Source organism: Rhagoletis zephyria, unplaced genomic scaffold, assembly GCF_001687245.7.
Source record: "Rhagoletis zephyria isolate East Lansing unplaced genomic scaffold, Rhagoletis_zephyria_1.1 Rzeph_scaffold_00037, whole genome shotgun sequence".
NCBI classification, from domain to species: domain Eukaryota; kingdom Metazoa; phylum Arthropoda; class Insecta; order Diptera; family Tephritidae; genus Rhagoletis; species Rhagoletis zephyria.
The window spans coordinates 1-67,539 of record NW_016157121.1 but is presented as its reverse complement, the minus strand read 5'-3'; the positions used below and the strand labels follow the sequence as shown (position 1 = coordinate 67,539).

Sequence of the window (67,539 nt, the reverse complement as noted above, 5' to 3'; positions counted from 1 at the left end):
ATTCGAAAGTGTTTGAATAAAGAATAAAAATTTATTCATCATTCGAAAATGTTTGAATAAAGAATAAAAATTTATTCATTATTCTAAAGTGCTTGAATAAAGAATAAAAATTCATTCGTCATTCAAAATTATAAAAATTATGAATAAAATTTTACTTTTTATTTGAATAAAAATTCATTCAAAAACGCCCATCCCTGAGCCCAATAAAGCTTGTGCAGAGATTTTTAATAATTTTTTTTTTGTTTTCAATAACCTTATAAATTTTCAAATAAAATTTAGTATGCAGTTTTGTAGCGCATTTTTATATGAAGAAAATGCCTAGCATAACAAGATAAATCGCGCTTAATTAATAATATTTTGCAGCCACTAAAAACTCGTACCAGGTGTTGTATTCTACCAAAATTTAGTGGGCTAAAAAACCGAATGCTCGATATTTTCTAGAAAATATAATTAACTTCTAACAGCCTTTTTTTTTTATTTGTATATAGTTTAAAAATAAGTCTATACAAAATTAATGAATATTAAATAAACAAAAAGAAAACTGTCAATACTGAGAATTATAGGGGTCCCCTATTCAAATGGCGGGAAGTGTACATATACATACATACATATCCATATATGAAATAGTCATCTATAAAAACTCCTGCAGATTGAAACTAAGACAACTTAGCAGCCCCATTCATTTTTGGTACCAGCCTTAAATTGACATTTTAAACTTTCTAGATTGTCTAAAGCAATATGAATCAATTCAGAAAAAATCGAATGTCGATTCTTGTATGTTTGATCAAGTGATGAGTGATTTATAGAGTGTGGGTTTCGTACGTCGAGAGAGAACTTTACAACTTGAATTGAATTGCCTACTCAGTTCAAAGTAGCACTTGCTGGCAAGAGTGATTCTGTTTTGGATTTCGATGCTGGCATTATTATCGGTCTTAATGTTGGTTCCCAAGTAAACGAAATTCTCTACTTTCTCGAAATTATAACTGTCAACAGTGACGTGGGTGCTAAGGCGATATTCGATTTAATCGATTTAAAAACGACATCTCTACACCATACTACATACATACATACATTAATATAAAAAGTTTAGAGTATAATAAGTCATCATAGTATAAAGTATACTTACGAAATGTAAGTTTCTTTTTATACTGAAATAACCGATTTAACTGAAGTTACTTTTTTAAATAAAATTTATTATTTTCGGTGGTATAATTTCCTTCCTTTTTTGTTAAATTTGAAATCGTAACGTTAAACCGAACCTCACATGAGCAGAGCTGTGGTCGAAAGCTGGGAGATACATACATACATACAACATATTCATTAGGGTGGTACTTAAAAACTCAAATGAACGATTATCACGGTCACGGATATATCACATATAAATTTTGGTTCCGATTGTAGTCGATTAAGACGTCTTCGTAGGGTAGCCTACAATTTCCCCCTTCTGCGATACGCCTTAACCGACTTCAAACGGGACCAAAATTTATATGCGACATCTTCGACCTATGGGGTTGCGGCTTAGGAAGTTTGAAGTAAAATTTGCTTCCTACATCTAAGGACCACCCTAATATACATATGTACAGTTGCAGAATTTACACAGCCTTCTAGTATTAGTTTGTTTTTTTCTTTCTCCCGCTTTTTCCCAAATCCTTGCAGCAACGCTTTAACAAGCTTTTACCTCGTTATGTTGCTAGTTTATGGCCTTCATTCTTCTTTCGAAACGCATTTTTCTTGCTTTCAAAATATATTATATGCATTTTATAACCACTTAAATATTGCCATAAATATCTCTGAGCTGAAAATATAGCATGAATAACGTTTAAAAATCGCTGCATCGAAATGCAGGCGTACGCTAAAGGCAGGCACACAAGCTCAATAACGGCAGGCATACAGCTAACAATTGCCATCAATCTTGCATTGCTAGCGAATCACTCATACGCAATGGGGCAACGACGAAGACACCGACACCGGAACAGAACGATAACTTTAACAATCTATGCAGAGCTTGTTGTAATGGCAATAGATCAAAGCGTTATATGGCGCGTTACAGTTATGCATTTCAAGAGCATACACAAACGCTTATGCAGACACACGCATACATACATACGTGCTTGCATAAATATTCGCCGGCAAACGCCACAATCGCATGTAGACCGGATTCCTAAACCAAAGGATGTATTGCATATATGCGAGCGTGTTCACGCTGGTTTTGCTTTGCCCAAGCTGAGTTGCGTGGGCTGTGCAAGCAAGCAGGCGAATAGTCAGCTCTTACACTAACACTTGCAAAAAACTGCATCACAAAGTGAGCGGTAAAAAGTGTTTTGCAATCTAGCGTATTGGAACAAAAAAATTGAGTTAGCGTTAGGATGAAGAAATGGGCAACAAAACTGCAGATACAAAAACTAGCAGGAATGCCATAACACATCAGCAATCAAAAACTGGGATTTATGAATTCGCTAGTTTGCTTTGTTGTTTTACTTTTTTCTTTTTGAATTTTTTACCTTGGCTTCTTCGCTTCGAACCGAGTGGTTAGACGTGTGCACTACAACTGCACCTAGGTCCTAGGTTCGATGCCTGGTTCAAGCAACATCTAAAATTAGAAAAAGTTTTTTTGTAACAGTGGTCGCCCCTTGGCAAAAATTCGAGTGTATTTCTGTGTCATGAAAAAGGTTCTCATAAAAGCATTTGCTGTTCGGAGGCGGCGTAAAATTATAGATCCCTCCCTTTGTTTTAAGACCTCAGGACGCACACCAAAAATTTGTGAGCAGAAGCTCGGCCAAAGACTTAGAAAAAAAGTTTAAGCGCCAAATATTTTCGACATGGCCTTCTTGTGATAGCCAACTCGCTGAGCTGGCGGCCTGTGTCTGTGGTAACTGTGCGCTGTTGCACAATCGCAATGCGCATACGCCTCAATGTATGCAATGTAATGTAATGTATTTATCAATCAGCGACTACCTACTCGGTATGCATTCCATTTGGCTCAATCGGAAAGCCAGGAAACTGGCTGCCTGTGTCTTGCTAAAAATTTGCCACGCGTACTGCTGTAGTTTGTTTGAATGCTTTATTTTTGAGTGCTTGTTTTAACTTTTTTTCTGCTTCTCACTCGTTTATTCATATCTTTCTGCTGCTGTTATTTGCAGAATTTATCATTTTCTTCTTGCTGAAAGTGCTTGCATTCGTAGGGGTAGATGCACCTATACACATATGTACATGTGCACATATAAATGCTATGTATGTGTGCTATATTTGTGCGTGGAAAATGTCTGATAAATTGGATTTTTTATCAGTTTCGCTTTGCGCTGAAACTTGTTTGATTTCTTATGTTTTTTTTTTTTACTGAAGCGTTTTTTAAGCATATACGATTTAAAAGCAATTTGTGTACCACATATTAAATTCCTTGGAAAAACTTGCTTGTTTCGTAATTATTTTTCAAACGAGCCCGCAAACATACACTGGACGTTGAAAGTATACTCGTAAGAGTTACAATTATAATTGTATATAATTATAGTGCTTATCATAACTATACGACCCCACATATTGACTAGCTTTGACCATTTATTAGATTTTAGTTTTTTTTTTTAATTTAGTTATTTTGTAACAAAAACTACATAAGTACAGGTTTAAAAAACATCAAAACAAAAAGAATTTTTAAAAATTCTGAACAAAGTACTATGTATGTATGTATGTATGTGCAATTTTGATAAACAATATTTTAATTTTTTTTTTTAATTTTTGCACCAAGTTTAACTAGGGTTTATATGGGTTTTGCTATAAGAATTGGCCTTGTTTTTATAAAAACAGTAACTAAAATTAAATCTATATCTATACTAATTATATAAAGGGAAGTCCCTTTTTCGCTTTCAGAAACCACCATATCATAGGCCAAACAAATTTACTTTTTTCCGGTAGGTGGACAAAGGACATATCTATTCCAAAAAAATCTGATGTATTGTCCGATTTCATTGAAATTTGATACATAGATAGCTTTTTGCCTAGATTAACATATATGATCCCTTTTTTCGGTAAGTGGACCAGGGAACGATCTATGCGAAAACATCCTATTTATAGTACGATTNGAATTGAAAAAGTAATCGATTCCTTTGCTGTGAGCTAAAGGAATTGAATCCTAATTACAATTACTGAGGAATGTAATTGTAATTGTAATGTAATTGCATTTACCCAGCTCTGACGATTTGCTTGAAATTTTCTTTATAACAAGGACGAATAGATATTGAAAAAGCTATTATAGTTATATTTATTGTGTTATGCTAGTAAAGATAGAACAACGTGTATATATCAGTCTATAACATGTAGTTTTTCCGAAATAAATATTTCAAGGAAAATTTCACTTTTAATTGATACCCATATTCTTATTCTACATTAACCTAAATTTTTTAAAATAATTGATTGAATTAATCATTTCTTTGAAACTTCAAAGTTCTCTAAACAACCCTGACGTCAGAGAGAAACCTAAAAACTCAGGTTGCCTATTTTTCTTCAACGCCTCTGTCTTTGTAGGCATCCTGGGGCTGTTCGAGACGCCAATTTTCAAGTCTCGCTAAGATTTAAGTTCAAAAATCAAAACTTGCATCAAATAATGTATTCTAACTACACCCAAATTTCTATGGAAAAACAGTTTCCCGGCGCCATTGAAGCCATTAACAACAATTTAGATTTTTATTTTATTTTATTTTTCTATCGAGTGTTTAGAATTTGTACATTTAACTTTCAACGTTCGCTAAGCTTCTTCCACGAAACCATTACTAGCGATGCTGCTTGCTAACGCAATATCCCATGAAATGAAAACAAAAGCAAAGCAATTTCAATTTGAAGTTTTTGGTGAATTGTTGTGTTTTTTGTTTTTTTTTTTGCCTTCTGCTTTAGTTGCTGTTACAGATTGTCAGCGCTGTTGTGGCCGATCGTTACACGCATTTTGTTGTTGACGCCACTATTTGTTGACAATATTTTAACCATAAATATGTATGAATACGTACATACCTAGATAGTATTTGTTTGCGTCTTTGTACACTCGTGAACATTAGACTGGTAAAAAAAAAAAATTTCCCCGAGATAGGGTTTGCGGCACCTTCCAAAATTTTTCCTCTTGCCGAAAGAAGTGTTGATTCCATACTTTACGTTTCTAAGTATAAATTTAGAGGATGCTCATGTTGCTCATATTTTACTCTAGAAACATTTTGTACATATCGATGTCTGAGTGGAAGATCGACCTATCTCGGCAGCCAGTTCGAAAACGACCTATCTCAGAAAACTTTTTTTATCGAAAAAAATATCACAAGCTTCTGTTGTCATGGCAACAGTAGGATTTTATAAAAATCGCCAATATTTTTGCCAGTTTCACAGCGATCCTGTAGCGCAATTCAAGGTCATTGTGCACCCTGTATTGGTTACAGTAGAAAAATGGAAGCTGGTATGGATATTACAAATATCAAAAGAAAAACAAGTAAGAAAGTCTAAGTTCGGGCGGAGCCGAACATTAAATACCCGGCGCAAGTATTAAATATATGTTTTCCTCCTTTCCGAAAGCTACCGCTACTTGATAAGCCGGGGTGTATACATTTTAAGTAAATTAGCGTCCTTAAATTTCGAAATATTGAAATTTCAAGCATATCTGAAATTTACCGTTATATGAAAAGCGGCCTCAATTTTAGTCCGATTTCAACAATTTTCAACGGTTTGCTTTTATGTGGCAAGCACAATAACCATACCGAGCTTGGTACAAATTGCTAGAACGGTTAGCGAGATACATATATGTGATCACAAGTGGGCGGTGCTACGCCCATTTTCCAAAATTTTGTCATAAACGTATTTCTTGGTAAAGAATTGTTGCAATCATCAATTTTGAATAAATTAGCTTCAATATTTACTGATTTATCGAAGATTTTGTATTTCTCGAAATTACCGTTATATGGGATGTGGGCGTGGTTATTGTCCGATTTTAGAAATTTTCGGCCATTTGGTATGTTGTACCAGGGCCAACAATTGTGCCAAGTTTGGAAGAAATTGGTGCAGCGGTTACCAAGATATACACATGTAACCATAAGTGGGCGTGGCTACGCCCATTTTCCAAAAATTTATAATATTCATGTTTTCCGTCTGAAACTCATTGTAAGTATCAATTTTGAGTGAATTATCTTCAGTAGTTACTAAAATATCGCAGTTTTCGTATTTCTTAAAATTACCGTTATATGGGAGGTAGGCGTGGTTATTGTCCGATTTTGCCCATTTTCAATACCATCCGTCCTACGCCCGAAAGAAGTACACGTACCAAGTTTCGTTAAGATATCTTAATTTTTACTCGAGTTATCGTGTGCACAGACGGACGGACGGACGGACGGACAGACAGTCACCGCTTAATCGATTTCTCTTTTCATTCTGATCATTTATGTATACATTTGTCTATATCTATCTCGATTCGTTTTGCCTGTTACAAACAACCGTTATGTGAACAAAGTTATAATACCCTTGTGCACAAGTGCGCTCGGGTATAAAAAAACTGAGGGAGTGCACCGTTTTCTAGGCTGAATTTTTGTTTTTACCATACAAAAATTGGACCACTCTAATGCACATACATATACGTTGGTGTGTATGTATGAATGTGTAAGGCGCGCGAATTTCGACCTTATTTTAGTTGCTTGTATTAAAATGTTTACCGAAACTCTACCTTAAATGGCAGGAATGGCGCAAACGAGCAATTGCTGCTGCCTTGTTGTTTTCATTCTGCATTGCATATTCGCTGCGCTTTGTAGCTTTTGTTTTTATTTCAATGCGTTTGTATATTGTTTCTTGGTAAGAGCGCTGCTCTGATATTGTTGCAGCCTTACTGTTGGATGTCTTTTTGCTTTCTACGCATGCGGAGAACGTCGAAAACAGCGAATAAATAGTAAAAGTTGTTAAACAAAATGAAAAGTCAGAGGTGCAATCTAAGAAAAGCAGAAAATTGCTTGTTAAGCGATTACGAATAAAGGCGAACAGATCGCGGAGGATGTAGGAAAGAGCAGTTTACATAAGTCAATCAAAATGCGAACGTGCACATATGTATGGTTGTATATTTATATGCATGTGCATTAGGCCAAGCAAAAAAAATCCTGCAATGCTACCAGAAACTGACTCAAATTTTAGTATTTTATATGCTCCTCTGAGGGCAATATATTTTTATGGGCTCAATCAAAACATCCGAAACTGTAAGGATACATCGACTATACGCTAAATGCTTTTTGTAATCACTAGATTTTACCCAAACAGGGCAAGCTAAATAAAACCGATTAAAAAAGGATAATTTAGTAATTTAAAAGATCTCAGTCTGCATGGCGTATAATCATTGTATCAGTGATGGGCATGCGTAAATGCTTTTGTATTTAGAGTACTTGTTTGGTTACTATACACTCAAACACTTAGTATTTGGAGATGTCTAAGTATTCGAGTACAAACGACTTGGGTATTTACGAACTGCTAGATACTAAAGTAAAAAAAATTAATATATTTGGCAGGCGCTAAATACTCTGGTCCAAAGTACTCAGCTACTTAGGAGATGCAAAATACTTTCACTCAAGTCCCATGGTACAAATTTAGTCGATGTCCAAATACTTTTACTTTATTATTTAAGAGAAATTTAAGCAAATGAACACCTACCTTACAGTCCACTCAACTTACCTTGCCACAACTCACTTCACCTCAGCTCAAAACAACTCACCGCACATGATCCTAGCACACCCAAGAATGATAGAATGTATTGTATTCTATCATTCTTGTAGCACACCTATATTGACTAAAACGCAATTTCACCACAACTGAACTCATCACACCTGAACATTCTCACCAGACCTCCATTTGGGAACTATTTCGGTATTTTGCAGATTCACGGAACTGGATTAGGACTTTCAAGACTATTTCGGTGTTCCCTCGACTATTTCGGGATTTCGAGACTTCTTCGGGATTCCCGGGTCGATTTCGTAATTTTCCAGACTATTTAGGAATTTTCGTGCATTTGTCGATGTTGATATCAAAAAAATTATAGAGGGGATATTCTTGGAGGATCATTACCGTATCCAGCACTAAAATTTTCGCTAGTTTCCCGTCGCATTGCAGAGTTTTTATTTATTTTTGGCTTGGTCTAATGTACAAACTTATGTATCTAAAAATTCACTAGCGGACCTTTTCTTAAATACCTTTGAAGTGCATTAATAGGTACAAAATGCAACATGAGTGCAAACATCAACCATGCAATACAACAACAGCGACAGCAACAAGACAGTATTATGCTCTTTCACCAGCGTCATGATATGCCTTGACAACGAACAGGAAGTTGTAGAAATAGATGAAAATAATAAGAACCAAAAAAAAACAACAGGATAATACAATAAGCTGCAATGCACTGAGAGTGAAATGTGAATTGCCTTTGGGCTTTGGCAGGATATTACTTGCAAACACCCAAGTCTGCATGCTAACAACTCAAGCAAGCGGATCTGAGTAAAAGAGGAAAAATATATAAATAAACATTGCATAGCTTAGGGAGGCTGACTTTTATGTTCTCACATGCATATCTATTGTATGCTCGCATATATGCACATACATACATACTCGTATATCGATACATAAGTACACACATGCGTGTATGCTTCAAGTGCAATTTGTGCAAAGTAAAAATTGTATGCCGACTACAGCTGCGGCAATAACAACTTTTACTGCGAAACATCTACTAAGCTGCGCTTTCTTGCATCACGCTCTCCCTATCTCACTCACTCACACGGACGCACACACTTTTTTCATTCAGCACTGCACTCTCTACTTGCTCCGTAAACAATCGTTAAATGCAACCAACGCCTGTGCCATAACAAAAACATGTTGCTCCTAAAGTAAATTGGTTGGATGATTGAATGGCTGCCGGTTCAAGTTGACAAAGTTTTGATGATTTGTTGATTGTTTGCCCGGAGATGTGCGAGGACGTGCAAGTTCCGATTAAAGTGGATAAAGTTTTCAGTAGATTTAGATGGAAATTGGAAGATCATATGTGCAGAAGAGTTTCGGAGAACAATATGTAAAAGGCTAATTTGCTAATTGAAAAAAAAAAAGTTCGGCGGAAGGCGGAGAACAGTTAAATCAATTGTGTCGCAGCAAATGATGATGAGGAAAATAAAATAAAAAGAACTGGATGAGTGCTTAGCCAATCAGAATTTGCAAGTTATTTTTTTCATGATTTTATCTTCGAAATAAAAAAGCGGACATCGGCCATATTCACAACTATAAAATGCTGTAAGGGACAGCGAGCAAAAAAATAAAAATCATTGCTATTTAGGATTCTAAGCAAGTTTTAAAAATTACCCAAAACTGTGTTTCTCCTCACATAGTTTTCAGCTCTAACTGGCGGCTTCCCGAAAGCAATATAAGTGAAAAATTAATTATTTTTCTGCCAGTTTTCATATTAGATTCAAAAAAATAATAATAATTTATCACTTAAATTGCTTTCGTTAAACTGGCCATACCCTTTTTTTACAGTAATAACCTTGATAATAGACCAATAGAACACTGAATTCAATAAGATAAAGAAAAACCGTCTACAGGCTCAAAAAATGTAGTTTTAATGGAAACTTAGATATGACATTTTGAACCGTGTATGAATTTGTGAATGCCACTTATTGAATCGACCTTAAGTTTTATGTTTTAAGAAAGCCAGCCCGAGGCGTTCGCACAGGAAAAGAAATTCTGCTTCACCGCTGCCATCTGAGCACAAATATAAAAAAAATTTCAGCAAAGAACTTAAGAAGAATTAAAGTTAACGACTACTTTCGAGTCAAGTTTTAACTCAAAAAAAGACATTTCTTTCGTTAATACGCAAATATATTGACAAAAACTGCAGCATCCTGAAAAGTGTATATTTCAATAGCAGTCATTTAAAATCCGCTTTTCATTGGCTAGGATTTACGCGCGGAAAGGTACACTTTAATGCTTTTCAGGCGTAAAAGTAACTCAGATATACATACATACGTGCGCATGAACAAAAAGTTCATATGCACATGACTATATACATACATATTTATATGTGTAAATGTACTCATTCATATGCCTGGATAATACAAGACAAATGCTTGTGGGCCGTCGTGAATTTTCGATGCTTTAAATATTTATGCGCACACTCAACGGATATTGATAAATCGTTGAGTATCCTTTGGCGCCTACAATTGCCAACACATATACATATGTACATATGTACATATGTATATAAATATTATTTTTAAAAATCATTGTTGCAGCGCTTGCAGTCACATTTTTCTTCAACGGTTGGGATTTTGTTGTTGTTTACTGCTTGAATTGTTGTATTCGTATATTGTTGGCGGCATAGAATTTATGTACATATGGATGTGATTTAAATGTGTTGGGTACGCCATGTGCCGGATGAGGCTCTTATTGCGCGCGACTGGAGTTATTGGCGGTCATTTATGCATCATTTCCGTTGCATTTGTTTTTCTTATTGCTGTTTCATATTGTTTGTGTGCGTACTTTAAACAAATGATGTATACATATTCATTTCATAGCTACATTCATATGTGTTTGCGCTTATTTACACAAACATACATATATACATTAGGATGGCCTTTAGTTATACGGAGAAAAGTAAAAGTGTCTGGATTCTCGGTCTCACCCCTTAGAAATGTGTGAATAGCCCAAAAGACTAAACTATGCAAAGTTTTAGGTCAATCAAAAAAGATTTAGCTCAAAGTTTCCCATGTATTTTCCTAGGCGAAAAAACATTTTTTTCGTAGAAATTGTGTAGTATACTTGAAAAGGAATATTTTTCAATCGGCAAACTCTGTTTCTCTTCAGGAGACTTCAAAAAAATACTACCCAATTGGTTATTTCAAATTTGTTTAATATTAACGATTTTTTATGGATCCCCCACTGCATTTTTTAGAGATTTTAAGGGAACCATAAAAAGTTGTTAATATTATTAAACTTTTAAAAAAACAATTGGTTATTTTTTCTGGAAGTCTCCGGAGGGTAAAATGATTTAGCCGATTGAAAAATATTGCTTCTACACAGTTTCTACGAAAAATACTTAGGATTTAGCGAAACTTTGAGCGCTAAATCCTTTTTGATTGTCCTAAAACTTTGTATAGTTTAGGCTATTCACAAAAATATAGAAGGATGAAATGGAGAATGCGAGCTCTCTTCGAAATAAGGGCCACCCTAATATACACACATACGTACATATGAAAGGCATGGCAGCTGGCGCATAAGTGTTAATCCATTTGCTTTTGACTGCGCGGCTGCATCTGGTTTACGACCCTTACTTCAATGTAAATGCACCCAAAAAATATGTACATATGTACGTATACTCAAATGCATGCAATTTCCTATAATTCTCGCATTTTTGCATATATACGTATGTACGTATGTTAAGTGTTGCATAAATTATTTCCCATTCGCGGTTGTCGCACGCGCCAGCAGCGCAATTTGATATATGCATTTATATGTATGTACATAAGATGTGCGCGTAAAAGTGCTAAAGTTTGTTTTGTATATATAATAAGTCGTATATGTATTTATATATAAGCAAAAATGTGCACGTACGTATGTACCTGTATGCAAGCGGTCATAAGTAATTGCACTTCTACGTACTTACGCATGTGTTTTTTTGTATGCTCCTGCCACGGCCATTACCCGGCCACACGCATTGTCACCGGAAATTTATGTTAATGCAGCAAAGATTTTATGGCCAACACCAATGGCTGCGTTATCGTGAAAATTCCAACACTTTCATTACAGCCATCTTGCATTTGCGCACACACTTATGTACATACATGCATTTGCATATTGACTTCCAGCACATTTTTCGCCTCCACTCATACTTCCACTGTCCACTGCGCTGAAATGTAGTGGTAATTTGATCAACATTCTTGGATGTTGAGTTTGCATTTATATTGGTGAACGAAAAGTTCCTTTACATGCTAATTATAACCAAGGAGTTCATTTCGCAACCAATAAATTTTTAAGTGCACTCTAAGCTTTAAGGAAACCGTGGAATTCGAAGGGAGGCGTGCATTAAAAAATTATATTGCACTTCGTTGTGTTTATTCTCAATCCAAGACTTCCGATCAGGAGTGTATCGATGATCTCGGTATTTGTTTAAGCTGTTTAAGGTAGAGGCCACGCAATGAGTGGCAAAGCGGCGAGCGGCTAAGCGGCGCCATACAGAAATGCCGCTTATTGCGGGGCCACTTGTAGAGTATTTCATATGTTTTAATTTTAAGCCGCTTTAATTTTAAGTTCGCTGCTTTGCGGCTCATTGCGTGGCCTTTTAAATATTTTATTCTTTAACAAAGGCCGGTTAACAGGATTATACTGGCTGAAATAGCTTAAAGCCTTTTGCAAGGCAACTGAAAGGTTGTAGGCAACATAGTTTGAAATATTTTGGTTATTCAGGCAAAAAATCTTATGACAGGAAGCTCTATAATATAATTTTGCTTGCGCTGCTCTAACTGTTGCAATGGCCGAGTGAGCACTGCATCGGTGTTCCAATCGAGAGATATGAGGTAAAGCCCTCCGGCAGCGGATGTTTTGATATATTTTTTTAATTAATTTCTTTTTAATTCAATTTCTTGTAATTTTAAGATTTTATTGTTTGAAAAAAAGTTATTTTTTTGTTGATTTCCTTTAATTTTTAGGAACCTATTTAATTATTTTCTTTTGTATATTGTTTTTAAAATAACTTATTTTTTATTTCATTTAATTTTTACAAACGTTTTTTTAGTTCACTCTTCTTTAAACCTTTAGATTTTGTTCATTAAAAAATATATTTTTTAATTCAATTAATTTTTTGGAAACTTATTTTTTTATTTTTTGTTGGCTAAATTTACATTTAATTTTAAGAACATATTTTTTAATTAAATAAATTCTTGGAAATTTATTTTTTTTGTTGGCTTAGTTTACATTTAATTTTAAGATCTTATTGTTATAAAAAGAAAAATAGTTTTTTGTTTAACACAATTTTTCGAAAATAATTTTTTGTTCCATTCCATTGTGACTGGTGGGAAACTTTACTACAGAATGTGATCAATTGTGAATTATAACTATGTCGTGGGAACGTAAACAACATCGAAAGATATTTTCTAAAATAGAACGATAACTAATGTATAAAATTGCTTTAACAAGTTTAGTTTTATGTAACTATCATTTGAAGAAATGTGACTGGTGGGACACTGGTAAGAACTTTACCCTTGTGCACTCAAAGATGAATTTTAACCAAAACACTTAATCTTTACGACCGATGTTTTTGTGTTGTAAAATATGATACGCTCAATCAAAATTAGGTTTATATTATTTTCATAGAAATATTAAAAAATATTTAAAGTGGTGATGGTAATTTAATTTAATTTTTAATCCTTAAAATTAGCTTTCACTTAATTTGAATTTTTTTCTTCTTTTCATTTTTAAATTTTATTGTTTTAAAAAGAAATCTATTTTTCTATTTATTTTAATAGGAACTTAATTCATTTATTTTTTTGCTTTTTAAATGTTATTTACTTTTAATCTTAAAAAAAAAATATTTATTTCAATTCAATTTGATTTTTAGAAAACTTTTTGCTTAATTAAGACGTCCTAATCTTTCAACTAGTATTTCGAAAGGTAGAAACGAGCTTTCAAGGCAGTTGCCAGAATTAACAATTATCTTACGAAAGACTTTTGTCTTTCAAAAGGCTTTGGTTATTTGAAAGTTAGTCGCTAGAATTGCCCTCTAAATCCATGTTTCACACTTTGTGCGGTATTTCAAAAAAAAATCAACAAACCTTTGTAAAAATGTCGAGCTCTTTAATTAGACTACGTGAAAAGAAGTAAAGTGCAAGTTTGCAGTTTGCTGCGACTTACTGTTGATTTTTGGCAATTGAAAAGTAAAAATGTATTCTATGCTTGAGTGCTTGGATTGGCATTATAATTTTAATGGAGATAACGAACTAAAATATGAAATCCTTATAAATTGAAAATAAAATAATTTATGTATCTATTCGATAGAAATTCTATAAAATCTTTATCTTTGATATTTCTGAGCATAAATTCGCTGGCATCCTCAAAAGTTTTAAAACTTCATTTAATATTTATTTTCTTTATACTAAAAAGCAAGACGACATGAATTTATAAATAACTAAGTAGGTATGTATGTATGCAAATTCCCTTGACTTTTAACAATAGAATTTTGTTCGCCGAGAGATTTGGTGAAGTGAAATTTATGCATTTTTATAACAATAACAAATGCTTGCCTGACACTATGCAATATTCCTCGCTCTTCCTCATAAATACATACATGCATAGTGTGTGCCATGGCAGCAGTTAAATTTGTCCGAATTCGTTGAATTTTTGATTACAAATTTATGTACCAAATAAAAGACGTTTTCCATAAAATATAAAATTGAAAGTGAATTCGCTTAAAATCTCGCCTGCTCTAAAGAATTTAAATGCATCTGCACCGCTGAGCAGAAAACGCTATAATTTTTGTTTGCTTTAAACGAAGCTATACAAAAGCTTAATTTGCAAGCATCCGGCAATTCACGCTCTAGTTTTGCATTGCGTATAATTTTTGAAACTAGTTTTTTTATTTTCAGATAAAATCACGTTAAAATCATTAACGCGTCAAGCTCAATTGCACTGACGCATTTGCCAAAGATTCATCACTAGCCGCGCAGTGCAGTGGCACCGCTGCACCGTTACGCTGACATTTGAGCTTTTAATGGCACAGCCGCATTTTAAAGTCATTAGCATCATTTGGTCGTAAATTTTAAACGGATTCGGGAGCGCATTCAAGCGCCAGATTCTAGCTCAACGTACTTAGTTTGTGCAAATACGTGGCCGTGTGCAAATGTATAGATATACTATGTAAATAAGTATGTATATATACTACGTATAATATAAAGTACATAATTGTATATATATGTGTACTATTGCAGAGTGTGTTTGTGTATTTGATCGTTTGTAGGCGTGATTGCGGCATTGCTGCTTCAATAAATCGCATCCTCAACACCTTTACACCATCAAAGTGATTGCACTGTAGCAAAATTTTAGTGCCGCCTAAACGCCCACTAGATTCTCGTGAACACTCGTTATCTACTCGCCGCTATAGCAATTTCTCCGCGCTACCTGTCGCTCAATGAGCGGAAACGCGACAACTTTGCTAAAATGCAGTTAAAAAGTTTGTAAAATGTCTTTTTTTTGCGATGTCTGCCTTACTGGGGCTTCACAACACCCCTATGCACAATCTGCATATAAATCTATGTATGGAGTAGTATTACTCGCAGTTATATATATGTATGAACATGTATGTACATGATGTTCTCCATCCACTATGTTCTTGTCTGGTGCTGGCTTGACGTTGCCGTTTTTCAGGCAAAGTGCAGGCGTTGCTCGTAAATCTTGCAGCGCAAATACCTTAGCATAACTTTGGGCGCAACTTTACACATTGACTTTTTCACATGATTCCCCTAGCGGCTACACACGCACACCTCTTGCACTGCCCACTCCACTGCAATAGCGACTTCCTCGAAAGTATCTTCTCTAATGTGATATCTGACTATTATGTAATAAGTAGATACGATATTAAGTAGGTAGTTTGCCGAGTGCGGAATTGAAATTCTAATAGTTAGAGCTTTTAACCAACTTTACTTTGGTTAAGCAAATGGAGCTGAGGTCAAAGCTAAATTTCTTGGTAGGAAGGTTCAAATTGGCTGGATATTTAGTCCTAACTAATTAAATATTACTGGTAATGTAATAACGGGTGATTTTTTTGAGGTTAGGATTTTCATGCATTAGTATTTGACAGATCACGTGGGATTTCAGACATGGTGTCAAAGAGAAAGATGCTCAGTATGCTTTGACATTTCATCATGAATAGACTTACTAACGAGCAACGCTTGCAAATCATTGAATTTTATTACCAAAATCAGTGTTCGGTTCGAAATGTGTTTCGCAAACCCAATTGCTGCGAACGGCGACGAATCGACATTTCACGGTCTTCAGCAACACTCTCAGAAACAGACGCAATATTCTCTTCTGTACGCACTGTACGCATTCGTGTGGTTGGTTTAATGTCCAATAAAGTAAACTGAGTGCGAAACTTGGTCACAATCGCATTAATTGTTTGCTCACTTGGTCGATTATGTAGACCATAAATCGGACGTAAAGCGAACCGAACACTGATTTTGGTAATAAAATTCAATGATTTGCAAGCGTTGCTCGTTAGTAAGTCTATTCATGATGAAATGTCAAAGCATACTGTGCATCTTTCTCTTTGACACCATGTCTGAAATCCCACGTGATCTGTCAAATACTAATGCATGAAAATCCTAACCTCAAAAAAATCACCCGTTACAATAACCACCACAAGAACCATCATGAATACATTATAATTACCATTACCATTAACCTTCTAATTACCATTACAATTATCATTATAATTACCATAACCATTACACTTACCATTACAGTAACCATTACCATTACAATTACAACTATATGCCATTAATACTAACATTACAAATAATACTACTAGAACCAATACGAAAACCATTACCATTATCATAACCATTACCTTATAAGTAATATTACCATAACAATTACGATTTCCATTACATTTACGTCTCCAATTATAATTACAATTACCATTACCACAACCATTACCATTACCATTACCATAACAATTACCATTACCATTACCATAACCATTACGATTTCCATTACAGTTACCCCTTCAATTATCATTATAATTACATTTACCATTACCATAACATTAAATGCAAATTTCTTATATGCTAGACAGCCAAGGAACAGATAATGAGATGATTTCATCCAGATTTTATACTAAATATGGACTGCGCTTGAGGCAATACTATTATTGCAAATGACCAATTGAGATCCTAATTAGTATCCCGAAATGCGTCCTGTTTACCGTTAACAGATCCTTATAAGTTATCCCTTTGAACACTCAGTCAGACGTCAATCTCTCCAAACGCTGATCTCCTCAAGGAAGGCAACAACTGCATAGTTAGAGCCTCTACGATAGGGAGTGATCAATCATATTTATAACCGAGAAAGACGGCCACTCCACCGATTTACCCGTGCAGTAGGCATGTAGTTCTGTTTCCGATGTGCAGCTCAAACAACTTTTTAAAAGAAACGATGAGAGACTGATGCGTGTGAAATCTCTGCGGGTATACATGAAAGAAATTGTCTGCCTTGGGTATGGAAGTAACTCCTACTATCCGCTAAAGCTTTGTGGCAAAGCCCTCGTTCATGGAGCTCGCATAGAATGGGGAAATCCGGCCGCACAACACCGACGCATGATGCCATCGGTACTAAGCATCTTGAATGGATTCAATGAGCTGATAGTCCAAAGCTGGTAGTGCTCGCTCAGTAACTTTAAGAGTCATCGGGGCCTTCAGACTACTTCAAGGATTATTTCCTTTCTATGTATCGCCCATTTACAATCAATTTTATAATTAGGGGATTCCCTTAAACGCGAAGAGCAGAAAACTCGAAAACCTCGAAAGTTTTCGAGGCACGCGAAAATCGGCACTCATACAATTTTTGACAGTTGTTTTTCGAGGCTGGAAAAGTTTCGAGGTTTCGTGGTTTTCGAGCCACTTTCGAGCTTAAGGGAATCCCCTAAATATATTTTTCTCCTTCCTTGCTGACCCCAGTTTCCCTGCTAACCGTATATGTGTTCGTAATTTTCTTCGTGGTCTTGTGTGAAATTCTTGCATGCCGACAGCTATGTAGGTTTCCTTATTCGCACATATAAGCACACACTCACAGACACCAAAGTACGTGCAACAGCAATCCCATAATCTTACGGTGAAATTTTAATGAGTAAAGTTTCCACGAAAGCGAGTATGCATAATTTCAGGGATTTTTTTTTGTTACTTTTTATAAGTCCTGTTATTTTTCCTCACACTCAATTTCGTTTGGCTTTTGCTGCTTGATGCAGTTTAATGCAACTTCATGTTCGACTTAAGTCAACTATGTATGTATGTACAAATATATGTATGTTTGTTTTTGCTGTTGCGATTTGTTGGAAGTTATACATATGTACATATGTACTTAAGTTATTGTTGTAGTTAGTAAAACGAGTATGTGAGATGTTTTCGTTATTGTTGTTATTATTCGCTAAGCTCTCAAACTCTGACATTTGAAGCAGTTTTGCATTAGTTTTTGTGACTAAATTTGCATTTGCTTGAATTGTTTGCCCAAGGATTTTCGGCGTATTTAAACGCTTAAAACACGTTGTTTATATGTGAAACATCAAGCATAGGAATTCGCAAGTGTGTTAATACTTTGGAATAGTAATTTTGGCATTGTTCCGTTATTGAGAGTTATTCTTTTTGACGAAGTACCTGGTGACCTGAAAGGAGAGAGGTTTTCAGAAGAACTTTTCAGCCAAATAACTCTCGTCGAGGATGGCAAAATGGAGCGGGGAATTTTTCTTGACTGCTCAATGAATAGATAAACTCAAATAAATCCAATGCACAGCAAATGCAGTTTATTAGAATAGATCACCCAGCAAATATTACAATAAAATTCGGCGAGCCATTGATGCGAAAGGCTGCCGTTTCGGTTAGACGAATTTTATTCGCACTTCACAGTCAAAGCGTTATCGCGCGAATAATATTCCAAGAAGCCATTCAAAATCTATTGTGGTACTGCCAAACACAGCGGAAAGCAGACATTATGAGGACGAAAGGAATAACATTTTGCGTGGCAAAAAAAACAAAAAAAAAAAATTAATAAATAAAAAATGGGCCGGCACTCAGGCAATATTTCCAAAAGTACACAAGTCCTAGAGCAACGACCTAAAGGACAGAAAAGGGCAGCTATCCCATGGAAATTCATTACTAATCTGCAAGCTTACCAGGCTATTTTATAAATCTCAGTGGCAACACGTTTTAAGGAAGTGAACGTCTATTCCGACACCCAAACAGCTCCTTAGTGGTTCATTCGAGAACAGTGAAAGATTGTTTGATTTTCCTATCGACTGCTCCGGCTTATAACGCTATTGGGGCTCATTTGTTTTCCGGGTCACCGTCAATACTACCTCGCCGATGAGCTGGCATGACAAGGACGCTGAGGACGTGCTCCCGTATAAAGAAAATCTGGGTGCTCTCCTGACCTCGTGTGGTCTACTTCTGAATAGATGTGCGTTAAGTCAACTTAGCGAGCGTTGAGCGAAGATCTTGGAATAAAAGGTGTCAAAATATTCCGGCTAAGCAAGCTATACTTCTCGCTATTAGTGGGATTTATAGCTGGTCATTGCATGATAGGTAAACAAGCGGTAAGGCTGAATATTATCGATGAGGAGGAATTATTAAGGTTCAGGCACCTTTGGCTCACACTTTTTCCACATAAAACCGATGAGCTATTGGGAATTAATATCAGTCGCTTTAGCAGGTTCGTGATGAGCACGGAGCGTTTCTCTGGTAGGAGGCCTCGGATTCTGACCTCCTTCTCACCTTCCCGGTATTCATGTGCCTTTGTCCCCTCCTCTCTTAAGGATACCACAATGGACAGCTGACATGTATGCAAAAGTGAGCCTTCACCCACGTAGGCGGCCCTCTAACCCACCCTAACTCGTAATCCCCTAATTTCTCTCGGTACATTGAACAATGCAATTTGTATTACTCGCATCAATGGATTTTTGGTAGCCTCTTCTGACGAAAATTCTTTAGTGTATATATTCTGAACCTCTTATCCCTCCGGGATAGTTGGTAAAAAAATTTCGTTTAAATAAATATATAATTTAGTTTCACTTTCTGATTCATCAAATGGGAATAAAAATGCTAGGTGTCACGAAGAAATTACAATAGCACTTTAGGTAACGAGAAAACTGGAAAATATGTTTAAGAACTTTTGTATTTTCACAAATTCACTTTGAAGTTTTCTCTACAAAAAACTAACGTAGAATGCACACAAACATATGCATATGTATAAGTAACCCAAAACAAAAATTTATATAAAAGAAGAAAATCTAGAAAAAGTTCACTTTTTCTACTTGCATCGCCACTCAAGTACTTTTCGCAAATACATAAATGATTATACAATTTTCGTTGTATCTACTGTCTACACATACATATGTACTATATATACGTATATCAGTTGAGTTTCAATTTTCAAGTGCGAGTGCATGCAAATGAGGCTTGCATATGAAACGAGCTCAAGGAGATGAAGCTAAAAAAAAAAATCGGCGACACTTATGCTATTACACGTACGTTCAAAGGCTATGAAAATTTTGTTAGGACATACATACATATACACACATATGCATAGCCAGTGTATAAGCTTAAGAAGAAATCGTTGTCTCTACAGTCATTCGAATTGCATTCGTTTTTGTTTTGTTTGTTTGTCACACAACTCAAATTACAATTCGTAGCTGAGCAGATATGACTCTACATACAAACAATTTAATTTTCTATTGTTTTTTTTTGCTATTTGCGTTACCTGATTCGCGGTAGTCAACTGAGAGCAGCTCTAGCTCTTGTCTACACGCCGTACAATGGGACTGAAGCAGCCAAAAATAGTAAAAACGGATTAGCTAATTCTGGTTATGAAAAAGTGATTAGGCAGATTTATCGAAAATATACCCATCTAATCCAAAGCTTCCTCGTCCTCTATGCTGTGCCCGCATTATAACACTCCAATAACACCTATTCGGTGCATATGAAAACGTAGTTGGTTGTAGCCCGTTAGATACCCGTAGAGTAGCCTGACGTCATTTCTGTTCAATTGAATAAGAGCAGATATATCGAAGAGGTAGACAAAAGGCCTACCATTACTATGGCCATCGACCGCGTTCCAGTACTTACTGCATTCAGAGTGAACTCATTCAGCAATTATGGTTCTCGAAGAGGACTCTATGCCTCTGCTACCTCGTTGTCTTCGATTCCACATCCACCCGTACCCAACACAGAGATACTTTATTTTATGCCGCCAGAATTCGAAGCGTGTTAAGGCAGCCTTTAACAAAATTGTATATCGTCAGCTGGATGACTGCTGGCTATCTGAAACGACAACTCAAAAGGCTATCTTGGAACCCTTTTCAGGGTTTAATTTGGCGCTGGTCAGAATTGCTAACACTTCTTCAAGGTTTACCCTTGAGCATGTCTCATTTCCGAAAAGGTACCAGCTACGAAAAACTGCGAGTTCAGCACCTGTTATTGATGTGTAAACATCCGAGCTCCCGGTTTTGGTAAAATTTGCGTTAAAGCAGCAGACAATTTTCTTCATGTGCGCAAATTATCATGGGTTAGTTCAGGGCTATTTCAAGGCCATTTAGAGATCAGTTTAGCACCCTTTCGGAACACGTTCGTGATCATTTCTTGACTAGTTCGACAGTACTTCAGAAATATTTCGGGATTATTTTGGGCCTAGTTCGGGACCATTCACGACTAGTTCAGTGCTAATTTAAGATCATTTAGGGACTAGTTCGGGATCGTAGAATTGGACTAAAAAGGGACCATTTCGGGATCGTTTCAAAACTCTTTCTGGATAATTTCGGGAAAATTTCACGACATTTTGGGCTGTTTTGGGATCTCTTCAGGACCGTCTTCGGGTCCGTTTAGAACCATTTCGGAACTAGTTAACGACTTTTTTCAGGCCTATTTCAGAACTAGTTCTAGACCGTTTGGTACCATTGGGGACTAGTTTTTATGAGTAATTAGGACTGGTTTCGGATTATTTTATGGCGTTGAAACTAGTCGGGAAATGATTGGCTGACTTCCAAAACGTACCAATACAATGTTTGGATACTGCTCTACTGCGGTATTTAAACTCGTTGCATATGCAGAGTAGCGAAACATTGCAACCATATACATTGCATATTTGGAATATTTAATAAAACAATAATCACCATTTCGGAATTTTGCATTTTTAAAACACCAATGGTAACCAATAACAAACGAAGCATCAACTTTGTTTCTGATGCGCTGATTGCGCTAGCGATGCGGTTCGATAACTTTTCGGATGGGTTTTGGAAAAGTCAACCAATTGTAGTTCGGCGTTATGGAACATTAAACTTTGTACGTATGCAATGCAATTGACGTTTTGGAAGTCAGCCATTCTGAAATAATTCTGATCTATTACCGAAGTGCTATAAAAAGTCGTGGCCTGGTCCTCACAAAATGGAATGATTAGTGCTTAATTTCTAGCCTAACCTATTTATGTATGTAAATGAATCGCCTAATACATTTCCAAGCTATTCCCAGATGTTTGCATCTCAAATTTCATGAATTTTATGTGCAACTGAAGGTAAAAATTCTGATATGTAAATCAATCCAGGAATTTGCCAGAGAAAAACAAATGTCAGAAGGTTCTGTTATTCTACTGCAGCATTCAATCAAAAGCGGCGCTTTTACTTTGCCGAATTTTATCAAAATCGTTAAATATTTACTAATTTCACCAAAGGAGATTTGGGCGTGGCTGGGCGCTGGCCGTTAATATTTTCCACATTTCTAGATCATCTGCGAAATTTCAGCGAATTCCGGCTACGGTTACTACTTTTAGTCGCAGTTTTTATGGTCCCGTCCCACTGTGCACCGCTCCGCGCTGCCTGGTAGGCAACACGAAACGAGTGTTGCTCGTCGTTGCATATATTAAGGCGCTAGCTGCTTAATGTCATTTTGACATATGCATATGTGCAGTCATTCAGCGCCTCTTGTTTGCGCGCGTACACTCACACACACACACACACACACACACACACACATATATGAAATATCAAATACTATGAGCAGCATCTGGAATTCGACAGCAGCAGCTGAATATAAAAAATTACAAAAAGAAAAGTCATGAGAAAAACAGCCAGCTGTAGGCATGTATGTAAGTGTGTGTGTGTGTGTGTGTGTGTGTGTGCATTGCAAAAAGCAATTTGTTGACTACGTAAATTTTCGAAGGATTCTCATTTTACTTCATTTTGCATTTTCGCTCGCTCGCCTCCTTCGTTCGCACCCCCCTGCGGCGTCATCTTGTGTCTGCTGCCATGGAGCTACGAAGAAATTTCATTTCATTGCAATTCATTCCACTCCCGCTTCATTTCATTTCATATGCATATTCGCAATTGCAAATGTGCTTTTCGTTTGCGTTTTTATTTCATTTAAATTCACAATCATATTGGTTCATATGTCACTTTCTCATTTCTTGCCCTCATGCAAGTGGATTTTTGTTGCTACTACTACATGCATGGTATGCCAATGCTGCTGCTCTTAAATAATGCTGCCGCTACTGTTGATGATGATTCAATGAAATTTTGATTTCATTTCATTTCGTTGGTATTTTGCAATTCACACCTGCTTACATGTAGCTTTATACGATAGTTATATGTATGTATGTACATTTCAATGGCATTGATTTACACCAAGTGCATTTTTATTCAAGTGTGTCTGTCTAGCTTTGAACTGGTGGATATTTTTTGAGGCCAAATATTGATATTCAGACTCCTCAAAACATTTGCTTTTCAATGTTGTTTGACTGTTATCACAACAACACTTCATATATTATGCTGAAACATATTGAATAGTTATGCTTGTGTGAGTATATGCATTTGTACATACATAAATATTTATATCTGTAAAATCTGTTTTTGTACTGCGTGGCGTATGAGCAACCATTTTTAAGGAGTTGCAGATAGAAATGTTGAGTGAGGCCACCTGAAGTGTACCACGAAAATTACGGTAACATAAGCGAAATTTTTTGATTGTTTTTTTTATGCAGAAATGCATCTAGATGCTCTAAGAATATTTCTGCATTAAAAAGAAAATTTTGAAAAAATGTCGCTTACGTTATTTTGGCGGTTAGGTTCGATATGTATGTTTGTAAACTTCAGCACATAAAATAAGTTTAGTAATTTTCTATTGAATGTAGTAACTTTTTCCGGTGATTTTGATAAAAAATAAAAAAATGTTGTAGCAACACTGTTCCCGACTTTTAAAAAATATTCAGCGGGACAACTTTCTCAAAATCGGTCCTGTCCCGCCGAAATCGGTACAAATGGTCACCGTAACTATACGCAATGTATGTATGTATATTTTTATAAAAAATTATCAAAAGTTAGTTTTACATGAAACACATTGCGAACATTATTGAGAAAAAAATTGTGTGTAGTGCCCTATTTTGTGCGTGAGCAGCTGTACATGGCGTACGAAACTCTAGTGAGTGTCTCACAAAATGTCCAAAAATGAGCTCGCTTATGAGCACCAAACGATTTGGTAACTTTCTGAATCTTAAAACTTAAAACGCATACGAGCATGTCAGCTTGCATTTTGCATTAAAAATGCGAGAAAAAGAATGCCGTAACTCTATATCGAAATTTTCGTGCATGGAAAGAAATTGAGCGCTGCTTCCAAAGACATTGTGGGAATGGAGGTTCGCGTTTCCTTGATAAGCATACATGCCAGCCTTGTCATCTTTACCATTTATTCCAAAATCGTGGTTTTCTCTTAGGACGTCCACTTGACTAACGAGATGTAGACTTTGATTGCTTAGATAAACGTTTTTGACCAAGAATCGATCACCATAGTGACTTTAGACTAGTATATCTTGAAAACGACTGACAGGATCTCTAAATGTCCTAATCAACTTGTGATCAGGATACTATTATTATAATTATTATTAATATTATGGGCTATATGCACTGCAACCTCTTAAGTGATCTACTGTCCGCCCTATAGGAAAAGGCTTTTAATGTAGCCTACCACTTGCGTTTTTTTCCAAATTTCAAATGAATTAAAAGTACCACCATCCAAGTGAGCTAGTCTGTGCTAGTCACAGAGAATGTGTTCTGGCGTTTTCTCGTCCAGCTCACAAAACCGACAGACGTTTGTTTCAGAATAATTCATTTTGCTGTGCCTGTTGAATAATTTGTCTACCCAGTTAATTATGATCCCCTCTATGTGTGCTTTGGTGAGTCCACAAAAGGGTTATGGACCATTAAATTGTTTCGCTATGCCTCCTCGTTGCCATAATCTCCTTCATGCCCCTGTACCTTTTCTAATAAAATAGTATTTTTAGCTCCAGTTGCGTTTAGGACATTGAAGAAATCATACACTATCTGAGAATTTATTTTGTGGAACTTCAGTCAGCTTCGCCATTTCCCCTTTCAACGACTAGAATAGACTCTCTGACGATGATTAGAGGCTGCTTGGAAGCCTCGGTTGGGGTTTATAACAACATAATTGCTTCTCTTCGTCAATGCGGGTGGCTACACTACTTATCACGGGCAAAGATGGTTTGACCTTTTCTCGTACCTTAACCATAGTTAATGTTGAACGCCCATCTCTTAGTGATATAAGAAGAAATTGGATCCACGGCAATGGTAACTTCATGCACTGTGGACTTGCGTATGCGATTTAGGACTCGCCAATCCATAATTTTCAAGCCTTTTGGTAGAGCTATCCAACTCCAGGAGGAAGCCAACGAAGAAAATGCGGCGAGGTGCGTCCAACCACCTTCAGCTTTTCTCCCTTCAAGGGGACCATTTTTGGGGTGACTTCCTTTATCCAGCCTGCTATTGCCGCATCCCTACAGCCGATTGACAGTCATCCTGGATGGAAAGTGCACCCATAAAAGATAGGCTCATCATGATTTCTCCTGACCACCTTTAAGATCGCGCGCTGGATGGCTCTCAGCTCCTCTGTATACCATATGTTGGTTGGGTAGTCTTCAGGGATTATGCCCAGCTTCATTCCAACAACGGCTTGATCACCAGTACAATATTAAGAGCTGTTTTCCGAAATATTGGCGAAATTCCCTGGTGATAATTATGTACATATAGCTAGCAGATCTGCACTGCCTTACGACCCTGATTTTTCATCGCTCGCTGTACTTTAACTTATCCCAGTTTCAGCCCTCCTTTGATGATGCCAACTGCCCCTTATATTGTGACTGTATTGAAGTGAAGTGCAATTATGTTTAAAATACTGTTCTTACTTCTTTACTTACAGCTTTCTTAACACTGCTCCTTATTTCCTTTATTCCATTAAAATTTCTTATTTATTTTGATTCAATTCACTTAATGTTTTCCACTTCCTCACCGCCATCAATGCGGTGAACTGCATTATTTGTACTGCCTTTTCTTTGCCATTCAAGACCTGAGATTGGTTACTGCATTTCCTTTCTTTAGTCAAGCTTAACGTACCTTCTTCTTTTGTACTTTGCTCTTCCGTACTGAGTTGACTTTCAGTGGTTTATTGCACTTCCTTTCGAAATTTTCCATTTTCATATGTTTCGTTCTTCATTTTGAGACTTCATTTCTGTGTACCAGCGATTGTATGAACAGGAAAATATTACTCACTCAATACAATTCATTTTATTTAGCTTGCTGTTTTTGGATTTTTTCTTCTGACTGACCCTGCTGTTCATACCAGTGCTGCTTTATTTCATTGCACCTGCAGGTTGGCATACGTAAAGCCTGCTACAATAGAATTGTATGCTATTCTTCATTTAAGTATCTATCTACTCATACTCATTGTAGGTGACTTAAAGTGAATTTAGATATGAAACCATTTCCATTAGCATCAATTGTGAGTTGGTTAGAAATTACATAAATTCTTATACTATTTGTATTTGTGAACTCTGCCAATATAATTTTATTTGCTAAATTTTTTAAATTGCTCACACATGCTGGTCCCCAATCACACTAAATTGCATAGAGCAACCAAACTCATCTTTACAATCAAACTAAACAGTTTGTAGTCTTATTTTACCTCCCCTTCAACTCAGTTTAAGTAGTCTCGAAAATTGTATCATGTGTCAAAATTTGTTATCTAAACATATTTAGAAATTCACGTCCATAGTTTTCAACTTCAAAAACTCTTCACATCTGCTCAAATTGCTGCAAAAATATTTACTTTACACAAATTCGACTGACCGATATTTAAATTAGACAAAACGAGTTCAAATGTCCACTTTGTTTGTTCCGCTCATACAAATACCCAAGTATATATTTTCAAATTGCAAAGATTTGACTAAACTTGCCAAAGTAAATTTTAAAAGCAAATAAAATGTGCACATGCTTATCTCCGTATACATATATGTACACACATTTGTACCTAGCTACAGATATACGTAGATACACATGTGTATTTGCATGCGTTGGAAATGCAAAAGTCCAGCCGGCGATAGCAAACAAAAGTTGGATTAAATGCCTGGAATGAATGCATGTAGATAAATCGAGTAGCTGATTGCCTGCATGGAGAGTTTAGAGAGCGCTTAGCTAACTAAACAAAAATTTAAAAGTAAAGTTACAAAAATAAATTTAAACTTTGTAAGGAACTTCTGATTTTGATCGTAATTTTTGCTATGCCTGTAACTCTTTTAAGACCACTAAAAATGTTAGGATTCAAATCGTAAGTTTTGATTCATTCTACACTAAATAATAAAAAAAATAATAATCACCGACAGTTGCACGGACGGTCGCCACTTCTGAGAGGGTGTCTTTCGTCCGCATGCACTGCGGGATGTGCTGCTAACTCTTCACGTGGGGACGGCTGGAAATCGGCTATAGGTATGGTCGTGTCTCTGGATAGGTCGATATTTGAGGACAGTCGGCGTGATGGGTCTGACATTGGTCACACACTATTCCTCGGATCACCCTCTGAGCTGCCGCTTTTTCCCGCCAAGAGCATTTCAACTTCCTCAGCAAGGTGCAAGGTGGTGAGAAGTGTCGAACTGGGCTTCATTCCCGTTGACCTCGTCAACAAAGCCCTTGGAGCGGAGCAACTCAAGAATCTATAATCGATGTCGTGATTAAGAGATCGTTGACTCTCGAGCTGGTATTCTTTTGGTATTTTTAAACGTGTGATATATTTTTAAATTACATATGCATACATATTAGAGTATGTTGGAATTTTGTTATTTATTTCTCAAATATAATTTACTATTCTGTTCTCGTTTGGTTTGAATTCGTGTTCAAAACCTCGCAACCGACATTTGCGCCAAAAAAAATATTTGCTCACCGGAAGCTCATGACATCAAGCCCCTATCTATTTATATTAAAATTTTCCATATTTTTAGATCCAAGAAGAAGGGATAATTAGGGTTGAAAGAGAGATAGGTTTTGAAACAAGGCAAGTTTGACTCTCCCCTATAAAATTTGAGCAACTTCTCATAGCATGTTTTGCATTTTCTTGATACGTGGTTTTGTACTTTAAACGACGATATGTATGTATGTATGTATGTACATGCATATAGCATACATACACGTTTTATTCTCTAAATACACTTATCCCTCTTAGCCAATTTCCCTCGACACCATTATCTATTGTATTCATATCCTGTGTGTAAAGTGAAGTATCTTTAGCAGCTTCCTACATTCTTTGCACGTTTCCTCACTTTCCTTCTTTGTCTCTTTGTCACCGGTTAATTCTTTTGTCACCTGCTGCTCCATACGTAACTAACTGACTCTATTTCGAAAAATTGCAAGTCTTTATTTGCTCTCCATAAATACAGTCGGACAAACCGAAAGCTATTTCCTCTACAGGTATGTGCTTACAGATAACAGTTATATGTATATATATGTATGTACATTAAGGTAGTCCAAATATGCACGTAAAAAAGTAAGGCCGAAATTTTTATGCTCTCACCCCCTAGGATTGTTCTACACCGAAAAAATATACCGCTTTTTTTATTTTGAAATCTAAAAATATTAAGAGGTCGCTCAAAGCGCTCAATGTCGACCATGTATTTTATATGAAAAAAAACACTTTTTTTAGAAATAGTATAGAAGTCTTGAAAATAAATATTTTTCAACCGGATAACTATATTTTATAGGTCCGCCAAAACACTTACAAAATGCCAGAAAATGCAAAGGGGAATAAATAAATAATATTTATTATTATGAAATGGTTAAATAAACAATAAGGTATTGTTCCTGGAGGTCTTCTGTAGAGAGCCAGAGTCTTCCGATCCAAAAATTTTAATTTTAAAGAATTCCATACCATTTGCACGAGGAGTGGTTTGTTTCCCATATAAAATACATGGAGAACTTTGAGCGCTTTGAGCGACCTCTAGAGGGGTAAATTTTTTTTGATTTAGAACAATCCTAAGCGGTGAGCGCATTAAAATTCCGACTTTACTTATTTTGGACCACCCTGATGTACATACTACGTATATACACAAGTGTTTTTGCATTGGCATGCAAATTGCTTACATTTGAACTGCCATTTCAATTTTGCCGATGCATCCAACCTAGTTAAAGCAAATAAGTAAGATAAAATCTGTATGTTTGTATTTTTGAATACTCAAGCATTTCAGTGGGCATTCAAATTTCTTTAGGGGTTTTGTCCATTGTAATCATCATGTGAGTTTACAATTGCAATGCAGCGCAATTTTAGATTTTTTCTCTGACCTTAGGTACCTTTTATCAAGATAAATTTAGAAAAAAGCGGGAACCCCTTTAATTTTTTTTTTATTGAACTGAAGTGACTATATATTTTAGGAAGCAAGAAATAAGAAGTATTCATAGACAAAGAAAGTCAAAATAAAAAGGAAAAGTGTGCGTTCATACCATAATTATCGATATCATTACCTATATTTGTATATGTTTTTATCGGTATCAATTATTTAATATTAATAAAATATATCGACATCGTAGGATTCGATATATCTAACGATATGCTTATGCCATTACAATGTTAACCGACCTGAATATCAGTGTTTAAAGATAATTCCTTTCTTCTTGTAAACATACTCTGTTCATTTTCAAAATGGAATCAAATTACTCAGAGTAAACGATTCTTATTAGTTGATTCTTAATTTATCAAAATGCCTGCAAGTTATCTTTCTATCAAAATACATTTCGAAAACTAAAACTTTCTGGGAAGTTTATAAATTTCGACTACGGCCGCTCATTACTCAGCCTCATCTACATCGCATTCACCAAATTAGTATTGATAACTGTGTACATATGTACGATTATATGTTTACCCCCGCTATATCAATTTCACAAAATTTCCATTTAAACTTCTACGCGACCACTTTCATGTAAATCCGGTAAATTAGTTATCAGTTTGAGTTAAGGTATTTATAAAAACACACCTTAACCTCTGTACAATTCATTAGGATGGGCCGAAAATCCGATTTTTTAGACATTTTATTGGCAATAGCATACATATGGTTCATTATGCTTTAAAATAAATGAAAAGTTTCGGCTAACGTCTTAGTCCCGTCTAAGTCAATCGCAGTGTTCAACAAATTTTAATTTTTTTCTTAGCTTCCCTGCAAAATTGTTAAAGTGGTTGAAATTTCTGTACGAAAAATAAAGAAAACTCTGAAAAAACTCTGCGAGAAACACTTGACATTGCAGCGCTATTTTCATTGCTTTAACAAATTTCTTCCGAAATTTCGTAAAAGAATCGATGTGTGCACCGTTTATTATATTTTAGAAAATTCAACGAAAAATCGGATGAGATCTTTACGACTTCTTTAAAATTTCTCTACAATTCAGAACATTCTGAAAAAATGGTTTGCAAAGTTATTTCTACCGCCAAATAAATTTTCGCGCCAGTCGTTTAATTGCTGTGCCAACTGACGCCAATTGGCAATTCCATGTGAAGCAAAGTCCTTCTCCGCCTGTGATTCTGCGTTCACATGGAAGCGAGTCGCCCTGTCTGAAGCCCCGTTTGGTGGCGAATGGCTCGGAGAGGTCTTTCCCAATTCTGACGGAGCTGGTGGTATTGCCAACGTCATTTTACACAGCCGTATCAGTTTGGCGGAGATGCCAAATTCAGACATAGCGGCGTATAGGCAACTGCTTTTAGTGCTGTCGAAATCGGCTTTAAAGTCGACAGATAGGTGGTGAGTGTCGATCCTATTCTCGCGGGTCTATTCCATAATTTGGCGTATTGTGAGTACCTGGTCTATGGTGAATTTTCCGGGTCTAAAGCCGCACTGATAAAGCCTAATCAATTTGTTGACGGTGGGCTCCACTCTTTCACACAATACGCACGGTAAGATCTTCTAATCCATGCTTAGAAGGCTGATTCCGCGCCAGTTGGCGCGAATGGCGGAGTCGCCTTTTTGTGGATTGGGCAGAGCACACTTAAATTCCAGTCGTAGGGCATGCGTTCATCTGACCATATTCTGCATAAGAGTTGATGCAGTTGATGATCTACTCCTCGCTCAGCTGGCAGGCTGTCAGCTTTGTTGTTTTTCAGCCGCGTTATTGCTATTCGTACCTGCATTACTAGTTTTTCAAATGCTTGCGAAACCCATTTATCAACTTCTAAATAAGCTTGGATAAATGTTACCTATGCGGTTCTTCATGGAGTATTTTTTCTTGCGTAGTGCAAACAAATGGCACTTTTCACTACTATTCACACATTGACAATACAAGCATACATTTATTATCAACTAACTCACCTTAAAATACTACATTAGTATATTGTTATGGCTGCTAATGCTTGCAACATATTAATGCTGTGACATCTAGTGAGTGCGCGATAACTCATACGCCTTGGTGCCGTTGTTAACTGACAGTTTGTGTACTAGTGACTAACTATCGCAATGCATTCATTGCATATGTTGACGACACATACATTGCTATATACGAGTGCATACATATCTAATGTACCTGTAACTTGGTAATCGTATGTGGAAGTTTGTCGCTGCCTTTAGCTGCTTGTTTTTCAATGCATTTCATGTTGCATTACTAAAACACTGCCACTGTTGCCACTGACAACTGCTTCAATTCTCAACTGCGTGGTTTTTCCCAATTTCGTTTTTTTTTTTCTACCAACGCCTTAGTTGCTTTGTCGCATTTTGTTATCCTTTCACGTTGGCAATTGGCGTGCGCGCGTGTCTCACATTCGCCGCCGTCAACATGACTAACTATGTACATCCGTATGTTGCGCTGTTCTAGTTGTAGCTTTTAGTGCAGCACTTTCGTTATTCATAGGAGTTGGTACATATGTCCACATGTACATCATACATATATATGAGTATATCGTTAATACTCACGTACATTTTGTGCTGCCATGTTTGCTGCTACCAACCGCTAATAAAACAATTCTATTGAGGAAATGCCAGCGTGGAGTATGAAGTTGTATAAAGTGACACCTTTCTATGGTTTTAGTTTGTGTTTACTATTAGCTTATCCTTTATAAAGGGTGATTCAATATGACTGAAGATTTTCTTTAAAAAATAAAACACAAAAAATGTGTCGAAATGATTTTTTGATGTGTCTTAGCACCCAGTGGGTAAAATTGGCATTATGCAATTGCTGCTTGTGTGTACAAATGAACATTTTTCGATCGTTGCGCAACTATTTCGGGGTCATTTCGGAACCTGTTCCAAACTGTTTCTGGGCCATTTCGGGATTAGTTCGGGATCATTTAATTCCCGGACAGTTTCGGGACTAGTTCACGACTATTTGAAGACCATTTTCTGGAGCGTTTCGCGGCTAGTTCACGACAATTTCAAGAATATTTCGGGACTTCTTCGGAATCATTTTGTACCTAGTTCCGGGCTATTCTAAGATTATTTTAAAAATAGCTCAGGAGAACTTTGGACTAGTAAGGGACCATTTTGTTACCATTTCAAGACTTGTTCGACATCATTTCGGAACAAGTTCACAACTCTTTCAGAATCACTTCAGGACAATTTCAGGACAATTTAGGGTTGTTCGAAACAAGTAACTCAATGAACCTGAAATTGCCCTGAACTATTCCTGTAGAGGCTATGTAAAAGCCGTGTACTGGCCCCGTCAAAATAAGTAAAATGAAATGAAGTTAATGCTTAATTTTTAACCTAAACAGTTTATTCATGAAATTTCCTACTTTGCTTTTTAGTTCATATCGCGTATAATTTTGTTCTTTAGCTCTAGAAGCGGATCGGGCTTATTGGCATGGACCACAATTCACCTAGCCCCAGAGAAAGAAGTCAAATCGCAAGATCTTGGCGGCCATATGACCCCGCTTTTTCATCAGAAATTACGCTCTACAAGTGTCTCATCATGACAGTTCTTCTATATGGCGCAGAAACTTGGGCGATGTCGAACAAAAGTGAGAAGGCTTTGGGTGCTTTCCCGAGAGCTATTCTATGCAAAGTCTACGGAGCTGTTCGCGTGGATGACGGTTGTAGTCGAAGATGGAATGATAAACTGTATGAGTTGTTTAACGACATGGGCATAGTTCTCTTCTTCTTATTCGGCGCTGTAACCGCCTAAGCGATTTTGACTGACTTCAACAAAGCAGGCCAGTCGTTTCTGTTCAGTGCCAGCCGACGCCAATTGGAAATGCCAAGTGAAGCCAGGTCCAATTGGCCATCGAAGTGGGGGCTTCCCTCTTCCTCCGCTGCCACCAGCGGGTTCCGAGTTGAATACTTTCAGAGCTAGAGCGTCGGAGTCCATACGAGCATAGATAGCCGCACATAAGTATAGCGATTATGCTGGCTTGGACATGTTGTACGCATGGATTATGATGCTCCAGTGAAAAGATCCTTCGACTCCGCACCCATAGGTGGACAACGAAAGCAAGGGCGCCCACGAATACAATGGAGGAACCAAGAGCACTCGGGATGAGCAATTGGCGCAAATTCGTACAAAATGGAGGCAATTGGAGTAGCGTTTTGTTCTCGGCGTTAACCGAAAAACGGTTGTAGTGCCAAATAAGAAGAAGAAGTTTCGACAGATAATACATCTTGGTAACTTCTTTCGCAAAAGAACCATTGTTTCATGCGCTGTGTGGAAAGTGGCAGCGTCTTGTTGAAAGCACATATTGTTCAAGTCCAAGTCACGATAACGTTCACCGTTCGACGTATCATTTTCGAAGGAGTACGGTCCGATAAATCTGTCAGCCCAAAACCACACCAAACAGTGACTTGTTGTGGGTGCATAGTATTTTCGTGAATGACATTTGGATTTTAAAATGCCGCAGTTTTGCTTGTTAACGTATGCGTTTAGGTGGAAATCTTTTTCATCTCTCCTGATTGTTTTTTCGAAAAAAACGGTATTAGCTGCCTGTTGTTCAATAATCCAGTTGGTAAATATGTATACGGCGCGGCGCTGCAAATTGTCTTTAGCTCTTCTTCTTGTGTCAATCCGCGGAACAGTGCTGTAGGAAAGGTTCATTGCAGTGCACGACGACGAATTGACGTTGCGCAGCCTGGTCCAAACTTTACTTCCCAGCAGCAAAAATCTTGGGCCGAACGACCGAAAAATCACGCAATGCGCGAAATGCACTTCTTACAGAACAAATATTTGCAAAAACCATTGGGATCACTTTCACGCAGTTAAACTGAATAGCGCTCAATGACTAAGCTTGCGAAAGCCTGTAAAAAAACAAGCAACATTAAAATATAAAAAAATTGCTCTAGGCCGATAGTCCCTGCTGCTAGTTGCCTTAATTATGTAATATAATCATTTATAATTATATTTCATGTAAATAAATAAATAAATAAATAAATAAATAAAAAAATTGCTATCAAAAGTCTACACTACTCTTGAACCACCCTTTACATGTGGTTGCGTGTGCGTGGCTGCACGTTTAACAGGAACCAGTTACATGTTTGCATGAATGGTTCGCAATTCACACGTTTCTTCTATGTTCTGCGTATATTTACATATATGCAAGTGTTAACATTTTTTACAAAGCACAACAAGGATAGTGTTTACCAGCACGTTGGTTATGTTCTCACGAGTATCATGAAGGATTCGAAACGGCTTTAAAAAGCCAGCAATTTGTGACTAAGTGAGAATTCGAAAGTAGAATTATAAAGATTTAGACACTCGATCAAACCTTTATCGAGCCTGAATTGCCGGCCACTGTATCCGTGTGGTTAGAGGTGCCAACTTCCACTCTTGAGAGGAACATCCCAATGGTACCCACTCGGTAGGCCATGAAAGGGCTTCTAATTATGTATACCCATGTATGCCTTCTACTTTTCCATCTCCAAGACCACTTGACCCCATATAGTCGAAAAACTGTGCGCCTTTACGTTTTTTTCCCCAATATTTCAATATATATTTTCTTTGAGTAAAATGAGGACATTTGACTAAGTGCTTAGAAAGTCGATTTATAGTTTTCTATGTTAGTGTTCAGTGGAGCTGTTCTCCAACGAGCTAGCGAAAATTTCCGGTACGTCAATGTTAGATGCAGACGTGCGTTATGAATTTAGCAAGTTTGCGATAGCACTGTGAATATCCCCATAAATCTCCAGTTAAAATGACTTTCGCTATCAAACCTCGACTGAGGACTAATTGGGAATAATGTTTCAGAAATAAAGCTGTTGGTTTGCATCTTCAATATTTATTTTACGCTTTTAATTTTTTTTAAAATATCTGCTAATAATATCTTTTGGAACCCATTTTATTTAGCTACATAAGCAGGTAGTTACTATTTACCCTGCTCATGTGCTGCATACCCATGTGCATTAAATTTCAACTCCTTAGCAGTACTCAAATGCAATATGTTGCTCTCACATTCCATTTGTAGAAAAAATTAGTTAATTTAGTTTGTGCTCGCAGGTTTGTTGTCCAAACAAACAGGAAATAAGTAACAACGTGCCACACCCTTTGCTTCAAATTGCAATAGAAATAACACTAGATAATTAGATTACTTAAAACTTAGTGCAAGCGCACATAAATACATTACTTAAGCTTAGTCACACAACTATGTATGTACTTACAAATAACGTTGTATTATTTACTCCGGTAATTCTTTGCTTGTCCTGTGTCACGGAAGTAAACTTTTGTCTATGCCACCTGCGCACTCAGATTACTAACAAACTTTTGTGCATTGGCTTCATTGTCGGCCAGGGGAGTAAGTATGTAGTAACATGGTCTTGCACGCATGTGTGGCATAATTAGATTTATGCTTTGTGTGTATGTCAGACAAGCGAAACGAACACGCTGTCGGAATAAATGAAGGCATGTCAGGGATCCAACATAGAGTGTGCTTTGGGTGAGATGTGTGGAAGCTGATAATTTTTGCTGGCATTGCGATTACTTAATAATAGTTATTGTGCGAAAGTTGGATGCTTAGAAATCTTTTAACTGAAAATTGGATTTGAAAAGTAGAGTTCTCAGTTACCTACTTTTGTCAATACTGATAATTGAGAAAATGATTGCAAGTAATATCACAAACTCAATTATGACATGTACGTAGTACAATATCGATAACGAAGTTGTCAAAGACCTCTTTGAAGCAACCAGAGCGCAACTAATGGTCCCTCGGTGGACTCATGGATCCAACCTACCATAAAAATTAAGGTTTCGATTAGGAAGGATTGCGGTAAACGGTGGGTTAGGCTAGATTATTGTGGCTGCTTTAATCCAACGTTGAAAGGAGGCGCTCTTCGGCCACCATTCCCCGGCCCATTGGTATTCCCTAAATGAGTATTATTTTATTCTTCGTTTCTCTAGAAGTTAAACCAATTCGTGGTTCTGATGAAGATCACAAAATCATAGATAATAGGCGTACTCAGCTCTTTCATACAATTCAGAACATAGTTATGGAACAGATATCAACGGACCTTCGCCAAGAGGGGCTATACATTCTCGATTTCCTCTACATCTCGGCGAATTGGACAGAATTAATTCGACTGTTTGAATGCATCGCCATCAAGAATTGGCCACTAAAAAGCCGGATGGAATTTAAAACCATTGGTTGTACGATTCGGTAGTGTGATCCAGATTTTCTCTTGTCATATTTAGGCCATATATGTCGTGATGTCCTACATATACACATATACATGATACACCATGGTGGCTTTTCAGTCATACTGAGTGAGTAGTGTTCCTCCAGGTAAGTTCATTTAAAGCAGACAACCGCGGCATGAATGGCTGTAAAAATAAATGCCTACTGCATGCAAGCTAATTTCCAAGCGGGTGAAGTGCGCTTCTCACGAATAAAAGCTGCATAAATTTGGCAACCGAAAACTGTGCTTGATTGATAGCTCTTGTATGTATATCGGTCTTTCCCCTTGAAGTCTTATTTGGAGCCACTGTACAATACAATAAATGACCCGACAATCAGAATACAGACCCAAGTCTAGATTCTCTTCTTCCTTTGCTACATTTTAGTAGGCAACCAAATTACACCGAGTAAAAGATCAGTGCTGTATAGTCTGTGCACTTGAAATTTGCCGGAAGATCTGACGAAATACTGCAGTGTCTGTACTTTGTATCAATCATCGCATTTAATAATACTGCATTGCAACTTTCTTGTGGCTACTAGTTTATATATCTCGCTTAAAGACTGTTATAGGCACTTTGTTCCAATCTTAGACACTAAACTTTTAATAAAAAAAGCTATAAAAGCACTTTCAGTAATAACAGTAAATGCGAAGGAGTAATAAGCAGCTCTATAATTTCACAATAGAACACTAATAGCATAATTCTCTAATAGCGGGTAATTTTCGCGTATTTGCCCCTTTACGATAGCTCACCTAGAGGTAATTAAAGTCAATTGCAACACTTTTCCCAGCACAAAATAGCTCAATTATTAGCAGTGCACTAATTGGAGTTATAAGTGGAGGTGTTGCTGGTCGGGCAAGCTGCTGCAGTTTACGAATTTTACAACTTATACCGAACGCGGCGTACAACAAAGGTTTTTCTTTACTTACTTCACTCTTAATCCTTCAGGCTTCAGACTTTTTCTTGTCGTGCTTGACTGCATTATGGCCGAGTGCATACAAATAAATATATCTCTATACAAGTATATATGTATGTATATAGTATTGCTCATTTGGCACCTTTGAGTGACAAGGCAGACAGTTAAAATGTAGGGTAAGCGAATGGTTGTACAACTAAAATTGTATTGCAACAACAACGATGAAGTTAGAGTTTATTGGTGTGAAGTAGACGAACGGATGGGGGTGGCGTCTTTGTAATTAAGCGGAACAATTTACGAGCTTCTCAGTGTTGCTTACTGATGAGTTTCTCTTTTTTTATCAGAGTTTAGATATGATTATTTATTTTTAATTATATGATACATAGAAGAAGCGGGTATAGAATACCTGGAATCTGTTAAGAGGAATTTAAACCAATCACTACGCCATTAACATTCATAACCATAATGAGTGAGACATACATAATATCACATAAGGCAGTTTTTACACTGGAGAGTTAACTTAAATCTGGCAGTTAACTTCTTAAATAGTATTCTTTCGAAAGTGTGAAATTATCTGAGCGAATTTGTGTTAACTTCCATCTGTTAAAACTGTTCTAAAGATTTATAGTTGATGAGCGCGGTTAGTAAGCCTTGATGCTTTATCCCATTCACAAAAGTAACTAACAAATTTTTAAAAATCTGTGAAAGCTCTAGAAACCGAAAGCTCAAAACTATTGTTCTAAGCTTTGAAAAACCATTAATATTTATAAAACTGAGAAAATTCAATAGAAGCAAAGTGTTACTGGCCGATACAGGTAGAAAGCTTTCTTATATTAAAAGCTTCTTCGAAAATAGGTTACGAGTTCTGAGTAACTTTTCGTGAGTTCCAAACATAGAACCTCAAACAAAAGAACCGTTGATAATTCTAATACCTTTTATTTTTGAAAACATTTTAAGCAGTTGTTAACATGCACAGAGGAGGAAAACCTTTCTGCGATTGTCAGGTTTTTATATGAACACATACATAGTAAAAGATCGCGCTCTTCAAACTTTGTATATATATATTTTTTTGTGGTAAAATTCATTCTGCCCATAACTGCTCTTAATTAACGTTGTGCAGAGACAGCATTTTTCCTATACCGGTACGAGTTTATTCGCATCTATGGTATATCCAATTTACAAAAGGCTTACAAAAACTAGGCAGCGTTTTCATTAAAAATCACCTATGCTTTTAATTTAACAATAAGTTTCTGAAGCTTTTAATAAAGTTTTCGAAATTTCAAGTTTTAGGAGTGCTGAACTTGCGAAAAGTTCCTAAGTTTTTTTTTTAATTTTCACTATCTCTAAAAACTTGTAAAACAGTTAAAAGCTTTGCAGACTATAAGCTTGGAAATGTCAGAGTTGACTTCTTTCAAAAACTCCAGCTTAATTTTAAATTTTGTTTGAAAGCTCTCTTATGAACACTAAAACTGAAAGCTCAAAATAAAGCAGTTTAAACTGATTTTCTTTTCACCATCTTATAATTGATTATCTCTAACTAGTATGGATTCCATGAGTGGGTTACATATCTTCTTACGTGTGCATTTTCACTGATAGTAGATTTACCAAAGCTAAAAATAGGTGTCGCCAGCAGCAGCAAAATCAGCTCATTGCAATCCAAATGGCCAGAATGTTAAATAGTTTGAAGATAGTGGGATTCTGATCGCGAAGCTGTTTGCGGCATTCACAATCGTATTCACATTCACATTTAATGATGTTAAAAATGGATGATAAAGAAGAATGAATATCGCCAGGCTTTTTCTCGTAGCCACAACGCATTGCATGTCGTCTATTACGCGTATATGTATTCGTAGATTTGTGGCTCTTTAAATGAACATATCCTGCCACGAATGATTGAAGACATCACAACACAACACACATGCTCACACACACACACGCCCAAGCTAACACAAATGCAGCTCGTAACCACAAAATTACCGCAAATGCAGCAGTTAGCTAGCAGCCTTTGTGCTCTCGACTATTCTGGTTGCAACGCATTTTTTGTTGCTCTGCTTTTGTGAAAATCGCAAGTACTTACTTATGTAATGTGCTTTGCTTTGTTGCAAGATTGATTGACATGCAACTCCAACATTTTGCTACATTTACTGCTTGCACAAAAAGTTTTAAAATTAAGTGCCACGGGAAATTAGCTAACGAAGGGTTAATGTGTGCTAAAGTAGTGAAGTGCTTGAAGTGAGGAAAAGAATGTAGGAGGTTTAGACGGGGCGTATACGCAACTAACAAAAGAAGTAGCAGTCTGATGCCAGCACGAGCTCATAGTGCACTCCATCTACTCCTCTTTTGCCACAGTTCACGCAATTTCTGATACGGTTGATTGTCGATATTCTGTTATCAATTATTTTGCTGCTTAGCTAGTTAGCTGACAGTGTTGCAAGTTTTGATCAAGACAAGTTGATGTCACAAAAATTTGGGCTTTAGCAGAATTTCTGCGCGTGAGGTAAAAAGCACAGTACGGAGGAAGGCTGCTTTGCAACTTCTGCTTTGAAAATTCTTTAGCACTTCTTTGACTATGACATTAAACTTTTGATTCTTTTGCCTTTAAGTGAAGTTGAAACTCCTCCATTTTATTTTCATTGAAATATTTAGACAACTCACTATAATAAATAAAATATAACTATAAGGTTAAAATTCCGATATTCTATAGTTTTATTATGGCTGTAGAAATGCCAAAAATTAAAAAAAAAAACTACAATGAAAAAAAAAAATTATGTGTCATTATTGTACCTTGGCTCTTGAAGGATTTCAGTCTTTAACACAGTATCGTCGATAAGAACTTATACGCAATATTAAGAAGGCGTATTCGGTGGAAATTGGCGCAAACAGCGGGATAACCCATCTTGCGAATTGGGCGCTGACATTGCCATGCTCCCTACCTGCTCTTCGCCGCCACCTTTGAACAGCTAAGCCGGTAAACCACTCCACTCCAGTGGCTTTGTTATTTATCAGCCGCATTTTTGCTGTTCCCACCTTGTTTTGGTCGTGTGGAAACCCGTAAGTAAGCTTCATGCTTGTTCATTGGCTTGGGATATTCTTCATTAAACGCGCCACCTGTGCCGGCATTCAAAAGCGTTGCCAAGTGTTCTTTCCATACCTGAAGTGTACTCTGGACGTCTGCTTGTTGCTTTATTTTCTGATAGAATTTTTGAGCAGCATCTCAAGCTTTGCGTATTCACATCTATCTGTCTCCCTTTTATTCTTCCTGGGGTGACGTCTCTGTTTTCCCAATACCGCTACGCGCTACGAAGTGATACTAGTCATTTTCGTGTATCTAAAAATGAAATTATTTTAAGGAGATTTTAACAACTACGTAAATTCAAGCATATATGTGTTTATTAGGTCGGCCTAAAATATCTTATTTCTAGGCCCGCCTCAAAACTAAAAAATATCAAAAATAAGGAGACCGTATTATTTTTTGCTTTAAAAGGGTTAATATTTCACAGTGCTGCCGAGGCTCTGAAGCTTTCCATATACTACTTTATATCCGGAAAGTACATATTTTAGACAAAATTATTACAAATTCTTTTTTTTTTATCGCATGAAAATATGCTCCTTTAAAAATTTTTAAGCAATAAAATTATGATGCATTCTTAATTACATATAAATTTTATAGGTAACTTTTCATAACCGTCCAGCCGAAAATTTTCTAGACAAAGCCTTGACTCCATCTAGACTCTGGCTAGATTTTCGCAACTGAGAATTTCGCGACAGTGTCGAAACAATTTTTTTTTTCCATTTTCCGTTATTGCGTATAACAATGTAAATTGTTAAATGTTAAGAAAAAGCAATTGCTTAGTTTTTATTCATACGACCCAATGGAAGAAAAAGGATTTTTCTTGCGCACGGAGGTTAGAAAAACGCATTTGCATCCCAGAAACATGAAAGCACATTTTTAACACACAAATAATCCCAATTTAAGACCCCTCTGTAACTCAGAAGAGGATCTTCAAAATAAAACGAAAAACGGTTATCTACGTATATTTACATAAAAGGGCCTGTCAAGCAAAATGCATTTGTGGCTACCTAAACTTTAAGTATAGACTTTGGTCAGGAATGTAGGGAAGGGCATATAAAGAATTTTCTCAAATTTTCTGCCTAGCGCTTGTCCAAAATTAAAATTTATTTTCGGCCGGGTGATAATATCATCTCTTACATACAAAAGTGCGTTATTTTGTGTGTTATTCCCATGTAAAATACATGCAAATCTTAAAAGCTAAGTGGAGAAAAACTGAAAAATTCGTTGTCTGCTAAGTGAACTTGTTTGGTATTTTTGTAAAGGTATATTATCCACTAAGAATAATTAAACAGAAATTTCCCTAAGGAATAAATTATATGTCGCCAGAAAACCATTAAAGTAAAAAAAAATTTATACTAAGAATTTTAGTCAGAGCATAGACATGGGTAAGCTCTCCACGGCAATAAAAGCCAAAAATACTTATATTCTTTGAAATGAAATGTTGGTTTGGTTTTTTATTTCCATATATACAGCGGAGAACTGCATGAATAAATATTTTGGAATAAAATTGAACACAGCGTGTTCCGACGGTATTCCAGAAAAAAACTATTTATTTTGATAAAAATTTCAAAAGATGGTCACTTTTAATGGAATGGATAAAAAATATATATGTAAAAATATGTTATTGTTTATTATGTATTTTATTTAGTAGTACGGTTTTGTTAACTTTCGCAGGAGAAAATAAAAAACCTGCTCACTTTTTGAAGTAATCCGTAATGTTAAGGCATAAAATCATTTTCTTTTTTCAAAGTTTGTCAGGGCCATCAGGTCTGCATGATTCGTTTGATTATTAAAAATGTCAGATTAAAAAGCTTGACCTGTAGATAATATAAGTTTATTTTTTTTAGAAAGTTGCCGCCTTTTAAAATAATAAATTCAAATTAGTTGGGTATCAATCGAAATGGGTATAAAAAGTATTTGTTTCTTTACTACCTGTATGAGGTTTGCCACCTGTTTAAAAAAAATTAAATTCCATTTGGATTGAGGGAATTAGGTAATTGAAACAGATAGGTATCACCACATAGAAGTCAGACGAAAGAGGTTTAAGAAGGTTTTAGCTTGCAAATGTATTAAAGTGGGCTGTCACCAGTTTGTAAAGTAAAATTTAATATAAACAAAATAATACTTGAAATGAAAGGTTTACACCATCGTATTCCAGTTAAATACTCCCCTTAATTAAATTGAATTAGACTTTTTATACAGGTTGCAACTCTTCTACGTGTGGTTTAAAAGTAAAGGATTTGGAAAACCATTTCGATTGATACCGGTATTGTAATATCTAATTCACTGAACTTATTAAATAAGTTTAATGCAATTCTTAACACATGGCAGCACTCGTCAGAAAAATAAATCTGTAATTTGACACTATGAACTATATGTACATATCCAGTGGGAATATATAATGTATAGTAATCGAAAAAATAATCAGTAAAACAACACTTTCACATTCGAAAATGCATTTTTTTCCCAGGCCGATGTCCTAAGAAAAGTGGGGCATTCAATTTACCTAGTGTCCTACCTAGCATTACCTAGTGTCGAGAAATGAATGTGTTTTATTATGAAACTTTTTGAATACATAGAGAATGCTGATTGCATATTTAGCAGTAATATAATCGAGAACTCATAAGGAATACGTTATATTATTTACCACGCCTATAATGCATTACTACTTTTCCGACTGGGTACCTATGTAAATGCTATCTACAAGAAATCATTTTTTCATCTTCAAACGGCATTTACAGTGAAAGTATGAAAGTTATTTAAAAACAAAGAGCATTTGTGAATTCATCGTCGTCAATTTCACTAAAAAACAAATATTCATAAAAATCCGTCCATAATTATATTTTGTCCACATTTTATATGGAAGGGTAGCACTGTGCGGCGGCACGGTTAAATATTAACCGAATTCAAAATAAAAAATACGCTTCACCTTATTTTCCATTTCGTGGAAGAACGAAAATACTAAAACCGTTGATTTTCCTGTGTATTTGTGAATAACCCTAATGTATAGGTATACTTACAATAGTTCCACAATTTGTTCAACCCTCTAGAAGTTTAAGTCCTTGCCTTAGATTGTCATCCAGTTTGCGAGGAAAGTCTTGTGTTTCACAAATTGGGGGAACTCAGTTTTACGCTGCTTCTGAACGGTAAATGCCTTTAATAAAAGCTTTTTTCATTGCCTCCAAGTAGAGGGGCGACCGGTTTAAAACTGATTTTCTTTTTGTTATTGATCTGTCCAGGTTATGGGGAAGCTTTTTTTAATAGCACCAAATTTTTGTAATTTTAATGCTACGTTATTTGATATCCTCTTTCAACAGAAAGCGCAGTTCTAATTTGCGAGTTCATTAGTTCGCGCCAAATCCGTCGTTATTAATATTTGTACATTTGTTTTTATTCCGTTGCAATCATTTAGATATGCCCGTGTAAATACATACATACGTGTAAATATATTTATGTCGTCTACTAAATAGTTGAACAGAAAAATTATTCAGAAAGCTCATTTACTTGTATGGAAAGATTTCCTTTTAATTCCGGGTTTGTTTATTCAAGCGAAATTGATAATTTGTTGAGGCCTGCCTACATGTGCACATTAATGTGTGAATGTAATAAGCTGCAGTTACATTTAAAGCCTTTTTATGATATCATATTTCTGTTGAAATCAAAAATAAATTTATTTATGCAGAAGTAAACTTAAAGAAACTTAAAGAAACTGAAGTATGTAAATATTTCGTTGAAGATGAATCGATTTAAAATTAATTTTTAATTAACACACATAGATAAGTATTTACTAATGTGCATGTAAAATAAAATTACGATTGAAACTAGTTTTGTGTGCGCCTCTCCTCTTTAATTCTTCTTCTTGTTGGGCACTCTAACCGCCTAAGCTATTGTAGGCGAGTTTAATCAATCACGCCAGCCGTTTCGTTCCTCTGCCAACTGATGCCAAGTGAAGCGAAGTTCTTCTCCAATTGTTTTTTTGCTGGCAGATGAGGCCTTCCTCTTTACGTACTGGGTTTTAATTATTTATCGAAGAAACCCTCTTCTACATTTAGTAGCAGTTCTTACAAATCTCTTCATTTGCTCCAGGCCTTTGACTAGAAATAATTTCAATCTGTTTTCCTGCTAAAATTCTAGAAATACATTAGCTATGTACATATGTATGTATGCATAGTTTACAACCATATTGCAACTACAGCTAAGCCTTCTACCTTCTTCTGAAGCATTAAGAAATGCGGAAGAACGCAAAATACCACAACAATATAACACAAATTTGCTATGCTTTTATTAAATTTGATTTCCATAGAATAATATACCAAGCAAACCGCCCACACAACTCTATGCAACTATAAATGCTTTTTTGTTGCTGATATTTTATACTTGTTTGTTCTTCAAATAAATGTTCTTCTCTTTCTTTGCAGGTATGTAATGGAATATATTTCAAAGAAAATTAATTAACTGCCAGCAGAGGCTCAGTTACGCGCTAACGCCAACTTCCATACAATATGTATATGAATATATATACATATGCATGTACATATGGAATAGGGGTATGTACATATTTACATGTTATATTCATTAAATATGTGTTTAATATATAAGTACATATATTTTGCGAATAAGTCAGTAACAAATTTCACGAAGTTACTTTCTCATACATATGGGTCAATCCATGTGAAATTGACCCAAGGTTGGAATCGACTACTTTTTTTGGTCAGAACTTTTCTTTTATCACATAACCAAGTTCTGTCAAAGGAAAAAAGTTTTTTTTTTTTTAATATCTCAAAATTATTATATTATCTCGTGTCAAAGGAGCTATTTAAGGCTATATAAAAATATATTNGTTTTTTTTTTTTTTAATATCTCAAAATTATTATATTATCTCGTGTCAAAGGAGCTATTTAAGGCTATATAAAAATATATTAAAAAAAAAATCGAATTAAAGAATTACAGAATTTTGAAATTTAAAAAATCGTACAATTTTATATTTTTAATATTGGACTATTGGTACAAAATTAAAAAAAAAATGGACGAGCATTTTTTTATAGTCACACGATTGGTACAATACCGCGAACTTTTGTATATTGAAATATTTGAACAAATTGTTTTTCGTGATTGTGATAAAGGAAAATATTTGTGCATTCAAACGATTGACACTGCCTTAAGAGCATAAACTTATGCATTGTATATACATTTTTCGTTGATTTTTAGGTTGACTTTTTTTAAGATATGCATTTTTGCAATTTGAGAAAAAAAATAGTAATTGCAATAACCAAATTAAAAATAAATTAAAATTAAATAAAAGTTCTTCAATATAACTTTATTTAGAGTTTGCAAATACAGATTTCAAAATTCAAAAATCCACCATGTTTAAAATTTTAGCATCTTTTAAAATCAGTTGGAGTTATTGTATAAAAAAATCGAGTTTTTGCTTTTATATACTTTTTTTAATTCCAAAACTGTAAATTGTTTTTAATTTTCGAATTTTTAATAAATTTATGGCTTTTATCGTAAAAAATAAAGCAGCTTTAAAAAAGGTTTATAAACTAAAAAATGTATGAAAAATAATATAATTTTATAAAGCTCTCTAAACCTATTTTATTTTTTTATGAATAAGGCCATTATTCGTTATATCCCTTAATACGAGGATCACCTTTCATTTTTGTAACTGTAATAAATTTTGAGATATTGGAAATTAAACGTTCAAACTTCTGGAAATTGTGAAATTTATATTCTTGAATAACTTGTAAAAAAAAATTTAATATTTTTCCTTTGGCAGGACTTAGGTATATAATAAAAGAAAAGTTATACAAAATTCCGGTATTCTACCATGAACACTTGCAGAGATATGCAATATGAAAATTTCGGTTTGTATGGGAGGTGCCACTGCCTCTTCACTTAGCGGAATGAAATATACTTTGCAAGCTATTCTCATACCTAGCAAATATACACACAAAATTTAATACAAATCGGTCAAGCCGTTTCGGAGGAGTTTTGACACGAGATTTTTTATATATTATCGGTTAATCGGTTTTATTTAGATTGGCCTGTTTGAGTCAAATCTAATAATTACAATTGAAATTGCATGAATATGAGTATGAACAATACTCAAATGACGTAAAATTAATATATGCTTACAGTCTCGGATATCTTGATTGATCCTAGAAAATTGTATTGACCTCAAAATAGAACAAGTAATTTTTTACGTGTTATTTCAATGAGAAAAATAAACGATCGATCCTCTTACAATTATCGTAAAGAGGGTAGATTCAGGGAGGATGATTTAAATACCAAATTCTAAAATTTGAGTCAATTTCCGGTCGCATTGCATGTCTTGGTTTAATTTAAATACAACCTTGGAGTGTTCTATAAGAAGTACTTTGCCCTCTCTTAGCCATATGCGCTGGCGTGACGTTACAAAAAACAGAAGTGGATTTTGACATGGGTTATAAAATTGCATAACTCTGCGAATTGGGAAAGACTATTTGTATCTATTAACTCTTTTGTAGTAATATTTGAAATGTTTAAGGTTAATTTTCCAATTTTTTAAATGCAAACATCTTTTCTGATTATTGTCTAAGGCTTAGACTCTAAGCAGCTGAAGTACCTGGCGTGACTTTACATGCCGTTACTAAAATTACCATTGAAAGAGTGTTGTTAACATTGTAGGTATATAAAGTAATATTTAATGAGAAACTTGACTCACTGCTGGCTTCGCATTACATGCTGGGAAGAAATACTGTGAATAATATGATTCACATTCAATGGTTTTCTTATCAAACTAAAACTTATTTTTGTTAGTTTGAAAAAGTAAAACTTAAACATAAACATATATACATATCAAAGAAAGTAGTGCGGAGAAAAAACGTGATTCACGTTAATGAAATAAAATACTATTGTTATTAAACGGCGTTTCTTAAATTTGTTTTTGATAATCAAATAGTTGCAGGCAGTCAAATTGAGCTAATGTAAATACTGTAAAAATTAATTTATATGTATGTACATATGTAGGTGCATACATATGTACATACCCTGCAGGGAAAGCTACTAAATATTTGTAAACTATAATTCTATCAGTTTGCATTTCAGCCCAAATAGTTCACGTTGTACAACTATTCAATGTTAACGACTGGTATTTTTAACATGGCGGTGTCATAGGAGATGTCAATTGTCCGCTACTGCATCAGCTGCCTACCAGTAGAAATACTAGTAGTATCATACCAGTTAACTGGATAGACTTATCCCCCGTAAAAAGCATAACTGCTCGCAGCGCTGCAACAGTGGCAATGGCCGACAGAGCAAAGCTCTCTCGAATGGCGCAAGAGATCCGAGTTCGAATCTCAGACGGCATTTTTTAATTTTTTATTTTTTTTGTATTATTTATTTATTCTTATGTCTTTTATGTAATTCTTAAATTGTATTGTTTTAAAAAGAAAAAAAATATTTCATTTAATTTTGTATGACATTTGAGAGTATTTGGGTTTTTTCCAAATGAAATTATATTTTAAAATTTTTATTTTATATTTTAATTGAAATAATTTAATTACTTTACTTTAACCACCTCCAAGCGGATTCGAACCCGAGATCACAGAACCAGAATCGGTAGCAGTGTTGCCATTTTGGTGCTTTGGGAGCTAGATTTAGCTCTTTATTTTTCTATTTAGCTCCGAAAATTAGGCTTTAGCTTCTACCTCTTTTTTTAGCTCTTTTCAAAATTATCTAGCACTTTTTGGCCTCAGAAAGTTTGAGTTGTATTTGGTAATATATTAAAATTAAACATCAACGATATTCTATTTTGATTAATACTTAGAAAAGTTCCAAGTTCCAGTGACATTCCCTTGAGGAGAACCGGTATAACTATAGTCCATGACGAACTGTTATGACTTCCAAATTTATTATCAGTTGTCCAACTAGAATTTCTACCAAGTAGTTTACTTTTTTCTACGAGAACCTGGTAAGATAAGGATAAAATCCTTAAATAATATTTCATGAACTGGAATTTTTGCATACTGATTCAGCTTTTCACTGCAGAGTATACATAAAAACTAGTGCAATTAATCGCATTACTTACATCAGCCAATAGCAGCGTGAATTAGTTAGCTATGTACATACATACAATTCGCATATACGAGTACCGGTACTTATGGCTATAACAACACAAAAAGCTTACAAACACCGCTGACAAATGAAGACCAACTCAAAAATGTTTGCTATGAGTATTGATGTACTGATTGCTTTATTAACTGATTACTTAAGTAATGTTTCAACAGAAAGTGAACAAAAGTAGCAATAAATGAGTTAGCAGCCTAAGAGCTGTTGTTGTAGTCATCCACTAATTTTTGCGTTCCATTTTCTTCTAATTTGATATTTTAAAAGTTACAGCTTTGTTCAAGACCAGTTTTTGTCGGTTTGTGCAACACAATGCCAAATTAGGCAATGCCAAATGTGGCTGCTACTTTGTTGACTGATTATAAGTTGACGCAAGTTTGTCGTCAGCTTGCATCAGCCGAATTGTTGTGCAAGTAATGAGTGCTTTTTGCTTGCAACGTGCTCTTTTGATACATATACTATATATATGTATGTAAGCAAATTAAAACGCAGTAACTTACTGGATATCAGCGGCTATGGCAAATGGTGGCCACGCTCTGGGGGAAACGTTCAAAGTCAATAACGCTCTTTTAAAATTTTACTTGCCTGAAGTATTTTGTCTGCTATCGCTGCTCCGTTGATTTTTCTATTGCATGAGATTTTATTTTATTTTCATTTTGTTTCTATTAACCACTTCATACATATTTGAAACGAAATGTAACTTTTGAATCGACAAAGAATTTAGTTTTTTTCTTATTTTGTGAAAATTTGCAAAAAAAACATATTATTTCGAATATTTTTTAAGTTTATTATTTACCATCTATTTCGGTTTTTTTTTTTTACTTTCAACAAGGAAAATGAAAATTTGGCTAATGTCCCTCGGTTATAAAACAAATTTTCAAATCTCAAATTTATAAATCTTTAAAATTTTTTACACATGAAATGAGATAGGTCTTAAATGCATTTTTAATGTTGGTCACAAAATGACCTGAAGAGAAATTAATGTGTATAGTAAGTTTTTCTGTAAAATAAAAATATTCAAAACACAATCCACAACATTTTTTAAAATAACTTTGAAATCAATGCAATGAGTAGCGAAAAAAATGTTGAAATTGTGTTTAAAAAGAAAATTGAATCTGCAATCGTATTAGCTTATTGAAACACAAAAAACCGCTTTGACGAAACAATCTAAAGGTGCAAAAATGGTTCGCACCGCTGAACCGAACCGAGCAAAATTTTCATCCGATCCATGTCCCTGGTTAGACTCAATCAGAGAAAGAATATGTCCTAAGGTGCTTTCAGACATACATACCGTTGTGTTTATGAAAATAGTTCTGCAGCGCTCCTCACATTTAATATTTTTATATATCTAACGGAGCTAATGCGATGTTTCTACGATTCGTAATTCTCTCTCTAAGTAATTCGTGAATTACCGTGTTTCCACTACGCACATTCGTAATTCGTTTGGCAGCTCTACTTCTTGTTCTTGTTCTTCGCTATTTATTATTATTTTTGTGTACTGCAAATATCGAAGATGGAGCAAAAATTCAAGTTATTATAAAAGATTTTAATTTATGTAGAGAATATTTTTTTATTAATTTTTCAGCAGCTAGAAAAAGTGCCAGGAAATGGAACCAGGCCGTGAAAACTTTGATATATTTCCGATAAATATTAGAGAAGGAACTGATTCGTTCGTCATTCGCATGGTAATTCTATCTGAATTACCTACAAATGAGGTAATTCGCTCTCAAAATTTTGTATGGCGAATTACGTAATTCGAAGGCGAATGACGAATGGGAAAGCGAGTTATGAATAAGAGAGCGAATTACGAAGCGTGGAAACGTCGTATAATATATACGTAGCTACAAATGAAGTTAACATTTCTTAACTCGTTAGTGCTACCATGGTCTACTTTCAGCTGCTCTACTTACGTATTTTTCAAAGTACTCCACCAGCTGCTCTAAATGAGCTATAAAAAAAGTTAATGGTAGCGGAAAATACACATATAAGAGGCTGCAGGATAACAGCAAAAAGAAGCATACAAATAAGACATATATCTGTGGTCATAAGCAATAACCGTCTAAGTCGACTTAAGAAAGAATTGAGTTATATATGCTATCGTATTCTACAACTACTACTCCATTTGTATGGGAAATTCCCATCTCGCCTGCTAGGCTATTTAAAAAGTTATAGACGAACATATTTTGGTTTCCTCATAAGGATAATATTACGATCTAAATGTTTAAAAAGTTTTTTCTCGAATTCAGGTTTTTCGACTTAGGCGGTTATTGCTTATGAGCACAGATATGTACATAGTTACATCCTCGTATGGAGAATCGCAACACTACTAGTTTTCTGTCTGGTAATATAGCGGAAATTTGCAGTTGCGTAGTTTGAGATGCTATTTTTTTTTAATTAAGTACACATAAATACTTTACATTTTTAATCTGTGTCAATAATTCAGCGCGCATATCTAACCTTCTCACATCCTTTACCCAGTTGCCTACAGTCGAATTGAGTAAAACGCATTTTCTGCATGACACTGACCAACTGAAATTGCATTTAAAAATAGCATATTTTACTTCCGTTTGTAGAGTTTAAATGACGTTTTAGCAACTAATGCGCAGTTTAGTACTACGCTACCAAAGCATATCTACATAAGTGTAAATGCATATGTACATACATATGCACGAACATAGTGACTGCAAGCATGAATGCAGATTATAGCTACATTCATATATGTAAGTAAAAAGTATGCATGGATAAAATTATGAATATGTGCATGTATGTACGTGTGCATTAGGGTGCATCACCTAAAAAACTTGCGACTTTTCAACCGAAATTATAAAATTTATTACATTTTATGACTTATGCCAAAATAACTCGAAAAATATTAAAGTTTACGTTAGCTAGATCGAATTAAAAGTACTTCCAAAGATATTGTTATTTTCAAAAATTTTTATTCAGGCTGATTCTATTTCAATTCATGCAGGGTGAGTGGCTTCAAAATTCTAAATCAAGTTTAATACGACTTTTCATGTTTTTTGGGACAAATAAAGATGGACGAACTTTTTTGTTTTGAAAAAAAAAATAAAAATTCGCAGAGTTATGAGCATCTGAAAATTTTAGGGCAGAGCGTGGTTTTAGAGAAAAACGGCTGACAACTGTTTTCAAATTTTTCTCGTTTCCTTTTTTAAATTAATATTTTTTAATTCGGTTTTTTGATTGTAGAAGTGTTTTTGATGCTCTATATTTGCATACTTGAAAATTAGAAAATTTTTGATAATTAACAAAATGGCGGCCGTTTTTGGAAAAATCAAAAGGCTCAATTTTCTCAAAAACGTAATTGTTAATTTTCTTGGAAACTTGTTTGTGGTTACTAGATAAAAGAGAGAACTTTTTCCAATAGGTTTGATGCCCGCTAAAACGCCTCGAAAGTCGTAAGAATTTTTTTTCTGAAAATAAGAATACTCAGTATTTTGCGGAATGTAGCGCCATGTATAATTCATATATATATTCTGTTTTTTGATCTCAGTCGTATTTTTTATGTTCTTGCTTTGCGATTTAAAACAAATTTAAAAACTTTGTTAATCTATCATCTGAGGTGATTTTTTAGAAAAATGTAGGTATATTTTTAAACCCTAATTATATTTATAAAAAAATAAATTTTTGGAGTTATTTTCAAAAAGGTTAAACTCACTTGAATCTTAATATTTTTTCATACTATTTGGGAGGAAGTCTTAAAATATAAGGCTTACTACATATCCGATGGATATACAGTTCTGATTTTTTTTATGGATAGTGATGCACCCATATGTACATACATATATGCATGCCTACAAATCTATGTATGTACAATATATACATAAATATGTACAGCGTAGGCTTCGTGGGTTTTCCTACTTTTTTATCTAATTAAGCTAGTTCGCTTCTCTAGCGAGCAGCAACGACATTTAAGACTGGGTCTGTGTGTCTACGATTTCTTAGAGCAAAGAACTCACACAAAAATAATAAATAAAAATAGTAGAGAAATAAAACAAAAAATATATGTATCTTCTTTCATATTATTTTATTCTTTACTATTTTATCCTCATCGAGTCAGCCTCGGTATTTCTCTTACCTGTGAGTTGTGGAATACGAATTAAATTTCAGGACATGGTCAACATTTGGACCAAATTTTACCCAAATCAGCCGTTTCGATATATAGAATAACTTATCTTCGTTGATAGTCTTTATACGTATCGATGCTCCTTTACAATAATGGCACAATTCAAAAGTGAAGCTCATATCTCTAAGACTTGTCTAGCCCTTGTCTAATCATTACTAGCTACTGTAGTAATACTTACTTCTTAAAATAGTATTATATAGAATTAGAGATATGAGCTACCTAACAGTAGTAAGGGATTTTATTTTTTCAGTTTTGAACTGTGTTGTTTTTTCAGAGGAACATCGATATGTATGATTAAAATTTTAGTTTCATATCAATGCCAATTTGTTATTGTGAGATTGCAATAACGCCGGGCCGAGGAGTGGTTTGCGCTATTTCTGTGTAGAAATTTTGAATTCAAAGCGGGGGCAGGCCCTGGTCAGCCAGTCGCGGGAAAAGAGTTATGCAAATAGTTGAGCAAGTATGGCATCGAAGCTGTCAGAAGGTAGCAGAGGCGCTAAAGATCAACCCCATGACACTTTGGAATCATCTAATAAAAGCAGGCAACTTAAAAAAGCTCGTTGGCTGGGTCCCATATGATTTGAATGGCCATCAGAGAAACGCTGCTGAAACTCACCGAAATTGAACCACTTTTGTCATTGTCAAAGGCCGATGACCCTCCACAAGCGACTTCAAAGCATTAGTTGACAGCAAGCAAGGATTTGTTGCGTGTTTGATGGGACTGGAAAGAAATGGTCCTTTAAGATGCGAAACTTACAATTCGGTTCACTACTGTGCAGAACAGAAAAGGTCATCCATCCATCAGGTCAATGCCAGACCACACGCATCTTTGCTAACTCGAAATAAATTCACGGAAGCTTTAAACCAATGAAATGATGAAGCTACATGCAAAATGGCAAGATGTAGTAGATAGTAACGGTCAATATGAAAGGGATGAAAATTGGTTATGCATAATTCAGAAATGAAAAACCGGCACATAGTGTGAATATATTTTTGAAAAGGGTTGCCACCTAATTTGAAAGTTGATGTTAAATAAATTATATTATATGTAAAATATTTTTTTATATTAACATAAAAGGAAAGGGTTTTAAGAAGGCTTTAGTTTATAAGTATGAAACTTAATGCCTTTCACCATGAAACGACGCAAATTTCGTGATAGTTGCGTTTGTGATTACGATTAACAAAGCCTTTAAACAGACATTGTGGTAGGTTTGACTATATCTTAAAGATGACTTACTCACGGCCAACAGCATGTAGTAGTTGAATTTAAATTACTAAACAAGTGGCAACCGTATTCAGAAAATTGAATAAATTCTTCTTAGGCAAAGAACACAGCGACGCGGCAAAGAGAGCGACAAGACATTTTTGGATAATAGCGGCGAAAACAAACCTTTATTTTTCAATGTGGCAGCGAAAAGAAGCGAAAAGCCAAGAAAGCAACAAAGAGCATAGCGATGAAAACAAAAAAATTTCTGATCTGACGGTTGCTTCACTATGTTTTGACGTTTCTTGTCTCTTTCTTCGCTATTATCCGAAAATGTCATGTCGCTCTCTTTGTCGGGTCACTGTGTTCTTTGCCTTAAACACTTTTGGATTGACACTTCAATGAATTCATTACTTAAAATATTTACTTTAGCTTATAACTTTTTTTAATTTTTAATTTCTAAACAAGTGGAAACCGTCTACAAAATCTTTTTTGAAATGAAATTGATTTTAAATTTCTAAAAGATAGACAAATCTGTCAAAAAAAATTTCTTAACTAATCGTTTCTAAAACCCTTGCGTTTGACACCCACTTTGCTGTAATATTTTATTTAGCTTATGACTTAATTGATTTTAACTTTAAAAGAAGTTGGCAACTTTCTTCAAAAAATGCTTTGTATGTTCATACAGGTTCCAACCTCTGTGTCAATTTTATTGAAATATTTTCAACCGGTTTAGCGTGAAAGAGCAACCCACATACTCACACAAACTTTTCTATTTACATATAATATGTAGCTTCGTTTCTTTAAAAACGGGTGGCAAAAGAACGCTCAACTCGGGTAAAATTTTCCTTTAGCTACTTAAGGAACCCGGTTGGTATCTGGCAAGAAACATGTGATTAGTTTATTGGGATTTGCGAGGTCTTTGGCAAAATGTGAGGTCTGTCAACAAGGGGAATCCTCTGGATTTATATCTCTGTGATCAGACCCATATTCAGATATGCGTCAGTGCAGTATGGGGGAGCAGACCCTCACTTCAATATCGTTGGAAATCTGCTTCCTTACTTCAAAGAACGGGAGCTCCGCTACACCATCCGCTGCGCTTCTCAATGGATAAGCTTCACTTTTCTCTAGGGTAGCATGCTTCGGTCATTCAGGCCGAGGAATTTGCCGTCCTCAAGGCCATGGACTACTTGGCAAAAAATTTGTGAAGGGCAAGGAGTTTACGTGTCTGGAGTAACAGTCAAGCTGCACTTATGGCATTGGGTGAATACTTCGCTCAGCTGTGACTGGGAGGCATCGAGGGGCTGCAGGTGAGCAAACATCATGTTCCCTTCAATCTCAGAAGGTTCATCTAGTTGTTTGCCGTCATTGAGCAGACGGGACTGCAGACAACTTGTTGGGCTGCTGATTGGTCTCACTTCACGTGGCACAAATAGCTGACTGTGATAGGCGTACATGACAACTTCATTGGCCCATCCTGCCATTAAGAGGATGAGACGGGGCGACACTCTTTGTGCTTCTGCCCCGCCTTTGGAAGAATTAGATATGAGACATGTGTGCAGAGACAAACTCCTGAACTCCTTCACATCCAACAATCTTCTTAGATTTATTCGTAAATCGCGCAGATTTAAAATAGGTCAACCGGACGTAAAAAACAGTACACTCGACGGCCTGGTTAAGATAAAAACAAAAAAAAAAAACGTATACAAAAAACTTGCTAAAGCGAATAAATAGCCGAGGGTGTGTTGTTGGTTTACATGTATAATGCTACTTTGCCGAGTGTTCTTTTGTAGCTCGGTTGCAAAAGAATGCCACTTAGTTTAAAGCAGCGTACGCGGAACTATTTTTTCAGCTTTCCTTGACATTTAACAAGATTAGCGACGTAAAAAAATTAATGTGTAGTTGCTCTTTGTGCCACTTCGCTATCTTTTTTATTTTGTTTTTAATAAATGTCGCAAAATCGGTTATTAAACAAAATTTCACATTTGAACGTACGCATATACATATGTAAGTATTTTTTACATTTCTTTTGTGTGGACCTTAGTGTCGCTAAGCCGGTTATCGCTGCCGCCTATGAAAACTCGACTGTATTATATAAAACTGATTATTTTAACTGCGTTTTGTTAATTTTAATCGAAATTGTGCTTAGTCTGCTCAGTTGGAATTATGAAAATTTGCGTCACAAAATTAGCGCAGTTCACTGGCAGTAAATTGTGATTTATTTGTTATTATTTACTATCATATTGCTATTTAGTGCCCTTTGTCTGGGTCGCGCGACAATAGACTGATTTCGCAATAGAAGTCTTCAAGATAATAAAATGCATTCAAATTTCAAAATAAAATTAAACACAAAGCGAAAAGTCTTGTTTGTTGCCGGTTGGCGTATGCATTCTGCAACGCTTTAAGCTTTAATAATAAACGAAAGCATGCAACAAATACAATTTTATACACTTACTTAGATATACATAAGCACAGGCGTTGTAGATTGATGCATTTTCATCGCAAATAAATTTAAAATAAGTCAGTAATTATGAAATTCAAATTCCTCCGAATGTATTTATCTATTAATTGCAAGTTTGTATTTCCTTCGAAATTAAAGCACCAGCAAATATACATTGAAGTTTTAAATTTTTTTTAGAAATTAGTTTGTTCCACACGGGGCCCAAAGCTTCCCATAAAGCGTTCCTCACGCTAGAAAATTGGATAATAGAGAGCAAGTACGTTCCAATTTTGGATCGTAAATGTCTTTTTCTTCGTTCCCGAAATAGCTCACTTTTTTCTGGGGATAAATGTGCAAAAAGTTAAATTTGCGATAACAACTGCGGTTTGTTTATATCCGAAATCCAAATCAATAAAACACATAATTGAAAACTTTCAGTATAATTTCAGAAAATCTAGATTTAGCTAATTATATTAGCCATATAAGATAAATGCACACAAAATCATTGTTTTTCTTCCAGATTCTCGCAAATGAAGGTCAGCAAATGTAGTAAATTTTTTAGTATATTTTCCATGTTTTGCAAAAGAATTAAAGAAGGTAGAATATAAGAGTAGTCATTACGATAAATTGAAATTTGAGGTCCGCTTTAAGTTCCACAATTTTAGTACTTCAAAAGTCTTCGAATAAAATCTCTCTCACTCGGTATGATTCTTGAAAGTAATTATAGCTATTTTATCGTCATTAATCTATATTATTATCAGTATTAATTGTTAGGTTAGAGTGGCTGCCCCGCGCAGAGCGCGTAGCACACGTGGGTTGCCTTAGTAATTGAACCACCGAGTGCATTTTATATAGCACAAAAAGTCGAGAACGTTCGCCGAGCTCAAATCGGCTAAACAATCTAGAAAGTACTTGTTGAAGAATTGGTTGCGGGACAATGGCTGAGATAGTGTTCGATGGTCTCCACCTTCTCCTCGTCTAAGCAACTGCGACAAAAATCGTTGGTGGGGTATCCTAACTATTAATCTGAGAGAGGAGCGGTCCATCCGGATGAGAGCTATGAATCGCTTTACATCAATCTTTGGCCAAATTTACCTGGTAGTATTGCAGGTGGTTTCCACAGCCCACCTTATATTTACCTCCTCAACGAGTTTCGCCTTAGTCTGTGTTTGCAGGAGGTTAGAGGTATGCCCGCATTCTGATCGGAATTTAATGCAGACATTTCCGTACCCCTTCTTGCCAGCTCGTCGGCTAGGCAGTTGCCAGGGATGTCTCTATGTCCAAGGACCCATACAACAGTCAAGGAGCATTTTGATCCCAGCAGGTTGAGAGTCTTCCTGCATTCGATGGCTACCTTGAACGTTGCTTCGTTAGAATTGAGAGATTTGATAGCAGCCTGGCTGTCAGAATAGATAGAAATAGGCCGTCCTGGCGGGGCGGAGGTTATAAGCCACCGAGCCGCCTCCATTATGGCGTTTAATTCCGCTTGAAAAAACGCTACAATGGCCCGATAAGCGAAAATTTAGATTTAGCGCGAGTTCGTCAGAATAGATCCCACTACCCACTCTTTTGTTAAGATTGGAACCATCTGTATATGTGGCCATAGACCCTGGGTTCAGGTCTGTGGCCCGGTATTAATTGTTACTATTTATGATGTCTAACTTTATCTAAGGCTAAGGTAAAATGTTATTCGTTAACCTATATGCGCTCGACATAGCCGGTCGGAAGTTTACATTTGTAGCAAGCGTTAGAGAGAATCATTCAAACATATGAACAAAACACGGTTACGCTAATTGTTATACTTTTGTGCATATTTTTACATATTTAAAAAAAAAAAATGGTTAAACACAAAATGAAGGTGAAAAAATTAAATTTTATGAATGTGTGAATCAAAAATCGTGTGCATAAAACCTACCAAAGCCACATACGCAAAAATACTTAATTCCAAGAAAATATGTTTCGACACGCAGAAATCAAAAAACTTTGCGTTGAGTAATAGTGATGCCTTTTTCCATACATATTAGAACGTGCGACAAAAACGAAAAACATCTCAAAACACTCGAAACAATATACTAGCGAAACAAAGGACCACGTATAATAAAGCTGGGTTGTTATTATTTCTCTGCGACGTCAGTATCTTTTTTAAAGGACTTTGAATCTTCAAGGCTATGAAAAATTCAAAAAAATTAAAAAAAAACTCCCTGCAGCGTAGAATAACAATATGGGCACCAAATGAAAAGGAAAATTCCATTGAATTAATAAACATTAAATTTGTGGTGCCCAAAGGACGAATAGGCACCGAAAATGTTCTTTTCAATAATTTTTTTTTTTTATCATAAGCTAATAAAGTTAAAATGATAATTTCAATGCCTTTTCCTCCTTGTTGGTGCACAATATTTTATTTTATTTAAATTTTACAGGATTTTCTCTTTTATTTGATACCCATATTGTTATTCTACACTGAACTGATATTTTTAAATAATTTTTGAATTTATAATATCCTTGAAAATTCAAAGCCCTTAAAAAAACATCGGGAGAGAGAGAGAAAAACTAAAATCGTAGTTTTACTATATTTATCACCGAGTCTCGTGTATATTACTTTTTTGTGCGGGTAAAATTGATTGACGCACGCTGTTACTTATAGGGTGTCTACATTGTATGTGGACTACTACAAGCCAGGAGCTAGTCATTTTTAAAAGAAAGGGTTTGAAGTTCCCGGAAATAACTTTTTGTACGCTTTATAGCCAAAACTGCTTAGAATTGATTTTACGGCAAAAATGTTACTTATGTAGAGAGGTTGGCAAGCCGGTGTGGCGTTTGTAGGCCGAATTGTATAGCAAGCCCATGTGTGTTTTCCAGAATACCTTTTAGGACAAAGAGTATTGCAGCAAAGCTAAAGGTATTTCTTTTTAATTGAATATATGTAAGTGAATATGTATATTTAGTTAACGCAACTAACCTTTGTTATCTATGATTACATTTGGATACATTAAAGTGCTGATTACATATTAAACATTAATACAATCTAGAGCTCATAAGAAATACATTACACTATTTTTAACACATGTAATGCGTTATTACTTTTCCCACTGGGTGTATCCACAACACACCAAACTCATTCATAAGATATACTTACATATGTACATTTTTAACTAGTATTTGTGCGACTTAATCGACTACGTTGGGTGAAACCCACGCCAAAAAAAACCTAGCGCATAGCGCGATAATCAGTGCAAAAGCCCAAATTTATTCACAGAGCCAATTTTTGATCGAAAAATGTTTTTGCTGTATTTGTTATCCGCATTCGCTTAGCAAATGAAATTTTTTTTAATATTGTGCCAAGCAAAATATTTTTAAATTCAAGACATGTCACCAGAAATTATGAATAACACATTACTAATTAGGAATAACACATAATAAATTTTACGGCACGTTTAATGCTCCTTTTTTTCTGTCCCCTACTGACCTTTTTAATCTATCGATTAGGTATTGATTTGATTTCCAATGAGCGTGCATTTAAGGTAACTAGGGTTATCACCTTGAGTAAATAGTAAATACATTTGTACAAAAACTTTCGCTAATCGAAACCGTTTAGAATAAAGATGACGAATAAAAGATTCGTTTAGCTAATACAGTTGCGAAAACAACGTAGTATTAACTGAACAGGAATAGAAATTAATTGTTTATTACCTTAATGGGCCTTATGAATAAAAACTAAGCTATTTTTTCTTAAAATTTCAGAACTTTTACTCGATTTATGTATGTATATAAATAAATATAAGTAAAAGGACTGAAATTTTAAGAAAAAGAAATTGCCTATTTTTTATTCATAAGGCCCAATGAAGTGTGGGACACTTTTGGCTTTTCTATTCACGTGCGAAAAGGTTGTGTACTATAAGCTCCCAGTGAAAAAAGTATCTAGTAATGCACTACATGCGTGATAAATAATGTAGTTTATTTCTTATGAGTTCTAGATTTTGCTACTGTTTACTATGTAATCAGAAATAAAATGTATCCAAAAAGTCCCAAAAAAATCATACTAAATCACAAATTCATTCTGTAATAGTAGGTAATGCAAAATTGAATGCCCACTTTTCCCAGGACATCGCCTTGAGGAAGCAAATGCATTTTCGAATGTGAAAACGGCTGTTTTACTGATTATTTTTTCAATTACTATACATTACATTTTTCCACTGAGCTACTCCATGTTGCACACGTTCGGAAAAGCGAATCAATGTAAGAAGACTGCGCTGCAACGCACACTTCGCAACATGTGATAGTGTGAGTGTTCCCGCTACTGGCTTAAGACATTCCCATTGTCATTACTTCTACGATTACTAACATCATTAACCTATAATTACTAATATCAATGCCGTTACCATTATCATTACATTTACCATTACCGTAATACCATAATACCACTACAGGAACCATTACTAATTCAGTTACCATTACCATTACGATCACTATTACCATTTCTATTATCATTACCGTTCTCCTTGTCATTATCACTACCATTACCATTAACATTATCAATATTATTACCGCTATTATTAGCATTTCCATTATCCTTGCCATTGCCATTACCGCAACTAATGCTATTATCATAAGCACTACCATTACCGATACAATTTTCACCACCATTACCATGAAAATTATAACTAACATTATCATTACCATTACTACTACCATTAGCCTTACCATTGCTATTATCAAAACCATTGCCATTACCATTACCAATACCATTACCATTATCATTACCATTTCCATTACCAGTGGCATTACCATTACCATCACTTCTACCAAGAGGTATCTTTAGTTTTACATTCCATTGCATTTTGCCTTTAATTTATATGCAGTTCGAAGAAATTGCAATAATTACTTAACTCAACCTTCAATTACATCCTTTCATTGCATTTGCTATTCTTCGGTACATTTACTTTATAGTTTCACTACTCGGCGCCCTATAATGTTCATAGATACATATGTACATATGTATGAGTACACATTATATAAAATGCTTGCAAGCAGTCGCGTAGCATTGACACATTTTCCAAGCACCACCACATGTCACCGCCATCCACTTTGCACACCCACTAAGTATTTGCCAATTCCTTTGAGCTTAGTGCAATACTGCTACTGAGTACTACAAGGCGAAACAATCTTCAGCCTCATTGAGCGCACTTGGCACTCAGAAACCAATGAACTTGACAATTTTTCACGCTGCCACGCGACATCGCACAACATGCGCTCGCACTCGCACCCACCCACACATACCAATGTAGGCAAAAATGCATGAATTTGCAAAATAAACAAAAACAAAACTTGCGTTAGCCAGCTACCAAAGCTGAGGAGTGCATAAGTTTGTGCGCTGAAAAGTAGGCTACCACGCGTGACATTTATTATGTATGTACGTAATGCATTTGCCATTTTTCCCTACATATACACATATCCCGTTTACGAATGCGCACACAGCGTGTATTTTATGTTTTTGTTATTTGTTATTTACTCAACATTACCAGCTTTCGTTGGCGTGCTTTTCTTACTTGTCTGCGTTTGTGCGCTACATACTTTCTTTTTCACGTCATAATGCAAAGCGAGAAAGCGAGAAGACAGCAAGTGTAGGTATTTGTTTGAGCTATTTTTTTTTTCTTCTTGCTTTGCCTGACGTGACCTATTCCACTGCAACTGCTACTATTTAAAGTACAATTTGGAAGGTGTATTTGAGCAGTGTAATCCGTGTAGTTGCAGCGCCGCCATTTCTACCACACTTTCTGTTCCACATTTAATTTCATAGCTTGCTTTGCATTTTGTTGATCTTTTCTTTCTGCAATATTTTCTTTAACACTAAGTTTTAGTAGTGTAGCTTTGTTTGTGTCCTATTTGTTTGTGTACTTTCTTGAGTTAGTGTATACATACATCTAATACATCTGTATACATACTTAAAATGCAAATGTGTGTGCATAAAACTGCAGCCTTCTTTTGCAGTAATAGATGCAATTATATGGTAAGTAGTTGTTGTTGTTTCTTTTTACACTTAAGTGTAACGCTAAGTAAATGCCAAGGATAAGTGTAGACAAACAAAGAGGTAACGCACTAGCTCGGACATTGACTGAGGATAGAGTGGATGATATGCAAATGAGAACGGCATTGAGTTGCGATGAAAGAAGAACATAGAGTAAAAGACAGCTTGGTGGCAATAGGTGCAAAATATGAGATTCCGCAAAAGTTTAGAATTTTTCACAAAATAGGGCAATAGTTTTAACTTAACTACTACAAACTTACTATTAACTCCATCTCTGTACCCTTTGAATGTTATATGTTTACTGTTTTTAATATTATATGTTTACTGTATTGTCCTAAAAACAAACCTCCAAACGTCGTTTTGACACTCTCAAACCATTATGACAAGCAGAACAATAAAACATAACTTGCAAACGAAGGGCGGCCCATAAACCAAAGCGGCGGTTTGTCCTAAGAAAATACCACGGGGTACATTTGGAGAATCATCGCCGGCGACGGGCTATACTTTTCATACCTTTTAAAAACATGAAATGGTATTATAACTGTAGTTCAAAGTTTCGAAGTACCAGAAGAAGAAGAGATAGATCGGTGAAAATGTTTACTTAAATAATTAGAACGTCTGAGCCGATTAAGCCACGTCCTTTTGTCTGCCTGTCTGTTTGAACGCAATCTGGTACCTCAGTTATCGGGATATCTGACTGAAATTTGTTAATCGGGTGTATTTTTATAATGTTTTTATCATTTTTCGGAAACGGAGAAATAGGATCACCATAACATATAGACGTTAAGAAAAAAACGTAGGCACTCCGTACATTAGGCGCCTAATCATAGTTGTGTAATCGTTTCGACGACGTAGTATTGTATGAAGCTCTCTCTGTGCATTACGAATTATAATCATAAAAGCTGCATGAAACGGAGCGTCCATCATTGTACGGCGCTTGCCGTTTGGAAATCGTCATTTCTTTACACTGAACCAAAAATCCATCTCTGGATCAAAGAAAAACTTTCCTTACTTTAAGGTAGACAATTCTTCCGAATGAGTAAAAAATTCTCCTGAATGCATAATTTTTCTATGGAATGTGTAAAAACGTACACTAAAATATGGTACCGTGGATTTAATCTATCATTTTGAAGAAATGTTGGGCATGAAAAGAGGATAAAACTCCTTTAGTGCTGTTTCGTTCCCATTTTTCTTCATTTTTATTGCTGTTTTTCTTCAATTAAGAGAAGTTTTTTTTTGGGTGTACAATTTTTTACGTGAAATAAAATTGTATGAAATTTTTTGTCATTGAATTAGAAAATTATTGAATATGAATGAGATTGTGCTAAATTTTGTGCAAAATATATTAACTCACCCGAGTTTGACGAATATTTCACTGCCGTACAGTGGTCGGAAAAACTATATTTTACGCAAAAAAGGCATATTTTAAAACTGTGACAAATTAACCGGAATAAAGTTATTCTTATTCAAAAATTTCCTACGAACTCAAATTTAATCAATATTTTCAATAATATTTGCTGAGCAAGCCGTTGAATCCGTTTAATTCAGCGAATTAAATCGTGGAACGTTCTAACAGTTATGAGATGATAGATTTCTTAACAATTATTTTATGGAAACTTTTAATTATAACGGTAATTGCTGGTTTGGTGATACTTCTTAAATAATGATTTCATACGAAATATTACATAATAAAACTTGGTTTCTAAATTATCAACACTTTAATAACTCGGCGTATGTTTGAAAAATATTTTCTTCAATTAAGTATAACTAATTTGTGGGCCGAGTAGGATCTTCATTTCCAAAAACTAATGCAAAGGCCCCTTTAAGAATCTACGAAAATAAAATCCGCGCATACTCGCGCCAAAAAGAGTTTGAATGTGATACAGGACTCGAGATCAGTGAGCCTTAAAATATAGTGCGTTCAATTCTCGGGAAACTTTCCTTATTTATAGAGAAATTGACAGTCGTAACCTCTTAAGGTGTTAATTTACGTAAATCCGTGACGAGCGTGTCTAAATCTCTTATCACTTTCACCTTTAGAAATATTTGCTTATTTTTAGAAAAACTAATAGTTTCTTTCATAGCTGTCAACTCTCAAAGTTTTAATTCGACATAAAATTCCTAATCGGAATGTCTAAAAATCTAATCAGTGGCATTTTTAAAAAGATTGTCTTATTTTTAGAAAAATTCACGGTCCATTTGACAGCTGTCAACAGTCAAAGTTTTGATTTGACATGAAATTCGTGATCAGCATGTGAAAAAACGTAAACATTTTCAAAAATAATTTCTTAATTTTAGAGAAATTGCCAGTTGATTTGACAGCTCTTAACTGTCGAACTATAAATTTTATAGCATATTCGGATTTAGCATTAGAACAATACTACGATCACGCAGTTCTGTTAACAGCCCTTCTAATATTTTGCGTAAAACATGGCTTCTCCGACCCCTGTTATTGGAATATACAGGAAAGTGAGTAATAGAAAAAAACGGCCCATAATTTATGGTATGCGTGTTAATTAACTGGTATGCGTTGATACAGGGCACGCAAGTGTATTCCCTATTGTTTTCTATTCAAATTTGCAAGGCTTCATTGTGGTAATGGGTTTGACAGAATATCATAAATCCACTTTTAGATTCAAGGGATACAATTATATTGCCCCCTTGGATATAAAGATGGACCTTATAAAATAATTATAAGACGCTAGACAAAATGGTTAAAACGATAATTTCCGATGGCCTTCAAATAGCATTAATAAAGGGTTCTTATTTTTTATGTTCAACGAACGTTTTGGAATGCCCTTCGTGGACTTAGTTTATTGAAGTTACTAAAAACGTTCAGGGAAATTATAAATCAAGTAAACTACATGCTGAAAAGCTTTAAAACCTTACCACGAAATGTGTCCCTTAAAGTGTACTACCTACACAGTAATCTTGATAAATTCCCAGAGAATCTTGGATCATATAGTCAATATGGTGTCATAGCTCGTCCGCACCAAACCCACTGTTGACCAGTGTTGTCGGCTAGGAATTTCGCTTAATTCCAATTTCTGGCTGCCGAAACAGTGCCGAACAGTAATTTAATCATAACAAGTAAGAAAGTCTAAGTTCGGGCGGAGCCGAACATTAAATACCCGGCGCAAGTATTAAATATATGTTTTTCACCTTTCCGAAAGTTACCGCTACATGGTAAGCCGGGGTGTATCAGTTTTTAGTACATTGGCGTCCTTAAATTTCGAAATATCGCACATGAAAAGCGGCCGCAATTTTAGTCCGATTTCAATACTTTTCGGCGTTTTGGTTCTATGGGGCAAGTACAATAACCACACCAAGTTTGGTACAAATTGGTAGAACGGTTTTAGAGATACATATATATGATCATAAGTGGGCGGTGCCACGCCCATTTTCCAAAATTATATCATAAACGTATTTCGATAAGGAATTGTTGCAAGCCTCAATTTTGAATAAATTATCTTTAATATTTACTGATTTATCGAAGATTTCGTATTTCTCTAAATTACTGTTATATGGGAGGTAGGCGTGGTTATTGTCCGATTTTGCCCATTTTCAATACCATCCGTCCTACGCCAGAAATCAGTACACGTACCAAGTTTCGTTAAGATATCTCAATTTTTACTCGAGTTATCGTGTGCACAGACGGACGGACAGACAGTCACCGCTTAATCGATTTCTCTTTTCATTCTGATCATTTATGTATACATTTGTCTATATCTATCTCGATTCGTTTTGCCTGTTACAAACAACCGTTATGTGAACAAAGTTATAATACCCTTGTGCACAAGTGCGCTCGGATATAAAAATTGTACCAGGTATTTCCCTGCGACTGACAAGTGTAGCAAGATTAATAAGCTTTAATCGGCTCATATAAGGCGGAAGGTTATATCGAGAATCCCAACGTAAAAATTTCTTAAAGCAAAAAGTAGGAATTGTTTTTGAAGTAATTTTTTAAGTAAATTTGTTACCTTGGATTCCAAACCACCGAACCGTTGTCCAGAATCGGTCTAACTAATGTTGTAAACAGGGTTTTAGTGATATAAGGGTCACTAAATTCTTTTGTCCATCGTTTCACAAATGCAAGTACACCTTTAGCCTTGTTGACTGTCACATTAATGTGCAGATTAAAATTAAGCTTAGAATCGATTGTGATACCAAGGTCCACAAAATTGTATACCTATTCCAGGTTATGGTTACCTATTTTATAAGAAGCGGGATGAACAGCTCTTCGCGAAAAGTGGCAGGACCGCTCTTCTCTTACAACTTTGGTGCAGTTGTACCAATTTTGGGTTTGAACACAAATTTATAATACTAACAGGTCAATTCTGGCTAAGATAGTAAAACGTCTTTCATAAGACAAATAAAAAACCGATGAACCGAAAATATATTTTCAGAGAAAGCTCTTTTGTATGAGCTCGCGTCTGTCCGATAGTCGCAATGGCCGAATGTGAATTCGGCCCAAAATTTTATTTTATTTATTTTCTGTTTTTTATTAATTTAACTTTTTTCTTCTGTTAATTTCATTTCCTTTTAATTTTTACATTTTACTGTTTTAAAAAGAAATATATATCATCACTAGACACGAACAAAGGCGCGAGCTCAAAATTTGACCGCGAAAAAAGACGCATAAAAAACTTCAGCGAAGAAAGGCGGCGCCTAAACCTATCAGAACGCGAAGAAAGACGCATTAATCTCTTTGACGGTGAAGAAAGACGCGTAAACTTATTTTCGCGGTCAACTATGTTTGCGGGTGTACATTCCCCAAAGAGTTTTTGAGGAATAATGCTGAAGTGACAGTCCTTGGCTAGGTATAAATCTTTGTTCGCCGTCAACTAGGTTTAAGCTTTACTTCATATTTTTTATTTCACAAAATTTTTTGCATTTTACGTGACTTTTTTTTTCTTTTTATACCCGAGCGCACTTGTGCACAAGGGTATTATAAC

General features: G+C 35.4%; 2 long non-coding RNA genes across 2 annotated transcripts in view; one reads left to right on the top strand and one right to left on the bottom strand.

Annotated features, from left to right (window-relative positions):
* Positions 1–14,208, bottom strand: part of LOC108365675 (uncharacterized) — a 22,327-nt gene extending 8,119 nt beyond the window's left edge. The window contains exons 1-2 of the long non-coding RNA XR_001847989.1: positions 14,198–14,208; positions 2,502–2,509 (exon numbers count right to left, since the gene is read on the bottom strand). This is a non-coding gene — a long non-coding RNA (uncharacterized LOC108365675). The remainder of the gene's footprint in view (positions 1–2,501; positions 2,510–14,197) is intronic.
* A 22,361-nt stretch (positions 14,209–36,569) lies between these two features.
* LOC108365674 (uncharacterized) lies at positions 36,570–49,991 on the top strand. The gene is made up of 3 exons (XR_001847987.1): positions 36,570–36,581; positions 42,369–42,374; positions 49,899–49,991. It is a non-coding gene; the product is annotated as an uncharacterized LOC108365674 (long non-coding RNA).
* The last annotated feature ends 17,548 nt before the right edge of the window (positions 49,992–67,539 follow it).